Raw genomic sequence first — 72089 nt, 5'->3', positions numbered from 1 at the left:
AAAAAAAAATCTAAAGAATCCTAATATTAGCCAACAAATTTGAAAATGCAATTAAAAATTTTGTAGCAAAAAAAGCTCAGAACCTGACAGATTCACTATTTGAATTCTACAAAAAATTTAGAGAAGAACTAATGCCAAAACTCTTTAAGAAATTGAAAGGGAAGCGGTACTTCTAAAATCATTCCTGGAAGCATATATTACCCCGATTCCAGAACCAGGGAAGAACACAACCAAAAAAGAAAACTCTGGCCAATCTCCCTAATAAAATAGGTGCAAAAATCCTTAGGAAGACATTGGCAAACAGAATGCAGCATCATCAAGATTACACATCATAGCAAAGTAGGATTCATCCCAGGGATGCAGGGATGGTTCCACATGTGAAATCAATAAAAATAACACTATATTAACAGAACCAAAGACAAAAAAATGCGATCATCTTAATAGATGCAGAGAAAACATTTGACATAGTCCAACATCCATTCATGATAAAAAAAAAAACCTACATAAAACTGGAATAGATGGTCTTTTCCTAAATCTTACAAAAGCAATCTACGACAAACCAACAGCTAATATCATCAATAAATGATCAAAAACTTAAAGCTATCACTCTATATTCAGGAAAAAGACAAGAATGTGCACTGTCTCCCCTTTTATTTAATATAGTCCTGGAGATTAGACAAGAGAAAGAAATAGCAATAGGAAAGGAAAAATTTAAATTAGCATTATTCACAGATGACATGATACTCTACATAGGAAGTCTCAAAAACTAGCCAAAAAACCTTGTAGACTTAATATCCAAATTCAGTACTGTAGGGAGATACAAAGTCAGCACTCAAAAATAAACAGGATTCCTGTACACTGGCAAAAACTCACAGAAATAAAAACTTGGAAAAACACACACTTCACAATAACATCTAAAATAATGACATACTTAGAAATCAATCTAACAAAAGGTGTAAAACATGTGTACAATGAAAATTAAAGTACCCTAAAAATATCAAAGAGAATATCAGAAAATTAAAAAATATCCCTTAATCTTTGAATAGGAAGAACCAGCATAGTTAAAACAGTCATACTCCTAAAACTGCTATAAAGATTTAATGCAATCCCAATCAAAATATCATTAGCATGCCTCACAGATCTAGGGAAAATATTCTTAAAATTCAGTTGGAACTAGAAGAGACCTAGAATAGCAAAAGCAATTCTGGGCAACAAAGACAAGTCAGGGGGCATCACAGTCCAAGAGCTAAGATTATACTACAAAGTTATGGTGATAAAATCACCATGATATTGGCAAACAAGGCCTGAGGTTCAGTGGAACAGAAGAGAAGATGCAGCTACAACCCTAAACACACTCAGCCAATTCATCTTCGACAAAGGAGCCGAATATGCTCAATGGAAGAAAAATCACCTCTTTTTTTTTTTTTTTATTTAAGAGGAAAAAGAGAAAAACACAAAACAAACCAAAGTGGTGTAAGGGTACACGTAATACAGAACTACAAAAAAACAAAACAAAACAAAAAAAAAAAACAAAACAAACAAAAAAAACATAACAGTAAGAAATCACCTGTTAGTAGATTACATATTATCATCTTGAAAATAGTTCCTCAAATCACAGTATCAAAGAATACAAGGTGGACATTCAAACAGGGAGACTGCAAACAGCTGTGTTCAATGATCCAAAAACATTGATATAGTCAGCTATTTAACACCCCTAAACACACTTGCTGTTATATCCGTTAGAGCTCTTTTTCTTTTTTTTTTCCCCTCTCTTTTTTACAACAAAATTTACACATTTTGAATTTTATTACTCCTTAGTGCTTATTTCTTTTTTTTGGGGGGGGAGAATACAGTCAAATATGGCAAAACAAAGCTGTCAGTCAATACCAAGGATAGACATAGCACATGTTGTAGAACAGAGTACAAGTTTATCAACAATGGTTATCAACGTTGTCCCTTGTTTCCTTAAAAAGAATTGTCTATCTCATTAGATATTATAAAGTTGGACAAAACAGTAGAGAACAAGACCAATAAAACTTAGGCATTGTAAATATTACAGGACTTCCAAAGAAGACAATAGTCAAACCACAATGGGTATCTTAGTGAATCTTATTGTCTTCAAAGTAGTTGCCTATGTCTTCAAACTTGATACTACCATATAGAATGGAACAGAGTCTAATCAGTCAAAACAAGATCGTGGGAGTACTAAGGACTTCAAAACAGGTTAATAGGAAATCAAAAAGAGTTACTATTTATATATCCTAATTTTTTGAATTTTTTCTTTAATTAAGACAAACATAAGAAATGACTAAATAATTTTTTTAAAACAATAAGGGGGATGATTGAGATAAAACAGGACATAACAATATAACAATAGAGGTCACAGCATGACTGTTTCAACAACCTAGTACTTCACCACCATATAACCTGACTTAATAGTAGTTACCATAGTGTCTTTTTCCTTGAAATATTTGGATAAAACTTCATATACTCTAGCTTCAAATATTTTCATATCAAGAAGCCCAGAATAAAGCCTTTCTAATTAATGAGTGAAAACTTTATAAGGCTCCAAGGCCACCTAATGGGGAATCATGATTACCACATATTTTTATATATTTGAATCATTACTTACATTAGGGAAACTATTCGGTATTCACACATGCGAGATTGATTTATTTCACTTATGAGTATGGTCTCAAGCTGCGCCCATTTATTGATAAATATCTCAATGTGATCCTTCTTTATAGCTGAATAATACTCCATTGTATAGAAATACCACACCTTTTTTATCCATTCCTCAGTTGATGGACACTTGGGTTGTTTCCAAGATCTGGCGATTACAAATTGTGCTGCTATAAACATAGGAGCACATATATCACTGTGGTATGATGCTTTCACTTCTTCTGGGAATATGCCTAGAAGTGGAATAGCTGGAATAAATGGGATTTCCAGTCCCAACTTTTTGAGAAATCTCCAGACAGATCTCCACAAAGGCTGTACCAGTCTACACTCCCACCAGCAGTGCAGGAGAGTTCCTTTTTCCCCACAGCCTCTCCAGCATTTGTTGTCAGGTTTCTTGATCCTGGCCATTCTTTCAGGAGTGAGATGGTATCTCAGTGTGGTTTTAATTTGCATTTCTCTAATGACCAATGATGATGAGCATTTTTTCATGTATTTATTTGCCATTTGCATTTCTTCATCTGAGAATTGCGTATTCATCTCAGATGCCCATTTTTGGATTGGATCTTTGAATTTTGGAGGTCTGAGTTTCTTTAATTCTTTATATGTTTTAGACAAGAGTCCCTTGTCTGAGAGAGAGTTCACTAAAATCTTTTCCCAGTTTGTGGGTTTTCTTTTCACTATGCTGGAGATTTCTTTTGACATGCAGAAACTTTTTAATAAGAAGTGGTCCCAGTTATTGATTCTGGGAAGTATTTCCCGTGCGGTTTGAGTCTTGTTCATGAATTCTTTACCTACTCCTATGTCTCCAAGGTTTCTACCTAATTTGTCTTCCAATAGATTTACTGTTTCTGTTTTAATATTCAGATCTTTGACCCATTTAGATTTTAATTTAGTACATGGTGATAGACATGGGTCTAGCTTTAGTTTTCGGCGAATGGAGAGCCAGTTTTTCCAGCACCATTTATTAAAGAGACTGTCGTTCTTCCAGTGAACCTGCTTGGCTCCTTTATCAACGATAAGGTGGTTGAGTGTGTTCCTAGTTGTGGTTGTATCTTCTAATCTATTCCACTGATCTTCGGCTCTGTTTTGATTCCAATACCATGTTGATTTTACTACTGCTGCTTTGTAGTATAACTTCAAGTCAGGGATTGTGATGCCTCCTGCTTTGTCTTTGCTGCTTAGAATTGCCTTTGCTATTCTAGGTCTCTTCTTGTTCCAAATGAAATTTAGGAGTGATTTCTCTAGATCTATAAGGTATGTTGATGGTATTTCTATTGGGATTGCATTGAATCTGTATAACAGTTTTGGGAGAATGGCCATTTTCACAATGTTTGTTCTTCCTATCCATGAGCAAGGGATGTCTTTCCATTTTCTGAGATCGTCTTCAATTTCCTTTCTCAGTGTATTATAATTTTCACTGTATAAGTCTTTCACTTCTTTCGTAAGAGTAATTCCTAAATATTTCATTTTTTTGCTTGCTAATGTGAATAGTCCGGTTTCTCTTATTTCCCTGTCTGTAATTTTGTTGTTCGTGTATAGGAATGCTATTGATTTCTGAGTATTGATTTTGTATCCAGCCACATTACTGAATTTATTTATTGTATCTAAGAGTATTTCAATGGAGTTTAGGGGGTCTTCTATGTAGAGTATCATGTCATCTGCAAACAATGATAATTTAACTTCTTCTTTTCCTATCTTCACCCCTTTTATTTCTCTTTCTTGCCTAATTGCTCTGGCTAGTACTTCCAGTACTATATTAAATAGGAGTGGTGATAAAGGACATCCTTGTCTTGTGCCCGATTTTAAAGTAAAGGCTTTCAATTTTTGGCCATTTAGTATGATGCTGGCTGTTGGTTTGTCATAAATGGCCTTTATTATATTGAGGTAAAGACCATTTATTCCAATTTTCTGTAAAGTTCTTATCATGAATAAGTGTTGGACCTTATCGAAGGCTTTTTCTGCATCTATGGAAATGATCATGTGATTCTTATTTTTGGCTTTATTGATATGGTGGATTACATTTATTGATTTGCGTATGTTGAACCATCCTTGCATTCCTGGGATGAATCCCACTTGGTCATGGTGTATAATCTTCTTGATGATTTGCTGGATCCTATTTGCCAATATTTTATTGAGGATTTTTGCATCTGTGTTCATTAGGGAGATAGGTCTATAGTTCTCTTTTTTAGTTGGGTCTTTCTCAGGTTTTGGTACTAGAGTAATATTTGCTTCCAGGAATGACTTAGGAAGGATTGCTTCCCTTTCAATTTCATTGAATAGTTTGAGGAGTGTCGGCATTAGGTCTTCTTTATATTTCTTGTAGAATTCTGCAGTGAATCCATCTGGGCCTGGGCTCTTCTTGGTGGGTAAGGCCTTAATTACATTTTCAAGTTCATTAGCAGAGATTGGGTTATTCAACAGTTTTACATCCTCTTGATCTAGATTTGGTACTTCATATGCTTCTAAGAATCTGTCTATTTCTTCTGTGTTATCAAACTTTTGAGAGTAGAGGTTTTCAAAATAGGTGTTGATGATCCTCTGTATTTCTATTGGGTCTGTAGTGATTTCTCCTTTTTCATTTCTTATTGCATGAATTTGAGTTTTTTCTTCCCTTTTTTTAATAAGGTTGGGTAGGGGCTTATCGATTTTATTTATTCTTTCAAATAACCAACTCTTTGATTCGTTGATTCTTTGGATTGTTTTCTTAGTCTCTATTGAATTGATTTCTGCTCTGATTTTTATAATTTCCTCTCTTCTTTTGGCTTTGGGCTTGACTTGCTCGTCTTTTTCTAGCTGTTTGAGGTGTAGCATCAAGTTATTTATTTGTATTCGTTCTGTTTTCCTGATGTGGGAACTCAGTGCAATAAATTTTCCTCTCAGAACGGCTTTCATTGCATCCCACAGATTCCGGTAAGTTGTATCTGCATTTTCATTTTCTTTTAGGTATTGTTTAATTTCTTCTTTAATTTCTTCTGTGACCCACTGATTACTCAAGAGTGTGTTATTTAGTTTCCATGTGTTTGCGGAATTTTTGCAGTATCTTTTGTCATTAATTTCTAATTTCAGAGCGCTATGATCCGATAATATGCAAGGGATGATTTCAACTTTTTTGCATTTGCTTAAATATGTTCTTTTAGCTAATATATGGTCTATTTTAGAAAATGATCCATGTACTGCTGAGAAGAATGTGTATTCTGATGTTGTTGGGTGGAACATTCTGTATATGTCTATCAAACCCATTTGTTCACAGGTGTGATTCAGTTCTGTTATTTCTTTGCTCATTTTCTCTCTGGTTGATCTGTCCCTTGGTGTCAGTGGTGTATTAAGGTCTCCTGTTACAATTGTGTTACTGATAATTTGAGGTTTCATTTCTGTTAATAATTGTTTTATATAACTGGGTGCTCTGGAGTTTGGTGCGTATATATTTAAGATAGTTATCTCTTCCTCTTGGGGTTTTCCCCTTACGAGTATGTAGTGACCTTCTTTGTCCTTTATGGTCATTGTTGGTTTAAAGTTCATGTTGTCTGCAAACAGAATGGCTACTTCTGCCTTTTTTTGGATTCCTGCTGCATGAAGAATTGTTTTCCATCCTTTGACTTTCAGTCTGTGAGTATCCTTCTGGGTTAGATGGGTTTCCTGTAAACAGCATATGGTTGGATTTTGTTTCTTGATCCATTCTGCTAGTCTGTTTCTTTTGATTGGTGCATTGAGACCATTTACATTAATGGTTATTACTGTTAAATGCTGGTTAATTGTAGGAATGTTATCTCTCTGCTGTTGCTTCTTTATCTTTCTGTTCTGTTTAATTATTTGCTTTGCTTAGTGGTTTTTCCCTTTGTGTATCTAAACTGTCTTTCAATATTTTTTGCAGGGTTGGTTTGGTGTTCATGAAGTTCTTCAGCTGTTCTTTGTCATGGAAGTATCGTATTGCACCATCTATTTTGAATGATAGTTTTTCAGGATATATCAGTCTTGGTTGGAAATCATTTTGCTTTAGGATCTGGAATACTTCACTCCATGCTCTTCTTGACTTTATCGTTTGTGCTGAGAAGTTTGCTGTGATTCTGATAGGTTTTCCTTTATAAGTGATCTGTCTTTTCTCTCTGACAGCTTTTAATAATCTATTCTTGTGTTGGATTTCTGGGATGGTCATTATTATATGTCTGGGTGTAGTTTTATTTTGGTTATGACTGTTTGGAGTTCTATATGCTTCACTGATCCTGATGTCAGTTTCTGATCTCATGCTTGGGAAATTTTCAGCTATTACTTCTCTAAATATCCTCCTGACATCCTTCATGTTGTCTCCCTCTCTTTCATTAATCCCTATCATTCTTATATTATTCTTCTTTGCATTGTCTTGCAGTTGTTGAATTGTTGTTTCCTGATTCCTTGTTATTTTCAAAAGATCTTTCCTTTCCTGTTCACTAGCTGCAATCCTGTCTTCCAGGTCTGAAATTCTATCTTCACTTTCATTAAGGCGGTTTTTACAACTTTCAGTGGAGTTTTTTATTTCCTGTATATCTCTGTGCATCTGCATTATGTATTCTGTTTGTTTCTTATATTGCTCGTCTAGGGATTCTATCTTTTTGTTTAGTTCCTCCAATTTTTTATCTGTGTTTTCTTTAGATATATTTAGAATCTCTTTCATTTCTTTTATCATTTCTTCTTTTATCTGGGAGATTATTTCGAGTTTGAATTTCTTTAAAGCTTCCTGGAGTTGCTTGTCAATTTCAGTGGCTATTGTGTCCGATATATGAGGTGGATGGGATATATTTTCTTCTATATACATCGCTCCTAGGGTTTCTTGAGATGGGCTGGAGGTTTGAGGTTGTAATTTGGTCTTTCGTTTTGTCATTTTCCTATATTTCTGTGTTTCAAGTGTTATTTGAAAGCTTCCTCAGGATCTGTTGAAAATCCCCTTCTATGTTTGGAGCTACTGAGACTCTGGCACCGCGCTACCCCAAGCCATTGGGCCTACAGAACCAGTGGCCCTCCTCTGCCTGCTCAGAACTCCACAGTTCCAGACAAGTTGGGCCTCAGTGACACTGTGCGCCCACCTGCCCCTTGGAAGCTCCACAGTTCTTCAATCGCAGCCGGGTTAGGGTACTCACCACAGGCTGCAGTGCTTCAGGAACCTGTGGACCCTCCCTGGTTGCAGAGATATCCAGAGTCCTCCAGACACGCAGAGAGGCCGGTGAGGGCACCCCACATCTGCCCAGCTCCTCCTCTGCAGACCTCTGGCCAGGCGTGGCAGCTAAACAGGCTGGGCTAGGCTGATAGTGTGGGCCCGCCCATCCGTCTGCAGCTCAGCAGGTCTCCAAGTGAAGCCAGAATGGGGAGGCTGATATGGAAGCCTCAAACCCACCTCTCCCCTTCACTGCACCTGGAAGCCTGGGGGAATTCCAGCAGTCTGGGCGGAGATATCCAGAGTCCTCCAGACACGCAGAGAGGCCGGTGAGAGCACCCCAGATCTGCCCAGCTCCTCCTCTGCAGACCTATGGCCAGGCGCGGCAGCTAAACAGGCTGGGCTAGGCTGGTAGTGTGGGCCAGCCCACCTATCGGGAGCTCAGCAGGTCTCCAAGTGAAGCCGGAATGGGGAGGCTGATGTGGAAGCCTCAAACCCACCTCTCCCCTTCACTGCACCTGGAAGCCTGGGGGAACTCCAGCAGTCTGGGCGGAGATATCCAGAGTCCTCCAGACACGCAGAGAGGCCGGTGAGGGCAGCCCAGATCTGCCCAGCTCCTCCTCTGCAGACCTATGGCCAGGCGCGGCAGCTAAACAGGCTGGGCTAGGCTGGTAGTGTGGGCCAGCCCATCAGTTGGCAGCTCAGCAGGTCTCCAAGTGAAGGCGGAATGGGGAGGCTGATGTGGAAACCTCAAACTCACCTCTCCCCTTCACTGCACCTGGAAGCCTGGGGGAATTCCAGCAGTCTGGGCGGAGATATCCAGAGTCCTCCAGACATGCAGAGAGGCCGGTGAGGGCACCCCAGATCTGCCCAGCTCCTCCTCTGCAGACCTATGGCCAGGCGCGGCTGCTAAACAGGCTGGGCTAGGCTGGTAGTGTGGGCCAGCCCACCTATCGGGAGCTCAGCAGGTCTCCAAGTGAAGCCAGAATGGGGAGGCTGATATGGAAGCCTCAAACCCACCTCTCCCCTTCACTGCACCTGGAAGCCTGGGGGAACTCCAGCAGTCTGGGCGGAGATATCCAGAGTCCTCCAGACACGCAGAGAGACCGGTGAGGGCAGCCCAGATCTGCCCAGCTCCTCCTCTGCCGAAAAATCACCTCTTTAATATGTGGTGCTGATGTTAGCTACTGTTGATGTCCAGTTGTTTTGTTGTGCAGTGCTGTGTTGCTTGCATTTTCCTGTTCTGATTTGCTTTATTTCACTCTGTTTTCTTTTGCTCTCTTTAAAATTAAAAAAAAAAAAAACCTTAACAAATACATGGTGCTAGAAAACTGGAGTTCCATCTGCTGAAAACTGAAAGTAGACAGACCCATGTTTACCACTATACACTAAACTAGAGTCAAAATGGATCAAAGATATAAAAATTAAAATAGAAACACTAAATCTACTGGAAGAGAAGGTAGGTAGAAATCTTGAAGACACAGGTGCAGGCATAGGTGCAGGCAGATACTTCAAGGGAACCTAAACTGCAAGGGAAATACCACAAAAAATCAACAAGTGGGATCTCATCTTATTAAAAATCTTTTGCACAACAAAAGGAATCACAGAGTGGAAAGACCATCACAAGTGGGAAAAATGTATAACCCGTTGCCCTCAGACAAAGGACTTATATCTTGAACATATAAATAATTGAAAAAAGTCAGACCTCCCCAAATTCAAAGACACAGTCCAAAAAGGACATCTGAGAACAATACACACTTCTCAGAAGAAGAAAGGCAAACAGCAAATAAATATATGGAAAAGTGTTCAACATCACTGGTCCTTTGAGAGATGCAGATTAAAACAACACTGAGCTTCTTTCTTACGCCAAAAAGAATGGCTACCATCAAAAAATCAACTGATATCAAATGCTGGTGGGACTGTGGGGGGAAAGGAGCATTTCTCCACTGTTGGTGGGAGTGTAGACTGGTGTAACCACTGTGGAAATCAGTGTGGAGATTCCTTAAATATCTAGGATTAGAGGTTCCATTCATCTTCAGGGTATCCTCCCAGCTATTCATCTTCTGGGTATCTTCCCAGAAAAATTAAAAACATCGTACTACATTGATATATGTTGACCCATGTTTATACCAGCACAATTTGGAATAGCTACATCTTGGAAACAACCCAAAAGCCCATCAACTGAGAAATGGATACAAAAGACATTTTTAATATAATAGAGTACTACTCAGCCATAAACAAGGAGTAACTGAAGATTTTACAGGTATATGGATGCAACTTGAGACATTACTCATCACAAATAAATCGTCTGTGTTGTCAGCTGTAGAGCTCCTCAGGCCCTCACCCAGTACTGTGGTCACCAACACCAAAAGTTCCGCTGGATCGAGTGCTGTCACTGGCAGCAGCTGAAGACTTCAGGAAACAGAAAATCAAGTAGAGGAAGTAGTGGACATAATGAGAGTCAACATGGAAAACATGTTGGAAAGAGACCAGAAGCTTTCTGACTTACATGACCAAGCAGATGCGCTGCAAGCAGGAGCTTCTCAATTTGGAACCAGTGCTACCAAGTTGAAGAGGCAATATTGGTGGAAAAACTGCTAGATGTGGGCCGTAGGGATTAGTGTGCTGGTGATCATCATCATCATCATCATCATCATCATCATCATCATCATCACTGTGTGGAGTGTCTCTTCTTGAAGAACCAGTGAAACTCAAGCCTTGCTGTCCAGGAAACCTCTTGAAGACCTTTGACTTTGAACCTGCTGTGCTATCCAGCTTACCTATTGTTATCCCTAAACTGGTGATTTTTGCTAGTTCAGCCTCAAGAAATGTGTCTTTGGTTTTTAATATGCACTCCCAACCGGAGGTGTGGCCAGCCCCACACACCTTTTGCTCAGAGCCTTTACAGATTTACTGATAGGAGGACTTCCTGGGCTCCCAAGTGCTGTACTGTAGACACGGGATTGTCACTAATGAATTGTCATTGATTCCAGCTAACTTAGCTGCACCTGCCGTCTGACGGTGCTGGAAGCTCCACATTTTAAACTGTTGGATAATAAGATTTCCAGGCTGTGCCTTCCAGAACACTGCAGCCTAACACACATCTGTGATGATAATGGGCTACACTTGCTTTCAGACTTAACTAGTTCCCTAGGAGAGACTTGATCCTTTTAATAAGTCCCGCTGACTCTTGCTCTATCTAAAACGAGATACGGGTGAAGAGTGTTTGCTCTTACATTGGATGTTTACTTTCTTGTTATTGTTATATATCACTTTTCAATCATATTAATCAGAAGTAATAACTCTTTTAAAAAGTTTTTAAAGAATTATACCTATGACCAAAGGTTCCATTTTGCCAAAATGTTAAACTACAAGTAAAATATCCTTCCCATCTATCTCTGACAAAATTCAGAAAATGAACAAAAGGATCCTTTCAAAAGCACAGTGGTACTAGCTCATGTGACCTTCCCCACCTTGGCAGCTGTGCTTTGTACTGGCAATGTGGTCCCCTCCTAATGCCACATTTTGCACTGGATAGAGGTTTGAACGTAACTCCTGCTCCCTCACACTTGTGGACAGAAGGTTTCCCCAGGAGCTCTGAACTCCAGTGTGTGACATGTAACAGTTATCACCATTAATGCAAATGGTCTCAATTCACCAATTAAAAGAAACAGACTGGCAGAATGGATCAAGAAACAACATCCAACCATATGCTGTCTATAAGAAACCCATCTAACCCAAAAGTAAACTCACGGACTGGAAATCAAAGGATGGAAAGCAATACTTCTTGCAACAAGAACAGAAAAAAAAGTGGAGGTAGCTATTCTGATTGCAGACAATGTGAACTTCAAACCAAGAATAAGCCTAAGAGATAAAGAAAGTCACTACAGACTGGTTAGGGAAAAACTTCAAGAGGAAGAGATAGTAATCTTAAATATATATGCACCAAATTCCAGAGCACCCAGTTATGCAAAGCACGTACTAACAGATATGAAAAATCAAATTAGCAATAACACAATTATAACAGGGACCTTAACACACCATTGACACCAAGGGACAGATCAACCAGACAGAAAATCAGAAAAAAATAACAGAATTGAATCACACCTATGAACAAATGGACTTGATAGACATATACAGAGTGTTCCATTCAACAACATCATAATATACATACTTCTCAGCAGCACATGGAACATTCTCTAAAATAGGCCATATACTAGCCCAAAGAACATACTTAAGGCAACACAAAAGAATTTAAATTTCCCCATGCATATAATTGGCTCATATCACCAATAAAATAGAAGTTAATGATAAAATAAACTGCAAAAATCCCACAAACACATTGAAATTGAATAATACACTCTTGATAAATCAGTGGGTCACAGAGGAATTTAAGGAAGAAATTAAACAGTAACTACAAGCAAACAAAAATACAAATAAAACTTACCAGAATCTGTGGGATGCAATGAAAGCAATCCTCAGAGGAAAATTTATTGCACTGAGTTTCCACTGCAGGAAAACATAATGAATACAAATAAACAACCTGATGTGACACCTCAAATATCTAGAACAAGAATAACAAGTCAAGCCCAAAGCCAAAACAAGGGAGGAAATACTAAAAATCAGAGTAGAAATTAATGCAATAAAGACTAAGAAAATAATCCAAAGAATCAATGAATCAGAGTTGGTTCTTTGAAAGAATAAATACAATTGATAATCCCCTAGCAAACTTTATTTTAAAAAGGAAAGAAAAAGCTCAAATTCATGCAATACAGAATGAAAAAGGCAAAATCACTATGGACTCTGTAGAAATACAGAAGATCATCAACAGCTATTTCTAAAACCTCTACTCTCATAGGTTCAATAACACAGAAGAAATGGACAGATTCTGAGAAACGAATGAGTACCAAAGCTAGGTCAAGAAGATGTAAAACTTTTGAATAACCCAATTTCTATTAATGAAATTGAAAACGTAATTAAATCCTTACCTACAAAGAAGATCCCAGGCCCAAACAGATTCACTACACAATTTTACAAGAAATACAAAGAAGACCTAATGCCGAAACTCCTCAAATTATTCAATGAAATCAAAAGGGAAGCAATTCTTCATGAGTCATTCCTGGAAGCAAATATTACTCTGTACCAAAACCTAAGAAAGACCCAACTATAGCACAGAACTACACAGCAATCTCCCTAATGAACACAGACACTAAAATCCTCAATAAAATACTGCCAAACTGGATGTAACAAATCATGAAGAAGATTATACAGCACAACCAATTGGGATTCATCCAGGTATGCAGGGATGGTTCAACATATGTAATCCAATAAATGTATCCACTATATCAAGAAAACCAAAAATAAGAGTCACATGATCATTTCTATAGATGCATAAAAAGCTTTTGATAAGGTCCAACATTCATTCATGATATGAACCTTACAGAAAATTGGAATAGTTGGTCTTTATCTCAATATGATAAAGGCCATCTATGACAAACCAACAGCCAGCATCATATTAAATGGCGAAAAACTGAAGACCTTTACCTTAAAATCTGGCACAACACAAGGATGTCCCTTATCACCATTCCTACTCAACATAGTACTGGAAAAACTAGCCAGAGCAATTAGGCAAGAGAGAGAAATAAAAGGGGTAAAGACAGAAAAATAGTAAGTAAAATTATCATTATTTGCAGATGACATGATACTCTACACAGAAGACCCCCAAAAATCCGTTGAACATCTCCTTGATGTAATAAATTAATTCAGCAACATAGCTACATACAAATCAATACTCAAAAATAAATAGCAATTCTATACACTAATAACAAAATCACTGAGATAGAAATAAAAGAAGACAAATCCTTCACACTAGCATCCAAAAAATGAAATACTTAAAAGAGTTTAATATCTATACAGGGAAAAGTATAATACCTTGAAAAAGTAAATCAAAGAGGATCTCAGAAAATGGAAAGACATCCCATGTTCATGGATAGGAAGTATAAATATTGTGAAAATGGCGAGTCTCCCAAAACTGTTATACAGATTCAATGCAATCCCAAAGAAAACACCATCAACACACCTCATAGATCTAAAGAAACCTCTTGTAAAATTCATCTGGAATGAGAAGAGCCCTAGAATAGCAAAGGCAATTCCAAGCAGCAAAGGTAAGGCAGGAAACATCACAATCCCTGACTTGAAGTTATTGGACAAAGCTACTGAAATAAAATCAAGATGGTACTGGAATAAAAACAGATCTGAAGACCAATGCAATAGATTAGAAGATACAACCACAACTACTAGCACACTTAACCATCTTATCTTTGATAAAGGGGCCAAACAAGTTCACTGGAAGAACGACAGTCTCTTTAATATATGGTGCTGGCAAAACTGGCTCTCCATATGCCAAAAACTAAAACCAGACCCATGCCTATTATCATGTAATAAACTAAAATCTAAATGGATAAAAGATCTGAATAGTAAAACACAAACACTAAATCTGTTGGTAGCAAATTGGGTAAAAATCTTGAAGACATAAGGGTAGGTAAAGAATTCATGAACAGGAATCAAACTGCATGGGAAGTACTTCCCAGAATCAATAGCTGGAATTAACTCTTATTAAGTTTCTGCATGCCAAAAGAAATCTCCAGTATACTGAAAAGAAAACCCATGAACTGGGAGAAAATCTTAGTGAATTGTCCTTTAGACAAATGATTTCTGTCTAAAACATATAAAGAATTAAAAAAATCAGACAACCGAAATTCAAATTCCCAATCCAAATATCAGCATCTGAGATGAATACACAGTTCTCAGATGAAGAAATACAAATGGCAATTAAATACATGAAAATATGTTCATCATCATCAGTCGTTAGACAAATGCAAATTAAAACCACAGTGAGATTCCATCTCACTCCTGAAAGAATGGCCAGAATCAAGAAAACTACCAACAATAAATGCTGGAGAGGCTGTGGGGAAAAAGGAATGCTTCTGCACTGTTGGTGGGAGTGTAGACCGGTGCAACCATTATGAGGTCAGTCTGCAGATTTCTCAAAAAGCTGGTATTGGAAGTCCCATTTGATCCAGCTATTCTACTTCTAGGCATATTCCCAGAAGAACTGAAAATATCATACCTCAATGATATATGTGCACTCATGTTTATAGCAGCACAATTTGTAATAGCCAGATCTTGGAAACGGCTTAAGTATCCACCAACTGAGGAATGGATAAAAACGTTGTGGTATTTTTATACAATGGAGTACTTCTCAGCTATAAAGTATGACCACAATGAGATATTTATAAATACTTTTGTTCTTCCATTTCCACTGGTTCTATCATGCAGTATCTTATTGGATATTATTATGTGTGGTAGTATAAGCAAATTTTAATGGACAATGAGAAAACATATTAACCATTGTTTATTTTCTGTTATTTGGTTCTGAATGGCTTGTAATACTTTCATTCTCTTTAATGGCTTTGTACTATTTTGTTAGGTTTGATACTACTGTGTATGAAAGTATGCTCAACTATTTCAATGAAAGAGACATTTTGGCAGCTGTTATATCAGTTTTTCTTATGGTTTTGCTTAAATTGCCCTGTTCTGATCTGCTTTGTTATGTAGTCTTTTATCTCAGTGTCTTTAAAATACAAAAAATTTAAAAAAGGAAAAGAAATCCCCAATGCTTCGTGACAGAAAGTGAACTCTAGGTAGGTGCCCTGTGACACCTACAGGGGTTACAAGAGGCTACAGGGGAAGTTGGTGTATGGTAGGTGGCAAAACAGAGGTGAAAGGGGAGAATTTCCCTTAAAGTTTCTTTCAGATCAGTTTTAAGAAGTGTTTATGGAAATGAGAGTGAAGAAATGGAGTCCCTTAAAAATTCTTAATGTTGGGGGCTGGGGATTTAGCTCAGCAGCGTAAGCGCCTGCCTTATAAGCAGGCAGTTGTGAGTTCAATCCCCGGTACTGATAAAAAGGAAAAAGACAAAAAAAATTCTTAATGCCAAGGGTATCCCGGGATAGTCTTTGTGCACTGCCAGGCACAAGTAACCCTCAGTTTAAAGGTTAGCTAATGACTCTTAAGGAATTGCTCTTTAGATCCTATCTTCACATGTCTCTCTGAGTTGCTAGTGGTAATGTGCAAGGATTGGGGATCTCCAGAGGTAATGCTGCTTCCAGAACTGATGGTGGGGTCTTCACATTAGAAAACTGAACAAACCAGAGCAACTATGCTGAGTATTCCACACAGCACCCACTATCAAGTGCTCCCCTGGGACACTGGGTAGAACAGGCTCCTGCCAGTCTCCAGAGTGAGGCAAGTTAGGAGTGCTGAGAGAAAGACAAACCACACCCCTGCACTTCCTTGTTGCATCATTTCAGGTTTCCCTGTGACCTCTTCCAAGGTCATTTTTCAGCAGGAATGGCATGCTGGGCAGGCTGATTTACAAAGGGCCTGCATGCTGGTTGGATAATTGGGGAGGCACAGAGATGTTTCCTAGGAGCTTTGATGACCTCCATTGCAGAGAATGCTAGATTTGAAGTCCCCACAACAGTACCAGTTTCATGGTTAACTAAGGTGTCAAACAGCAGAAGTGTTTCTGCAGGAGAGTTTCCTAAGGCTTCCTTCTCAAGGAGACAAGAGTTGGTTTAGGCCCATTACTAAGACTGCATACAAGATACCAAACACGTTGGTAGCCCTGGAGACAGAAAGTAAAATTAGAGAGATAGACACTGTGAACCTTAAAACAGAGAGAGCCCATGAAGATTTTGTGTTTGCACTAAGAAATGCATGAACTATTTGCCAAGTAGGTGAGAATAAGGTATGTTATAGCCTATTTCTAACCATTGTGCCTCATTTCTGTTTTGTATGCACTGCTCAGCCCCCCCCTTCCCTTCCTATCTTTCTAGGTTAAGTTTCAATTTCCTGAGAAATCTGTAAAAGCCTTAGGTATCAGTTTCCTGTAACCCCCTCATCTACCCCCCATTCAACTATATGTAATAAAATGTGCTGTTCTTTAAGAAATGCTCTCCTCTGTAAAAATTGTAAAATCTTACTTAATTGATGTTGACCATTGTTGCCCTCTACAAATAACAGATGTGATGTTAAAATAAGCTAACAGGGGTTGTTAATTACTGCTAGACTTCTCTATTCTCTGCTAAGGGAAAGATGATGTTTGCCCAATGTAAACTTGCTTGTATGCAAGGAGACTTGCTTATTAGCCCAACCTTTATCTGAACTTTGCTCTTCCCAATGTAATCACCACATTCCTGTCCTATAGTGCGCCCCATCCTCCCTCCTTGCATTGTGAGACCAGCAGCTGTTTGTGGTTTTTATAAGATAAAATCCTTGACTTTTAGCTGTCAGGCGCACAGCCTCCAAATTGGCTCCCGGGGATTATGTTGCCAGGCCTGGCCTAAAATAAAGTCTTTGCTCCCCAAGTTTTAATTTATTGCTTCCTTGGTTTTTATTCTGGGGTGTGAGCTATCCCATTTGTGGGCTTGTCCAGGATGGGAGCAAGACCCCAGACTCATTTCTAAACATTTGAAAGTAAGTACTCTGGAGGGTTTGTTTGGGCTGCAGTCAGTTTGTACTCTTGGGGAAGGGACACCCTCAATTTGGGAAGCGGGGACCACCCAAGGACAGAGTCAATTGGTGTTTTGGGACAAATCTTGCCCATTTGTATAGTTTTTGGAACGAACATCGTCCATTTGATACTCTGCCCCGGGTGGGGAACTGCTCTGTTGGTTAATTTGTTAATTCCTCCAGATCCCAAAATTTGAACAATTTTGAGCAAAGGCCATTTTGTTGCAGCTTGTCTTGTCTTGTATGTCTGTTTTTGTGTTCATTTGTTCTAATTGTTCTCCTTTTGGTTACCCCAAACCTAACAGAACATTCTCTGCTAGAAACCCCTTCTACGTGCCCAGACAAAGGGATTTAGAAATTTATGTTCAGTGTTTTTGTACTTTAGAATAGTTTGCCTGTTTGAATTTGTTACTAACTTAGGGGCTTGCTGCCCATTTCTGTTGCAGGATCCATATGGCTTATTAGACTCAAGGTTAATAATGAAATATTATTTCCTTTAGCTCACCAAACTGTGCATGAAGCAACCTCTGTTTGTGTCTTTAATATTGTGATGCCTTGTTTAATGTTTTAGTCCTCAATTGATTACTTGCAACCTGGCATGCCTTTTAAAAAAAAAAAAGAGTATTTTCTTACTGGTTAAAATGTAAACATATGTGCACATATGTATGTATACTTATGGTTTTTAAGAATCATATCAACTTTACCAAGTAAAAACCAGCTCATACCGTAATTGAGCCAGTTAAAAGGTTACAGGTTTTTAAAAATACAGCATTTTAATGTGGTAAAAAGACATAAAATAATTAAATATGTTTTAGACTACTAAAAGGTGACTTCTATTTTGTTGAGAGTTTTAATGTTGTCTGAGAAGCAAGAGGAAAGGTAATTGACTGGTAATAGTAAGAAAAAGACGGACAAACAAAGTGGTTTTGTCTTCAAGTAAAAATGTCTGGCTATGCCAGAATGTGGAAGAAGGTCAAAGCTCAACTTGAGGGTATATTGTAAGTTGTAGAAAGCTCAAGAGGATGTGAATTTTATTTGTCTTGGTTTATGGTACTGCAAATAACAGGTTTGACAGGAAGTAAATGTGTTCAGAATTTGACAGTATTAGATCAGTTTTGGTAGATTTATTAATAAGATTGGTAAACATTTGCTGCAAAATGTTTCCATTAAAATGAGGTTATACTTTTTGTTAAGCATGTAATTTCAGTAAAATGATGGCCTGCCACGTGACACCCTGGGACAAAAAGCAGTGTGCCATCCAGATGAAGCCTGCTCTCTGATCTGGAATGTCAAAACCATGTTCTGCTTTTGTCCCACCCTGACTGGACAACCAGAGGTGAGGAGGTTCCCCACTTTATCGCCAGTTTTCTCTTTGCCCCACATGTTAGACAAAAATTGCAAAGGTTTGAGAGATTTAAAAAATGCCCCTCAGCCAGTTAATAGAAATAACACAAAAGGTCTTTGAAAAAAGGGAGAATTTACAGGAAGCTACCAACAAGAAGATAACCAAGAAGATAACCAATTGCTATATGAGAGAGAAAATTTTTTACAAAAGTACAGAAGTACGGGGCTTTCTGGGGGCAGTTGGACACTGCAGGCTATGGATTCTAAATTTTACTGAAACAGCTTGCCCCCTATATAACTCCCTTAAGGGAGACAGTTACTGAACTGGAGTGATGAATGTAAACGGGCCTTCCAGCAGCTCAAGTGGGCCTTGAAAGTAGACCCAGCCCTGGGACTCCCTGATGTTAAAAGCCATTCACCTTGTTCATAGATAAACTCAGGGGCATTTCCAAAGGAGTCCTAACCCAGAACTTGGCCTTGGAAAAGGCCTATAGCCTGCCTCTCCAAAAGACTTGATCCAATGACAGGAGGATACCCCCTCTGCCTGAGAATGCTAGCTGCTGTGGCAATGTTACTTAAAGAGGCTAAAAAAACCTCACTTTGGACAGAAGATTTCTGTAGTGACCTACCACAGTTTAGAGACTCTTATCAAAATCCCTCCCGAAAAAAAGGATCTCAAAATGCTAGAATTTTACACTATCAGGACCTGCTTCTAGACTCAGAGTCGGTAGTTTTCATGACTTCTTCAGCTTTAAACCCAGCCAACCTTATGCTTGATGACGACCCAGAGGAACAAAGGACACCTCTCCCTGAGTGTGCTGACATCCTTGAACTGCAACAGAACCTATGGGCTGATCTTACTGACTAGCCTTTGGGAAATGCCAACAAGTATTTCAGTGATGGAAGCAGCTTCATCCAGAACGGAAAACGAGTGGCTGGGGCAGCACTGACCACCAAAAAGGAGGTACTCTGGGTTAAGCAGTTAGAGCCTGGCACATCTTCCCAAAAGGCGGAGCTCATTTCTTTGACTGAGGTGCTAAAACTAACTACAGGAAAGAGGGTAAACATCTAGACTGACAGTAGATATGCTTTTGCTACTGTACATGTACATGGAGCCATCTATCAGGAGCAAGGTCTCTTAACCTTGGCTGGGACTAAGATTAAAAATGCTCCACAGATCCTAGACTTGGTGGCAGCTGTCTGGCTACCTCAACACGTTGCTAGTATTCATTGCAAGGTCACCAGACAGAAGACAACACTGTCACCTTAGGAAACAGTTTGACAGATCAAGCCACTCGAAAAATAGCAACCACATCAGAGGGGCCAACCAAGGAAGTAACTGCTCTGATGATAGTCCCTCCCACCTTGTCAGAACCAGGCTACACAAAGAAAGACCTACATTTAACATCTCAACTTGGAGTGAAGTCCCCCACACCAGGGGGCTGGTACCAGTTACCTGATAAATGAGTACTGTTACTGGAGGCACTAGGGCATGAGCTATTTCACCGGGCTCACCAGATTACCCATTTAGGGAGAACTAAACTTGCGGAATTGTTCAGAACTCAGTTTTTATTCCAAAACTCTCCAAACTGACCACCTCTTTGAGCTCCAAATGCCCACAGTGCTTGTTAGTCAACTCAGCCAAGAGCTCTATGCTGGAGACCACCCAAAAGTGAGGAATTGTTCCAGGAGAGCATTGGGAAGTAGACTTCACGGACATGGTGAAGCCTGATTTACAGGGACACTTCTATCTCTTGGTATTAGTAGACACCTTCACTGGCTGGGTAGAGGCTTTCCCTACTAAATCCGAGTCAGACTTAGTGGCAGTTAAAAAGCTATTGCATGGGATCATACCTCAATTTGGCCTCCCACTATTAATGGGATCCGATAACGGCCTGGCTTTCATAGCCCGAATCACCCAAAAGGTAGCCCAGGCATTAAAGATTAATTGGAAAACTCCACTGTGAGTATTGGCCACAAAGCTCAGGGCAAGTAGAATGTATGAACCAAAATCTCAAGGACATTTTAGCTAAGCTGTCTTTAGAAACTGGCGTTAATTGGGTGAGCCTTCTTCCCTTTGCACTGTTAAGAGCTAGGTGTACCCCATATGTTTCTGGAATTTCCCCTTTTGAAGCCATATTTGGGAGGCCCCCACCACTGGTTCCAAGATTTTCAGTAGATAAATAGGTGAAATAACTAATCAAGATCTCATTAAGTCCCTGAAGACCCTCAAACCTGTGTTGACTTCAATCCACCAGCTGTTTAGACAAAAACACCCAGATCTGCCTTCAGAGACATGACTCAAAGCACTGATCTAGCCAGGGACTCCAGTCTTGGTGCGATGTCACCACCGTGACTCCCTCCAATCCCAATGGGAAGGACCTTTCACCGTGCTCAGCACTCCCACTGCCATCAAGGTAGCAGGAAAGACTACCTGGATTCACCATACCCACATCAAACCACTGGAAGCAACAGACAGCAAGGAGTGTTCTCAATGCACTGTACAGCAGACTGGTAACCCCCTAAAGTTAAAATTGACTAAAGCATAGTTAGATTATGCCAGGCATGAACTGTTTTAGCTTGCTTGCTTTGATTTTAATAACATTGATGCCGACCTTGCACAGTGGCTTTGTTCCCCCTGTAAGCAAAGAACAATTATTAAGATCTTTGTATGGGAACCCCTTTGATTGCAGAGGGGGCTATATTACTAAAGGTAAAGACATCAATTGGGGGGATTACACATACAGTAGGGAACAAGGATCGAGATCTTTCCCACACAAATGATAAATTGTATACATACCATCTTCAGACAGATTGTGGGCATAAGTTAACATTCCTTGTTGCTATACCCTCAGTTACAGGGGGATTGACTGTTAAAGCCATTGTAGTTATTCTATTGAGTATACAAGGACCTACTTGGACCAGAAGCAGACTCTCCAACCTGTGTTGACTTCAATCCACTAGCTGTTTAGACAAAAACACCCAGATCTGCCTTCAGAGACACCACTCAAAACACTGATCTAGCCGGGGACTCTAGTCTTGGTGCGATGTCACCACCATGACTCCCTCCAACCCCAATGGGAAGCACCTTTCACCGGGCTCAGCACTCCCACCACCGTCAAGGTATGTGTATGTTACCTTGTGTATGTTAAAGCCCTGTGTGATACCTAACAAAGGCAGCCAGCCAGGGCCATGTCCTCAGAATTGTTCTTAGTATTCAGAAATGCATTCCTCCTGCTATGACTCTGTACAAGAATGTATAGGCATAAATAGCAAAAGTTACTTCATTACTGAGCTTATGAGGACATGGGCTGGAAGTGTTGGAGGTGATTGGTCCACCAATCCAACAGTAATAGGAAGTTCAAAGTATGCCCAAGTCTCATGTCTCAGCATGGTTGGTACATCAGTGTGCTGGAGCAGGGTGGCCCCTATACATGTGTCTGATGGGGGTGGCCCGCAAGATAAGATCAGAGAACTCATGGTTAAGAAATGAGTCAAGCAGCTAATAAAAGTAATGTTTCCCCCAATACATTACCACCCCTTGATGCTGCCTAAATCGCGGGGAGTTGATCTGGATGTTCAAAATTCTGATATTCTAGAGGCCACTCATAAAGCCTTAAATGCTTCCAACCCATCTTTGGCTGAAGATTGCTGGTTATGCATAGCACAGGGCTCCCCCATGCCCCTTGCAATCCCCACCAATGTTTCTCTGACTAAGCTGGAGAAACAAGATTACTTAAATTGTAGTGCTTGTTCCCGCTTTGGAGTACAACCAGTAGGCTTCAAGGACTCCCTCTGTCAACAAGGAGGTTTTCATAACAATACCTCTGACATTGACGTGGGGTTCATTGCATTTACTACTTGTAGTTCCATAGTTAACCGGACTACCTCACTTTATCCCACTGATGGGCAAGTATTTATTTTTGGAGGAAATACGGCCTATACTTTCCTCCCAACTAATTGCACAGGGATATGTGTAACAGCGGTCCTATTGCCTGATATAGAGATCCTACCCCGGGATGAGCCTGTCCCCATCCCTAGTTTAGATTACATCACAGGCCGATCAAAGAAGGTAGTTCAATTTATCCCTTTATTGGTAGGCCTAGGAATATCAGGAGCCTTAGGTATGGGGGCAACAGGAGTAGGGGTTTCTGTCCAACTTTCCAACCAGATTGTTAGTGATGTGCATGCATTATCTAGTACCATTCAGGTCATTCAATACCAAATAGACTCGTTGGCTGAAGTAGTTCTCCAAAACAGAAGGGGACTAGTCCTCCTAACAGCAGAACAAGGAGGGATCTGTGCAGCACTGCAGGGATGATGCTGCTTTTATGTAAGTAAGTCCGGCAATGTCCAAGATAAAGTCGAGACTACAGGAAGACCTAGTTAAAAGGAAAAGAGAGCTATTTGAAAACCCTTTATGGAGTGTCTGGAATGGAATTCTGCCCTATCTCCTGCCCTTGCTTGGACCATTGTTAGGGGTACTGCTCCTGGTCCAAGTAGGTTCTTGTATACTCAGTAGAATAACTACATATGTCAGACAACAAATGCAAGGCAAAAAGTTGATGATGTTACGCCAGCATGCCTACGAGCCCGTACCTCAAAATCCTTAAAAATTAGGTCAAATATTTGACCTCAGTCACAATATCAGAGGGGAATGTTATAGCCTATTTCTAACCATTGCACCTCATTTCTGTTTTGTATGTGCCGCTCAGCCCCCCCCACTTCCCTTCCTATCTTTCTAGGTTAAGTTTCAATTTCCTGAGAAAGCTGTAAAAACCTTAGGTATTAGTTTCCTGTAACCCCCTCACTACCCCCCATCCGACTATCTGTAATAAAATGTGTTCTTTAAGAAATGCTCTCCTCTGTGAAAATTGTAAAATCTTACCTAATTGATATGTTAACCATTGTTGCCGCCTACAAATAACAGATGTGGTGCTAAAATAAGCTAACAGGGGTTGTTAATACTGCTAAACTTCTCTGTTCTTTGCTAAGGGAAAGATGATGTTTGCCCAATGTAAACTTGCTTGTATGCAGGGAGACTTGCTTGTTAGCTCAACCCCTATCTGAACTTTGCTCTTCCCAATTAATCCCTGCATTCCTGTTCTATAGTACGCCCCAGCCCCACCTCCTTGCATTGTGAGACCAGCAGCTGTTTGCAGTTTTTACAAGATATAAGCCCTGACTTTTAACTGTCAGGCGCGCAGTCTCCAAATTGGTTCTCAGGGATTGTGTCGCCAGGCCTGGCCTCAAATAAAGCCTTTGCTCCCCAAATTTTAATTTCTTGCTTCCTGGGTTTTATTCCAGTGTCTGAGCTATCACAGGTAGAAATTAATTTCCCCTTTAATATGAACGTCCAAACAACTTATATTGTCGCATTTGCACAGATATCCAGCCCTGGGTCTTTGTTAGTAACATGACTTCTAAGGCTGCCTCTGCCCACTACAGAAAGGACACAAATGATGCACTAAGTTAGTTCTTCTTTTCAAGGGACTGCCAAAGCATAAGTGCACATGAGATGTTGCTAGAAATGCTAAATTTTGAGCTCTATTTCACAACAATTGAAATAGAAACTATTGGGGTGGGGACCAGAAAAATTGGTGTTTAAACAAAATCTAGGTTTTAAATGCTATTCTAAAATGATAATGTGGAGTGAGTTTTGAGGAGTTAAAGAGGAAAAAGGATTGTGAAGTGAGAGGAAAGATTTGGACAGGTGAGGAGGCAACACTGGAGGTTTGAGCAACAAATAATAAAATGACATGGTAACCATGGTGTCTGAGGAACACTAATGAGTACATAAAACAGAAATGTGAAGCTGAGACATTCTGAGAAGAGTCTGCCTCTGGAGGGACAGATTGGACTGTCCTAAAAAGAGATTCCTGGATTTGTAAGGGTCAGCCAACATTGCTTAGTTACTTTTCGAGTTGCTGGGACAAAGCACTTGACACAAAAGATAACCTAGGAAAGCTTTATTTATTTTGGCTTACAGATTGTAAAGGTTTCTGTCCATGGTTGGCTGGCTCCAAGGCAGGGCCGCATGGCAGAGGGGAAACAGTTGATGGCAGTGCAGGCAGGAAGCAGCAGGCAGCAATAGTCTGATTTCCTTCTTTCTTTTATCTTCCTTTCAGGCTATAAACCAAATGGCTAATGCCACCCACACCCCACGGTGGGCTTCCCATTGCCAATACCAACATCCAGAACAATGCTAACCAATCAGTGGGCTAAATAAATTATCAAGCACTTAATGCAGATTCACACACCCTAGATCCAGCCATCTCTGAAAAGCCCCAACTATGAGTGCATGATGCTTTGGTGGGACATCTAGATACAAGCTAAAGCACAAGAGCACCTATGCTAGTTTTCAAAATGGTGAATGCCACTAAATAAGATCCTCTCACACCTGTTCCTCATAGAATGGGGCACAAAGTAAAGAAAAAAAGAGCCCCACCCTCTTGGAAGCTGAAGACCTCACAAAGAGAGGCTAGACGATTGACAGATAATGGGGTAGTATCTGAAGGAACAACCCACTTAGCTTATGTTACTGAACTCAGATTTGCTCTGAAAAGCCTGCTGTAGCCCTCAAGTAAAAGTGAGATCCTTTTTCACCTCCTCATGTCTCACAGAGTTACCCAGAGCTTGAGAAGGCACAAGAGAAAATTTTCTTGGTGTTACCTACCTAGCTCTTCCTCTCTACTAAATCCCTGAATTCCAGATCTAGAGCAGAACTGCTTCTAGACGTTTTATGGTCTGCTTCCTTACCTCCTTTCCCAGGGATGTCTGTATCAAAAGGCCACATGTTTCTTCTGCTCCTCTCAATCAGGAGTCCTTCCCTTTCTCCACATTTGTTCATGGCTGCTGATCCGTGAAAGCATTTCTGACTTCACGTTCCTGTCTCTATAGTTCTGTCACCTGCCTAAACCCATAATGGTAGTAAGCAGCAGGCAGCACAGAAGGAGAAGAGGAAGAAAAAGACAAAAACAGGATGGAAGGGCTTAACAGTGACTTCCTACAAATGCTGAACCAGAGACTGGGTTTTTGTAGGGAGTTTTCAAATTAGAAGCAAATTTCTTCTCCACGTGGTCACCTCTATGCCCATCTACCTGCCATTTACTGTCTTTCAAGAAATAGAATAGTTAGCAAGCAAGGAAACATTTAAATCTCTTGACCAAAATTAGACCATGATTCCATTTGGCCCCCTTTTCCTTTTCCAATCCCAGCTGCCCATGCTTAGTTCCCACGTTCATCCCTCTGGGAAAAGGGAAATATACTGATACTCATTAGCCCCTCAATGGGCATCCCTCCTTTCCTGCTCAAGGAGAATGGAATTGACAAAACAGCAACAGCAGGCTTGAAATGTAGCAGAGGGGAGGCAGGAAGATACGATGTGGCTAAAACTGGTTGGGAAAGGAGGCACAACTAAAGCCGCAGGACATATGTGCAGAATGATTCTCAGAGCCCTGCATGTGGACTTCCTTTGAAATCTCAAGCAAGTTTTTGATAGGATGACCTAGTCATGACGACAGAGTGGGAAGTATTTTTAAAAAATATAGACATTTGCCATTAAGCACTCACTCTGGTCTCTCTTCTGGTAGCCTACCCTGTGCTGAAAGGTGCATCATTATTTTTATTATTCCTTTTTTCCTTATTTTATTTGGTCCAAGTTGACTCTACAGAGCCCGTTTCTTCTCTACCATTCTGGCATTTCTCTGTCTTTAAAGAATATGAAAGTTTACCAAAATTTATGTTTGCTCCTTCAATTCTTTGTTTGGAAGAAAATGAATCTAGAAGTCACTTCTAGAAGGAGACTCCAGCACCCCAAAATCCAGTAACATATCTGGTTGACCCATCGAGGAGTAGCAGGCAAGGAACTCTGGGCACATTTTCTTCTCCTTCCTCTAGGCTGGGGAAACCAGGAGCCTTCTCACAGTACTGGAAACTGTTTCCTTGTTTCCCAGAACAGGAGGTAGGGGAATGCATGGCATCTGTGTTATTCTTCCAGCCTTAGGAGACTTGTTTCCAGTTTATCTCCTGTTTTCTTTCTGGTTCCCATTTGCAATCACTCCACCAAATATGAATTAAACAGCCAAAGCGCCTGTTATGCCCTTTTATCCTCAGACAGTACTGTTTTTCATATTTTGCTATTCTTGGAAAATTAGCCTAAAGCCTCCTTGGGGGATCAAATGTCGATAAAGAAATGCAAAGCTTTACAGGCCCCTAACACCCTAGCTTTATACCCAGGACCCGAGGAACCATGAAAAACCAGTCCATGCTCTTCAGGAAGACACATGATCCATCAGACATGGGGAATTAAAAATATGGTGGTTTTCAGAAGACAAACTGTTCTTTCTTCCAGGGACACAGTGAAAGACTATAAATACCCCTCATGATTCTGTCGACATGGGAAAATATATGTTTGAAATGATCACTCAGAGTTTCACAGGACTAGGATAAAAACCTTAAGTACCCTTTCAGAAGAGGCCATGGAGGTAGGAAAGGTACTCAGGAAGGAAATCATCCCCCTTCTGGACTACTCTAGTGCCTCCAGAGTGATAGTAGGCCTTCTTTTACTTCGAAAATAGCTCAGGCAGCAAATACAAAGGCTGCAGATATGCAGTACCATCTCCATTCTACACGGAGACCTCAGTCTTTCAGAAAGGTCAAGGAAATCAATCAGACCCTAAAGTGAGCTCTGGCAAAACTTTGCCAAATGACTTCTGAGTCTTGTCTCTTTTGCCAACAACCCTCATGATAGTTCATAACACTCCCCAAACTGGGCTAAATACGTGTCCATTTGAGATGTTATCTGAGAGGCCATTTCTATCTTCTGATATGATAACAGGTCAAGACCTTGAGACTCTTACAATATCTCATTAATCTGGGCCATGTACAACAGGCTATCCAAATGTATGGGAACAGCATACTGCCAGCTTCTGGCCCAGGGGAACCTCCTAGTGTCCATCCTGGTGATCAAGTACTCATTAAAACTTGGAAAGAAAAGGACTCTCACGGATCAATTAAAACCAAAATGCAAGGTCCCTTCTTCAGTGATCCTTGCCACACCCACTGGAGGGAAAGGTGGCAGAGATGGATAACTGGATTCATCTTTCTAGGATAAGCCCAGTCTCCCTTGCACTATCTGAAGAAAAGACCGCCTGAAAGGAAAAATCTATTCCTGTCAACCTCTGGAAGGTTTGATATTTCTCTTGAAAAACAAGGCTCCAGTGATGCTCAAAATACAGATAAGTAAATGGGATCTTTCTAAACCTGTGGTTCTAAACCTCTTAATAATTTATTTGACATCCTTCTCTGATACACGTTTTCCACCAGAAGTTTGGAAACTTGAATTGCTCCTCATGCTTAGGCCAATAGTGTGATGTCTTTCTCCCATTAAACAAGCAGTTTAATAGTCACTAATTCTTATCTTCCAACAGTTATTTTTTGTCTTCACCCAGCCATGAGCCACAATTCTAAGAAGTTGACAAGCACATAACCCCCAGTAGGTAGGGTCTACAATCCCATCCAGTAGAATGTGAAGATAGAGACATCTATTCCCTGAGCACCTTGTATAAAACTAAGGGGATATGTTTCACATGGAGAAAGATATGTGGAGCCAGGAAGATAGAGTGTGGCTAAATCAAGTTGAGAAAGGAAACAATATCTAGGACCCATGTGCAGAATGATTCTCAGAGCCCTGCATGTGGACTTCTGTGAGAACTGGAGCAGGTTTTTGATAGGATGAGCTGCAAGTGATGCCAGAGTGAGAAATATAAAATACAGACAGTAAACCACTAAGCACTTGCTATTATTTCTTCCAGTGAGCTGCCCTATGCTGTACGGTGTGTTTTACCCCCTCCTCTTCCTTTCACCTGGCCCAGTGTTGCTCTGCAGAGCCCACTTTTTCCCTCCCTTCTGATATTCCCTACCTTTTGTAAATATGAAAGTTTGCCACTATTTATACTTTTTTCATTCAATTCTTTGTTCAGGACAGAATGAACCTAGAAATCACCTCTAGGAGACTCCACGACCCTAAAATCCAGTAACAGGGGCATCAAGGCAGTGAAAGGAGCCAAAGGGGAAGATGAGTTGCAGGACACTCAAACAGAACCATGGTAGATGCCACATCAATATTTGCTGAGAGGACAAAAGCCTTGTGTGAGCTGAATTTAACCCACAGAGATATTCTTGTGCCTCAGCTGTAGTAAGCAACAGCACTCTGCTCGCTGAGCTCCTCTTCCAACCTCAGGCCTTGCAGATGCACACCTGAGTGGAAAAGCACTGCTGTCTTTTGCTCATACTCATCCAATCTTCTCATGGAGCACAGAGGTTGGAACATAAACCCACGTCCCTCACACCTGGTTCAGGTAAGCATTTGTTCCCTTGATTCGGTCTCTGCCCAGGGGATCTAGAGCTGGAGCAAGCACTTCTTTACTCTGTCTCCTGAGTGAATCATCTGTTTACTTTTCCAGCCCTGAGCTTTGGCATGCTGCTTTTCTTGCTGTGTACTCAGAAAGCTATGAAGTTCACATTTCTTAGCTGTCTGCTGGGGAGGTGGAAGAAGTGTGGAGCAGAACAGTATCTCTCCTTTATCTCACTCTGCTATCTCATTCCTTAGTATCTATATCTCCACAGGTGCGTATTTTTCCTTGTTGTTCTGAGACAGTGAGGGCTTCTGGAACGAATAAGACTTGTGTGGGAAATGGGACTCTGGAAGACTGTGTGAGGGCTGAAAGGGAACAGCAGACACTGATGGGTCAGCTAGGGCCCCTGAATTACAAATCCTGTTCGACAGCTTTGCAAAGAGAATGTCTTTCTACCTGGAGCTGTTGTGTTTAAATAGTGACATCATTTCTGTTTCTGCCCAGGAACATCTAAGCTAACCACGTCCTGTCACTTGCCTTTAGTCACTGATCACTCAAATGGGACTGGACCTTACTGACGATCTCTCCTGAGAATTAGTCCAGTGTAAATGAAGACTTTCAGGATGAGCACTGAAGCCAGAAAGTGTTTTAACAGGGACTGGCAGTGTTGTGAAAAGGGACTGTCCTTTCTCCTGGCTGACTTTCAAGAACTTAGCTACATGTCATGAGTGGCAGTAATTACTAGTTCCACTGCGAAGTACTTTTTTAATGTTTGAGTTAATCATTCTAAAAGTTTCATTAATAAGTCAATTTGCTCTGAGTGGTGGTAACATAGCATAAATAGAGAACTCAAAGAAATGTGGATTCATGCCAGGAAAGTGGAGCCCTCTGAGGGAAGTTAAATTCCCCCTTCTTAGTTCCCAGGGCACAAACTCAGATAGCTCTGGAAGGGATGGTGGAGGGTTGCCAGTGTTCAAGACTCTGGAAATAGAATGGGAGCCTTTCCTCCTAGGTCACTTCTTCCTCTTTGTTTAGCTCTTTCATTCTTTTTTCATAGACTCTTGTTGCAGTAACTCTTCCATTTCTAGTAGCCCTTCCATTGGTTTGAGTGTATATCTAGTAGCATATATATTGCCTGTAGAATTCCTACCCCTAGCTAACACCTCCCCTCCATTTTCAGGAACCTCAAATTAAGAGTTTCTGGTATATTTTGATTCATTTAAGATCAGTGTACATAGCTGAACTAGTACCTCAGCTTGTTTAATGCAGATTATAGAGATATAGAGGAACATGCCTAAAAGGAGTATCAAGCCAAACGAGTATCATTCAGATAATCCTAAACACCAGCTGGAAATGATGGAAAACTCACTAATTTAGTACACTTAAAAGTTGAACAGGAACACAAAGTGTATTTTCTTTTCTAAACAACTAGGTGAAAAACAAGCAAAGAATGTTTCAAATGTTTACATAACATTTATTATGGCCAGTCACTGTACAGGTATGCTTACATCTGTGTCCCATTTAATCCTCAAAGCAGCTCACAGAGGTAACAATCAGTATCCCAATTTTACAAATCTGAAGTTCAGAATCACCTCTTGATAGAAAAATATCTGAATAGCATCTATTCTAAAAAAGTCAACATTGGTCACTTATGGATAGTTTGAAATCAAAGGAGTTTTGCTTACTGTTTAAGTTTAATGTGAAATGTGTCATTTTCATTGGAAAATAAAATTTTATGAGATACTAAAAATTATATGAAATACTACATATACAGAAGTAGGTGAAATACTAAATACACAGTAGCCTTCTCCAATATGATAAACCAAGCTCAGACAGTTATAAATCCATGTCTTCCAACTTCTTTTGGTAACACATTGTTTTGTTAAAAGCTAATCAACTGAGAAGGAAAAAAGCATCAGAAAAGAGGTTCTGTCTGGTCTGGTTCCAACTGGGACCATAACCCTAAGGCACATCCTTACTTTCCTAAGCTATTTCTGGAGGTTTCCTCCTTGTATCAGATGCACATAAAGGCTACCAAGCCCCAGGGCTTTCATTGCCATTTTCAATAAACTAAATGCTCAGAACTTCTGGCAGAGCATTCAGGTATACAGATAAATATGAGCGATCATAAAAATGGGCCTTTCTCTGGGCCCGGGAGAAGTACATGCCAATTCAAAAGCCACTTGTATACAACAAGGCAAGAAAGCCCTGTCCCATGCTTTATACAGAGATACAGACACCTGGATGAAGGTCCAGTCTGTGTCCTTTATCATTTTATTCTGTAAGCCTATATGGAGAGGATCAACAGGTGAGAAACATCAAGTTCTTCCCAGGTTCCTGGGTTTGTGTTGGCCTTCAGGTCTTCCTTTGTTGCTTTTCTTATTTGATGGAAGCAGCAGTGGGTACTCAGAAAAAAGACAAAGAGAATGACAGTGTTACTTCTCTCAGGGCAAACACTTAATTCTCTTTCTGTCCCAGATTAAATTTCCCTGAGCCCTGGGCTTGGCTGTTGGTAGAGATAGAATCATAACCACTCAGACTGTCCCAATCTTAGTATCCTTTCTAGGCTCTCCTTGGACCATCTCGTATACTCTTATTTTCTATCTTATCTGAGGAAAAATATGAAGTATGAGAGTAGGATTCACAGTTATCATACACTTATTCAGCACCTAATATCTGAAGAACTTACATTACTGACGGTGGGGGAGCTCTGAGAATCAGATGAAACATACAAACTAAGACCTATATTTATAATTTTATCCTGTTACTTTTAAAGAACTCATCAAGTATCAGTCTTGTGTTCAGGACTGAAGACACCATGCTGAGTAAGAGACAAACCATGCTCATTTCTGTGGTATAGGCACATACCAGTTTCAAATTTTCTGTCAATAACGCATCCCTGTCATTAGACCCCTCACAATTTTAGAATCTTTCGTCACTTTTGTTATTCAGTACTGTCAATCTCACACTGGAGACAGGACATGCTTCATTTCCTCTATGCAATTTCTGGTGTCTAAGAAGGCTTGACCTGCTAAAGTTTCTCCTGCACATGCTTCATTTATAAGGCTGTGTGGATTCTCTGGTTTTTAACAAGGTGGGAGTTCTGAAAAAATCTTTTCTCACATTGATAACGTTTAAAAGGCTTCTCTCTTGTATAAATTCTTTGGTGTGTATGTAAATTTGTGTTATGACAAAAGCTTTTTCCATACCATGAACATTTATATGGTTTTATTTCTTCATGTGCCTTAAAGTGCTTACTAAGATCTGAACTTCTAAACCTTCTGTCACATTGTTGACATTTGTATGGCATCTCTTCAGTATGAAGTCTCTGGTGTTTAATAAGGTCAGTGCTAACTCTGAAGCTTTTCTCACATTCCTGACATTTAAAAGGTTTCTTTCCTGTGTGACCTTTCCTGTGAAGATCCCTAAGTTTTAGAAGCTTTTGTTTATGAGTTGAAAGTTTGTTTCTCTTTTTCCTTGGAAAACCCCCAACTTGTTTGTTTACCCTGTGCGTGTCACCATGATTGTCCTTGGGTGCTCTTTTCTGGGCAACTTTCATTGTAGTCTTCTTCGATACTCTGCATTGTGGTTCTGGATTTCTGAGGCAGAAAATATTTAGGCTGCTCATTTGCAGTGTAATTTTTGGTCTTTACTTCTGTGAAAAAATACAATAATCAAACATATTTCCTTTAGCATAAAACTACGTGAATGGAGAGAAAAACCTATAATGTTTCCTTATTATAAAATAACAAGCAAGGGACTTTGATTTGTTCTGACAAAATGGCATAAAACTATGTCTCCCTGAACCTTACTGCAAAGCACCAAAATAAACCCAATAAATAACGAAAAAATTACCAAAACAGAATTCAAAAAAGTGGAAACATGGAAACAAGTTTGGGACCCTAGGAATGGAAGAATTACATGGAAGGATGTTTTATACCCCAAAATCCATCAAAAGAATGTAACACAGATCGAGAAGGATTCTTATTCCTTTCCCAGTCCTGAATAGGAAACTTTATGATAACATCACACCAACCAGATACAACTGTGAAAGGGAATCATCCTGGAATCTATCAACAGTGTGCACCCAGGAGACATTTTGGCCTTGTATACTGAGCTAGAGATTTTCCGAATCTTAGTTGAAACACATCAAGATAGACAAGCAGAACTGGCAAGAAACACCCAGTCAAATCAGTGACACTTGAAAAGAAGCCCCTATAATACACAGACACGAGATTATTTCTCTTGAACAAAAGACCCCAAAGTGGAGGAGCACAGCCATTAACAGTGAACCAGACACAAGAGGCCTGGCTTAGGAAGCCTCCTCATGACTATGGGTGTTAATTCCTTGTTCCCTCTGAGAGACATCCTCATTGAGGGAAATGCCTTCCACAGCTTCAGGTAACACCGGTTGGGAACCATGGGAGGCTTCCCAGTACCCTATAAACCAAAGTTAACACCACAAAGGCTCTGAAAATTAAAAATATCAATAGAAGCATATTTTATAAAAGTCACAAGACCTTGCATGCCAAACTAGTTTAAATCAGAAAATATTTATTTTAAACATTTAAAATAAAATAGTTTATAAGGTCCAGATTCTTTTAATATACAGAAGTATCAAGATGCAAAATCATTCATTAGATGAAGAACCAAGTAAATCACAACTTCAGTGACAAATGCAATTCTGACAGAAAATGTCATCAAACTAAAAAGGAAAACAAAAAAAATAGGAAAATATAAATACATGTCGAAATAAAACAACCCATTTCTAAATAATCCATAATTCAAAGACAGTTTCAAAGCAAAAGTTATAATAGATTCTAATGAAATAAAAGCACCACAAAATATAATAAATAAAATGCAATTAAAGAATATGATCAGAGGAAAAGCTGTAGGTCTAAGTGCTTACAATAGAAGAAGAGAAAGTTTTCAACCCAGTCATCTGTGTTCCTACCTCAAGAAACTATACAAAAAGGAAAATAAATCCAAATCAGGCTGAAAAAGGGAAATAAAAATTAGAGCAGAAACTGCAGTGAAACTGAAAGCTTCAGGTTAAAAAACTAATGAACAGCTAAACTTTTATGTAGACTACCAAAAATAAAGGTACAGACCACCAATCTCAAGAATGTAACTACCAGAGAGGATAACCATGGAGAATCACCAGTTCAAGGCCACCTGGGTAAAACTGCAAGAGCAGACCATAAAGCAAGAGGGAAACCAGAAAGAAAGACAGGGAGGAAGGTAGAGGAGTAACTACTACATACTCTGCAGCCATTAATATAGAATATGTTAGTGTAGTAATACCTAGTTCACAAATGCTTCTCTTTGCAAATGCTTCTGTTCCTAAACAAAAGCATTTGGAAAATCTTGCTTCCATTTGCAAACACTGCATTAGGTGACAAACACGACCACAGCCACCTGCCCCCAAATTATAAAATAAATTAAGTTCATAGACCAAGGTACCACTGTACTGTGCATTTGATGTTCATGAATTTAAAAAGTTAGTGGACCAATTCCTTGACAACTACCAGAATGCAACTAATATGAAACACATAACCTGAAGCACACTAACACCACTAAAAGAATTCATAATTTTAAAACTCCCCCTGATGAAAACACTCTGGGCCTCAATTGTGTCACTGGAAGATTCTATCAAATATGTAAAGAATTAACAATTTTTTATAATCTCTTCCAGAAAACAGGCGGAAATACTACTTATTTTTAAGACCAGTATTATGCTGACAGCAAATCCATACAGACAGTACTAAAAAAGAGAATTATAAGCTAAAATCTCCTACAAAATCATAGAAAAATTTTGTCAACATAGCCAAGTGTGCTGGTGCATTCCTGTAATCCTAGCACTTGGGAAGCTAAGGCAGGAGGATTGCTATGAATTTGAGGCCAGCCTAGGCTACACAGTGAGTTCAAGGCCAGCCTGCACTACATAGTGAGACCATATCTCAAAAAAAAAACTGTCAAAAATATTCAGTAACTTAATACAACAGAATAATATGTCATGATACAACAGAATTTATTACAGGGATATGCGTGTTGTTCATCACTTCAAAATAAACTTTATTCACCATTTCAATAATCTAAAGAAGGAACATGATATACTGCTATCAACTGATATAGAAAAATCATTTCACAAAATCCTACATCCATTCATGATATAAAAATTCACAGTTAGCAATCACATCAATTTAATAACTGATATCAACAAAAACACAGTGCTAACATCATAGGTAATGATGAAATACTAAAAGTCTTCATGTGAAAACTCAGAACAAGTCAAGGATGTCTTCTCTTCGTACTTTAATTCAACACAGTACTAGCAGTTAGATTTAGTGAAATAAAGCAACAAAAGTCATTCTAGATTTTAAAATTGCCAATGTAGAAAATTCCATGAAATCTATAACTAAAGGTACACTTTGAACTAATAAGTTAATTCAGGACAGTCACAAGATCCAAGATGCATGGCATTCCCATATAAAACACAATAAACAAACATAAAGGAAAATTTAAAGTAGTCTCATTTACAATTATTTCAATAAAAATTAAAAGCTTATGTATATTCTTTAAAAATGTAGAGTATAAATACTTTGAAAATTATAAAATGTTGATGGAAGAAATAAAAGAAGACATAATTAGGCATTGATCTTTAAAATGATGTGTATCAGTTGAATGTAATTTCTGGTAAAATCTAAACAAAATTTATTTAGACATATATAAGCCTACTTTGAAATTTGTGTGGAAAGGCACAGGCAATGATAGCTAAAAAGATCTTGACAAAGGAGAATACAGTGCAGGGAGAGAATCACACTGCTGAATAGATACTAGGGCTTACCTCACATTCACAACAATCAAGAGAATGCAATATTCACACAGGGAAACTCCTAGCTCAATGGATTAGTTTAGAAATACTAGTCCCTTACGGCTGGAAATTTAGCTCAGTGGCCAGCACCTGCCTGGCCACAGGAAGGTCCTGTGTTCGACTCCCAGTTTCAAAAACCAAAAAATACTATTCCCAACTTATCCTTGACAAAATCCACAAAATCAATTCAATGGACCAAATCAACAAATGACAACTGACTTTAAAGCAGTTGGACTTGCACGTGTAAAAAAAGTCTCACCCTAAACTTCATATTTTACCTAAAATTAAATCAAAATGGATCATGGACATTAACACCAAAGATAAAATTATATAAAGTATTAGAAGCAAACTATAGGCATCAAAGGCAAAGCTGATCAGAGTTCTGAACTAGACTCCAAAACTATAAGGGATAATAGAAGAAAACTGCTTCTCATCAAAATGATAACTTTCCACTATGGAAACCCCTGGCACGACAATAAAGACAGTAAACAGACAAGAAGAAACTGACAGAAAACCATAAAATGGACAAAAGATTTCTGGAATACAAAGTATACTCAAACTCAGGAGTTAACAAATCCAATTAAAATATGGGAAAAAGGCATTTCACCAAGGAGGATAGAGAGAGGGCAAACAAACAAAGGAAAAGATATAAAACATCTCTAGACACTAAGGAAATGCAAATCAAAACCAGAATACGATATTACTACACACCTATCAGAATGGGTAAAAGCATAAGAAATACTGATACTAAATACCGGCAAACATTCAAAAAAGACTGATTTTCTCTTTCGTTCTCAAAAGGAATGTAAAATTGTACAGCCATATGGAAAACACGTTTGACAGTTTCCTATAAATCAAACATGTGAGCCAGCAATTGTATCCTTGAAGTATTTATCCCATAGAAATGAAAACTCTACAGCAAAGACTCCACATGAATGTTCGTAGCAACTGTACTCAAATGGTCCAAAGTTGGAGGCAACAAAGATATTTTTCAGTGCGTAAATGTCACAGTGACAGGGATGCTGAGTACAGCAATTAGAAAGAAATGAGGTATGTAGTAACTTACATGACTATACACTGAAGTATACTACATGCTCAAAAACTAATCCAAACAAGCTACATATTTTATGATTGTATCCACATAACTCTTTCCAAATAGCAAAATTTTAGAGATGTTAAACAGATTAATGGGGCATGTATGAGAGAGCAGTGGATGAGATTATAAAAAGGGAATACAGAGATCCATAGCGTAATGGCACAGTCCAATATTTTGACTGGGGCATGTACACATCTACATATGTGACAAAAGAATACGGAACTAATATACAAACAAATACACACAAGAAATTAATTTAAGTGAACTGGAGAAATACGAGTAAAATCAGTAGGTTATATCAGTATCAGTATATAGTTGTAATACAGTACTTTTAAAAGTTACTACAGAGAATGGGTGATGAGTATATAGATTCTCTGTATATGACATTTTTTGGCCCTGTTTGGGTATAGAATTTGGGTATGAAGTTCAGGCTTATCAACTTGAGCTCACTTTGTAGCCCAAGCTGGCCTCCAAATTGTAGCAATCTCCTTACCTTAGCCTCCCACGCCAGGCTTACAGATATGTACAACCATGCTAAGACAGACTATTACATTTTAAATCTGGCTGGGAATCTAAGAACATCTCAATGAAACTATGAATTAAAATTCCAAGAACACTAGCAAAACCAAGTCTTTAAAAAACTGGAAAAAATAAAAATATAGGAATAGAATCCTAAAGTCAAGTAAAGATTCCTATTAAACAACATTCTTCTTTCCTCATGCATATATTTACCTAAGGGAAATCTCTAAGACTGTCCTTGAATTCTCACAGAATTTGGATTTATGGTATTTTTCCTTCTTCCAATTAGATCACTTTAACATTAAAGTGCATCATTAATGCTCTGAGAATCAAATTTTGAGTCATGAACTGCTCTTAATTCCACAGTATTTTCAGGAAGAATAAGTGATTCTCCCATACTTTTGAAATTTCCAAATCTTGGCGTGGGCAAAATCTTGGGTGCAATCATTTCTTTGTGCTCTTCTGGGTTTGTGGGTGCATATGCAGTGAGGAAGCTACAGAAGTCAGGCATAATTGATGTGAGGAATGGGAATACAGAATTCTGGAAGACAGCCCTGGTTACAGATGAGGGTGCTTAGACTAGCACAGTTAAATTGAAAGAGGCTGGGATACAGTTGGATTCAGGATAGAGTGTGCAGACAGCATGAAGAAGATCTGATAGAGCAGCTGTGGAGCACAACAGAGAGACTGTAGTACAGGGTGACTAAGATTTCTCGCCTGAGGGTTGAATAAATGACTAAGGTTTCTCGCCTGAGGGTTGAATAAATGGTGGTACCCTGTACTGACACGGGAAAGACAAGGCAAAGCAGGTTTGCAGGGTCAGAGCAAGGGCACTACCCATCTCAATAATGCTATATACAGCAATGAAGTATCACACATGAATTTATCAAAAATTACCTGGGTACACCTTTCCTTTCCACCACATTATCACATTAAGAACAACCAGCAGCTGGAACAGAGGGCTAGAATTTCCATAACCTGAAACACAATGTATTCTTAAACTTCTACACAAAGAGGAGGAAAATAATTACCTAGAAAGGAGACCATCTCATAGATATCCTGCATTACTTCACAGTAGAGAGTCTTCTGATTAGGGCCCAGTAACTGTCATTCTTCTTTAGAAATGTACACGACCTCATCTTCAAATGTCACCAGACTCAAACGAATTTAATGGGTTTAGTTTAGTATGTGCCACTCCACAAGACTTCAAATCACCCCATCTCTGAATGACATGGTAGGACTCTCGGTGAATAAATTAACAGTACACGATTTAGGGGAGAAAGTCAGATGGCAGAAAGGAAGGAGCAAAGCAGCTCAGCAAACAGCCTGGGAGGTTCCCAATCCCTACTTTTCAGGAGCAAATTCCATGGGGCGACTATCATGGAGTGAGTACCTGTCACTTGGATAATTGTTGCAACCCAGACCAACTTTCACCTTCCTCCAGCCTCTACATTCCTACTGGGAAACATAATGGTCTCTATGATTGGGTACCACAAATCTCTTACACAAATGGTGGCAACACCATAGCACATGTGCCACAGCAGGCTGTTTGTGATCACTGAAAGCTCTAGAAGTTTTGCCATCACTGTACACCATTCTAGCCTAACTAATTGCGACCACAGCTCTTAGGAGAGTTCTTATGAAGCTCCTCACGTTTTTCATATACAGGCTGGATTTTTTTGTGAGTATGTGACTCCAACAACTCTTGTAGTACTGGGTATGTATTCTTCTGTTCTGTCTGAAACAAACCCATTGGCTGGGGTTCTTCTGGCTTGCACTTCAAGCCTGATGCCACTGCTGCTGTTCCAAAGTTCACTGCAATGTTTCCCAGTTCTTGGGGTGTGACCTAGAAATAATCCCCACTCTCATTAGCACAGAACTTACTCTTGGTGTAGCGGAGATGACAGATGGAGTGGGGCCGACATTTGAAAAATAATGAAAAGACTAAGGAAACATTGCATGACTATGTTCCCCTAAGCATTATACACAGAAATGTGGGAAAATTAAAATTAAAACATGACAGCTACTCTCAGCTCCTCCACCTCAGCAGCCTCCACCCCTACCTGAATACGCAACCACAGTTCAAGCCACAAGCAGGTTTGGATAGGATGTCTATTCTCACACTACTTTTGGTGGCTTGTTTCTTGACTTGAATCCCTGTCTTAAGTGGATTTATATCTTTGCATTTTCTCTAAGAGAGGGAATGAAATTTAAGTTTTCCTGTCAGCCAGATTTTTCAACCTTCGTGTAGCCAAGGAAGGATACTATGGGGAAAGAGAATGGAATGGAAAGAAAAACGAGGGAAGGGATGGGTTCCAATCTCCCTGCCCATAACTTGGTTGCAGGAAGACACCATAAATATGCTCTGCCTTACCTCCAAGGTGCAAGGTGGGCTCCTGTGGTGAGATGGGGTGCTGTCGTGTCCAAGGGCCTACCTTGGCTCCCCAGTCACTAGCAATACCAACAAAAGGCACTTCCTCTGATGTGGGCCTTTTACCCCACGCCCAGAGGCCAGTGCTCCTACTACTACTACAGGGGACACAAGCCCCCAGTATCCTGACCCCCTCCACTTATCTCTTGATCTTTTCCTTTGTGCATATTGCCATTCACGTTTTACTTTCCATTTCCTCTCTTCTTTTGCAGTCTACCCAGACATTTTTCATATATACTTCTGTTTGCTACCCTCACTTTCCTCTGGTCTCGGGAAGTGCTTTCTAGCTTTGGAAATTTTCTTCCATTTTCCAGTTCCTTCCTGTCTTTTGTCTCTGTTCCAACAACTCGCGTCTTGTCTCCTTATCCATGCCAGACTAAGCCCACTACTGTCAATTCATCTTGGCCCTGAAGCAGTAAACATATCTTTTTGTTCTCTAAGGGTAGAGCAACAGTGAAATCTGTGGACCGTCTGCGGCATGACTGTGATTACAGATCCTGCTGGCTATGCTAACAGGAGAAATGTGATTTCATGGCTCTCATTTCGTGATAAGCCCCACCTAGGTATATTTACTCCACCCTATTTCATCTTATTTACTTTCAAAGCAATCTGTCTTTCAACTGCATTCTTTGTTCCACCTGATGCTCTCTGCAAGCATTTTACTAGGATCACAGCCTGTCTGATGTTCTGTGGATGATGCCTCTGCACCTAGATCTGCACTGCCCTGGGCAGCATGGCCAGGAACTGCTCCAGCACCAGCAGCTCCAACATCTGCTCTTTGGGGTGGATATTTGGCCTCAGCCACTGATGGCATAATTTCTTAAGTTTACTGACAGACCTTAGCAATCCAGGTGCTTCAGGAAAACAAGCTCCGGAAGTGCTTGTGATCCCACTCAGGACAAAGATGCTTTATTTGTAGGCTGTATTCCTTACTCGACTGAGGCTCTCTTTCACAGATCTTTTAGACCCATCAACAGCCCCAACCTGGGGGTACAAACACACATCCTCCTTCAACTCACTGGTCACCATTTTGTTTAGCAACACTTTTACTCCTGTGTGTGACACCCACACCACACTGGTGCCACCTGTGACAACTGAAGCCCTATTAGCTTTCCTACAAAACCAATGAACAGGTCTTCTTTCCAAGAGCACTGAGGGAGAAAACAAGAAAGGACATGTCAAGGACAAAATCATATGGCAAATATTAAATGAGAAGTTCATCCCTCGCTTCTCCTACCTTTAAAATTAACTGCCAGCACTTGGGAAGCTGAGGCAGGAGGATCACTACAGGGCTACACTGGATTACATAGTGAGTTCAAGGTCGGCCTGAACTGCTTAGAGAGACTTGCTCAAAAGGCCAAAAATAAATTAATAAATATTTTAAAACATAAATATGGGTGCTATTCTCCTTTGAACCCAACTTTGAAACACAGTGCAATTCACTGAACACAAATATCAAACCAATTCTTATATCATTCAAACCAGCCTGGCTGTTTTAGGAGTTTAAGAAAGGTTGGCGAAAAGATAGGTATCACTGGTCAAATGAAAGTAGAGAGTCCTCAGTACTTAATTTATGTGTTTCCTATGTGATCTTCACAAAGAGGGCACACATGAATTTCTCACATCATACATATCTTTTGCCTTTACTGAGTACAAAAATAACTTCTATGTTTCTTCACGTTCTCATGAAAATTAGAGCCATCTGATATTCTCATTTCCATTTGATTAATAGGAAAACTTGGACAGCAAGATCAGAGACATAATTAAGGAAAAAATAAAACAGCATTCCTCTCAGCAAATTTCTTATCACTAATCAATAAAATCATTGAGATTTGGTGGTGAGGGCACTTCTGGAACACTGATAAGGGGGCACTCCACACATTTCTCCCTGCATATTAAATTCTTTGTTTACTTTAACTGGAAAAACTTAGAGCTGGCCTTAGTTTACAATAAATGCAAATGTCAGTTTGTTCAGAAACAAGAAATAGGGATGATTAAGGTTCTTATAGAGAAGAAAGGCCAGAGTAAGGGGTTGACATGTTCTCCAGTGTTAAAAGCCATGGATAGTACCACATTTAGCTGGGTGCACTGGTGGGTGTTACTGCCCAGGCCGAACTACAAATTGGCAACTCCTATACCATATCATGCCCGCAGCGCAACACTGTGCACTGCTGTCTCTATGTGCACAAAAACTTACAAAGAAGCTGCTTCTGAAGGTTGCAGAGGGCATGTGAGCCTCATAGAGGACAGTCCCCCTGTTAGCCTGTCAACGTGCTGCCTTGGAAGAATGCCTCTGCCAGCTAGGAAGAGCAGTGCCCGGCACCCCGCCCCCACTCACCACCCAACCTCAGCTCCAAAGGCTTCAAGTAGACAGAGCAGCAGGTATCGTTCAGAGCCTCCCCAAAGGGCCCCAGGGAAATCAGCTTCGCAGGTGCCTCCAGTCAATTCTGACATCTTTGGCGACCACTTCTCTTTTCCTCAACTCCATGATAAAGTCTCCACAGCTCTCTGCTGCTAAACACCGCTCCTGAACCATTAGCCTAGGAGACTTCAGGAAAAGTGCGCCACACTTACCCAGTGCAGAGGTCGCAAATTTGCGAACTCAAGGCCTCGGAAGGTCAGTCCCCTACCTGAACATTCCACTCCTGAACACCCAGCGGGCCAATGTTGGGTCGAGGGCTGTGAGTTGAATTCCTACAGGAAAGAGACACAGTACCAGTAGCTTCCAGAAGTCCATGCCCAGGCATCACCACCCTGCCCAGGTCTCGCGTGGAAAAGTCTCGCGAGTTCTTTCCATCACGGAGAATGCGGCCTCCTGCTACAGTTTGGCCCTGGGTACAAGCAACACCAAATGCCACCAGATCTGCCAATCTGCTGGAAGCCTGGAGAAAGCCCCGCTAACCTGGTCACTAGGAAGACTTGTAGCCTAATGGCTCCTAGTATGAAGATCTAGGCAAGATTTTCAAAGCGTTTCAAGTTCACATTGTCCCTCCTGGCTTGCCGTCAAGAAGCGGCCATTTCTAACCAAGGTCACTGGAAGGGTAGAGGTCATAAGGTCAGCTCATAGCCACCTCAACACTATTCTGCGTCTTCTCATTTCTAGAGAGCATTTAAGAAACTATTAGAAAACTGTCCCTAGCAAAAATATTCTTTATATTCTTAAAATCATTTTCGATTTGGCTGGCATATTGTTATGAACCGTTATCCGACATTATTCTTGTTATTCATGCACGTGCATACAAAGGGGCAAGTGGACTCATCCTTTTTATTAAGGACCCAATTCCAAGAGAAGAGCATTAATCTGCATGGAGTCAGAGGCCTCCTGATCTTATTCAGTCTCAAAAACTCCACCCTGGACACTGTGTAATCAGGGGTTAAAGATCCCATGTGTAAAGTTTGGGGGAGAAATTTAAACCAAAGAACAGTACTTTTTATAAAGTAATTATCAGTCTCACCTCAATCTAGTATTCCCTGAAGCAGTTTGGGAAATAAGATCATATAAATTAAGATGCCTTAACATGCTATCTGGACATAGGTACAGATGGGAAGTGGTGCCATTCTTAAAAGTAGGCAGAGGTGCCCTGAAAGTTGGTGAAAGCCTGGAATCCCAGACCTCTGCAGGCTGATGCAGGAGGATCATTGGGAGTTTGAGGCCAGCCTGGGCAATAAAATGAGCTCAAGGCTAGCCTCAACTGCATAGCAAGACTATATACATATATATCCAGAGGAACCCCAAAGATATTTATCAACAACGCTTTGACCAAAACCCTTCTGATCTTGCTCTGAATCTACCCCTTGGGTGTTGTCTCTGAGGACAATGCCACATTGAGTTTTAGCCTCCTTCAATACTGCCTTAGCTTGTCTTGCTTTTCATAGGGATTAGGCCTGGTCTAAGCAGAGGACAAGCAGATGGGGTCCGTCAACTAAAGTAAGACCCAGCCTTACATGATTCACAAAACCTGTAGCTGGAAGTGGTCAAAGGTCCTAGGCTATTCATGTGTCATCAAAGATTTGTGAGAATGCAGAAAGTTTGTCAGTTGGATTCATTGGTTATCTCTGACAAAGTGAGGCATATAAATCTTTGTAAAGTATACCACACAAAACATAGAAACCAAACACACACAAAATTACAGTACATAAACTACTATTATGATAACCTAAAAAACATGATACAACACAGTGCAACTGTAAATGGTGGTACAGTATAGTAAAACTGTAAAGAACATGCAGTATCTACCATCTTTCTTCCTTGGTACGATCTCTCAGTTATTTTTACTTTTCGCCCCATGCTTATTGCTTTGCACTCCCTAGCAGTCCCCTCCACATCACCACTGCTTTTCCTCTTCCTTCCAGATTCCTGGGTCAGCTGGGCTTGTGACTCAAGCCTCTAGTCCCCGCACTTGGGAGCCTGAGGTATAGCATTGATGTGGGTTTGAGGCCAGCCTGGCCTATATAAGCACATTCAAGGCCAGCCTGCACTACACAGTGAGACTCTGTCTCAAAAACTAATACAACTGAATTACTGGGCTTTCATTGAGCATTGTACTACCATACAGTAGCACTGTGTGAGATAACCACACAGGAACACAACTGTAAGAAACTCTCGCAGACATGTGAGCTACTTCCACCATTTGTTCATATTTATCAATATGCATAATGTGAGGTCCTTTCTTATTTGGCAAAGTTTGCAACTAGAGCATTCTTAAGTAGGGAACTCACTGGATTCTCCCACTGGTGAACAAATGAGCACAGCAAACTGGAATTGTTTTCCAAGAGCATTACTACACTTGGGTCTATCAAAAGAAGGATGGACCAGGTGGCATATGCCTCTCCAAGCACTCAGGAGGCTCAATCAGGAGGCTGCAGTTTTGAGGCCAGCCTGGGCTACCAAGTAAGCTGAAGGGCAGGTTTAATTGAATAGTGAGATCCTGTCTCAAAAAACTCCAAAGAAGAAGAAGAAGAAAAAAAGAAGAAGGAGAATGAGAAGGAGAAGGAGAAGAAGAAGAAGAAGAAGAAGAAGAAGAAGAAGAAGAAGAAGAAGAAGAAGAAGAAGAAGAAGAAGAAAAAGAGGAAGAGGAAGTGGAAGAAGAAGAGAAGGAGGAGGAGGTGGAAGAAGGAGAAAAGGAAGAAGGAGAAGAAGAGGGAGAGGGAGAAGGAGAAGGAGAACAAGAAGAAGAAAAAGAAGGAGGAAGAGGAAGAGTACTAGTACTAGTAATAGTAGTAATAGTAGCAGTAGTAGTATTGATGATAGTCTCAGTAGAAGAATGAACCTAGCAAGCCTGTTCGGTTTCTGAGGGCAAAAGTACCCATGTTGGGAACACCAAGATTCCCACCTTCTTGAGTTTAGCTGTTTCTTTTCAGAAGAACTTCAGCAATAAAAGGTAGCAAATTACTGCTCACTGCAACAACTCAAGTGGAGTTCAAACACACTACACTGACTGAAAAGAGACAGATAGTAAAGGGTACATAATATAAGATTGTACTTACCAGCTTTTATGAAACGACAAAGTTACAACAAAAATCATATCAGTGTATGGCTGGGTCTATGGGCGAGAGTCCGACAGAAAGTGTACATGCATGTACTTACTGGAAAGAGGAAAAAATTGAGTATTTTGATCATGATGTTGCTATCATCTGTAAGCATTTGTCAAAATTCTTGGATTTGGGCAGGATGTGAGCCCAGAACTAGAATGCCAATCTTGCATGCACAAGGCCTTGAGTCCACTTCCTAGTACCACACAAAAAGCATTGAATTTGGCATTTCAGTCTTGTCAGTTTTATTGAATCTACATTGCATATCAAAAACTTGACTTAAAATATGCACGAAGTTCTTCCCCAAAAAGACCTCCTTGGACCTCTTCTCAGCCCATCCAAACTTAAGTTTAGTCTAATGCTTCATATCATACCACTAGCAAGGTTCTAGGTTCTTTTGCCCTGAGTCATCACAGATTTGGTATCACACAGTTTCTGTGAGTCTGGAGTTTGGGCACGGCTTAAAAGGGTCCTCTGCTCTGGATCTAGCAATCTTGAATTCAAGACATTGGTCAAAATTAAGAAATCATGTGTCTGGGGCTGGAGATTTAGCTCAGCAGCATAAGCGCCTGCCTTGCAAGCAAGCAGTCGTGAGTTCGATTCCCAGTACTGATAAAAAGGAAAAAGACAAAAAAAAAAAAAAAAAAAAAAAAAAAAAAAAAAAGAAAGAAAGAAAAGAAATCGTGTGTCCTTATCCGGAACCTAAACTGAAGAAAGGTCCAGTTCTATTATCACTGGGATCACTGAAAGTGTTCACTTGCTCACACATGTACAGCTGGGGTCTCTGACTTCTTACTGGCTGGTGGCAGGATATTGAACTTTTCTTTCAGGGGATGTCCAAAGTTTCTGGAAGTCACTTTTATTCTGAGCAAGATGGGCTTTCTTAACATGTCACTTATTTCTTCAAGACAGTCAACACAGCCTCACGTCTGTTAGCATGATGGGCTGTCATGAAATTCAACATAATCACAATCTTAGTTATGGAATCTCATCACCTTTGCCATGTTCTTTTGTTTAGAAGGAAGTCATGGGTGCCATCCACATTGATGATAATAGGGCTTTTATGAAGATGTGATCACCGGGAGATGGGATTGAACATAGCAAACTTCAGAATCTGTCCTTTGAATAGAGGCAGCATATAAGGCAATGTACTTCCCATCCACCCACTGATGGTGCTTAGCACAACTTTTCTTACCCTTACCCAGCTTGTGGTGTCCTCCATCTAAAGTGGGCACCTCTCATTGCCACTAAAATCTTCTAGGGGAATTATGGGGAGAGGATGCACTGGCCCTAAATATGATCAATATTGGAAGGCAACAATAGACAGAATTTCCAGGTTTTTGCCCAGATGACCACCCTCAGTCCAAAACAGCCTTGTATCATATAGCACTGAGCGCAGACGCCATCTAGGAAGGGGGCGGTAAAGCAGGGTTTGCAAGCACCATCTGTGCCAGATGGTATTTCATTACTGCTCAGCCATCTCAAGATTGTCAAGGGGCATGTGTGTAGCCACTAAGATGAAGCCCATGCTAGAACTGATTCAGCTAAGCATTCCCGACCGGGAACGTTTATTACTAGTACCTGCTCACATAGACGCTTTACCCATGATCATTAATAACAGCGTTACAGTAGATCCCTCAATAGAGGGGTAAATGTTATATGGAATATTATCTTGGTTCAGGTTGTAGGTGAATGTACCTGAGTGACTATGACTCAGAGTCAGTATGAGACATGTCCAATGGCAAAAGACACACGAGTATAAGACATACAAAAAATGTACAGTGTCTAGCCAGAGATTTAGCTCAGTGGCATAAGTGCTTGCCTGGCAAGTGCAAAGTCATGAGCTTGATCCCCAGAACCAAAAAAAAAAAAAAAATGACAGCCTGTATAAGAGAAAATGTTGAATATGACTTTCTCTCATATATCTTTGAGTGGACTCCCACTTCTGCAAAGTCTTGGAGGGACATGTTCTGTTACTAATTGAAGTCTCGGCGTCAGATGTATATTAGCCTTTTACTAAAAATACATGGGATTCTTACAGAGAAGGGGGCATCATGAAAGAAGCACAGACGAAATTCTGGAAAAAAATGAGCATCTTCAAAAAAAAATGCAATAGGCTGGGGATTTAGCTCAGAGGCATAAGCACCTACCTGGCAAGCACGAGGTTGTGTCTTCGATCCCTAATAACAAAAAATAAATAAACAAAAGAATAAAGCAGTAGGAAAGCATTCAACATTAGCAATGTTTCAACACTTCTCTCAGGCCAATTTAGTGTTTTAGGGGTAGTAGTGCATAGAATATGAAACACAGTAAATGGAAACTGAGGTTCCAGAGATACAAAGTGAAAACTTATTTTGGCACACTTGAGTTTGACCAAAGACAAACTGCAATCAACAAATGGTTGTGTATAAAAGGGTATTTAGCATCAGATCCTGGTAAAAATGGAGATTTACGATTTGGGTAAAGCGACTTGTACTGCCATATGTGTCAAAGTTGTTTACAGATGTTCTGAATGCATGAAGAACTTCACAACTATATTAGAACATGAACTTTACCTTTTTTTTGTATTTTGGACATTTTGGAGGCAAGGTTCCACTATATATTTGAGGATGGCTTTAACTGTTTCTGTAGCCCACGGTGACCTGAAACTTATGGCAATCCTCCTGCCTCAGCTTTCAGAGTGCTGGGATTACAGGTGTAGGATGCCAGTTCAGCTAAGATTTGAATTATGTATGAAAGTGAGGCATGAAGCTGTTTCTGAGTGTATAAAAAGGCTAAATGTGTAATCTCACTCAGACTCATGTCACTGAATATTTCTAAGTAGGGATGACAATCTTTTAAAATTAAGATTATTGTAGGCACTCCATGAGACTGAAAACATACTATAAAACCTATTGAACTAAGCATGGCTGCACATGTCTGTAGACCTACCATCCAGGAGGCTGATACAGCAGCATTACAACACTGAGGCTAGCCAGGCCACCGGGGAAATTAGTGAGACTCTATCTGAAAGTAAGAGTAAGCAAACAGGTCTAAAAATGTTCTCAATGCAAAACCAATCTGTTCTATCACCAGAATTAAAAATAAATGAACTGTGTATATGGGTAAATTATGTTATGTCCATTTTTTCATTGAAGCTCTCAAAACAGTGTCACCAAGATCCAGGGATGGCTCAAGGGTTCTAGTTTACCAATTCCAAGTGAATGTTATTGTCTTGCGTCCTTTATTAGCTAAATTGAGAAGTGATTTCAGAAGCATGCATCATCACACATGCACACACCATTTCCACAATGCTACTTGGAAGTTCTAGCTCAAAGCCCTGGCAGCCCAGACACTGATGACAGCAAGTCTTATCCTTCATGCCATTTGTGTCCCAGCTAGAAGAAGCATGTACCTGACCCAGCCCAATTGCTGCAGCTCCCAATATTCTTCAGGGAGACCTGTGTGATGCACCCATGAGTGCAAGGTTACCAAGCCCCTCTCCTTCTAAATGGGGGCAAAGTGTGTAATACTTCCCTGAGCAACATGCTCCAAGGGTGCCTCTTTGGGCCTGTGCTGGGAAACCAAGGGTATTTTTGAGGCTGGTTGTAAAGGTTTATCAAAAAGTGTATTCACCCCAACACCTGCTGATTCCCTCAGTCCAGCATAGAAATCTGGTAAACAGCAGCTGTGACTGAATTCCACCCAAGTGGGCTGAAAATTTGCAGGGCTGTTCTCAGAGAATATGCTTCCCCTTCAGCAGTAATGGAGAATTAAGTAAAAGTTGAGGACTCTAGGGCCTGGGCATTACTCTCATCCACTGGTGGCCTCATTCATGTCCCGTGAATCTCCCTTGATCAGCAGTGGCCTTCTTTGTGATGAATGATTATATTATTCTTATTATACAAATGAGGACCGGATTTAACTGACAGTTCCCCAAAGTGAGTTTATGTTCCAATGGAAACTATTGAGGATGTTTACAAGAAAATGTATATTTAATATATCATTTAGACTGATTAACAGTAGCTTTTCCACTAAACCAAGGCCTTTACTGCCCATAGAAGGATGAATAGGTGATGAAATGTTTGGATATTAATACCTGTGAATGGGGATCATAGAACCCACCCTACACCGAGCACTGCACTGTGACAATTTTGACAATGTCATGTGGTGGATACATAACCAGCAGGGAACTTCAGTGAATCTAAGCTGAAAAGATACTACTGTCTTTTACTCCGTGTCTTCCGTGGACACTACTAATTTTGACCTGTGACGAGAAATGATGGAGATGAGTGGGGAAAAGCACACTACACGGTAACCAACTCCACACAGCCTCACCCTGGACATAACCTGCAGCTCAGTGCACCTGTACCAGTGATTCCCAACCTGCCGGGTGCATTGGCGACACCCAGGGTTTCGACACACACCTGTCCCCAGATCACACGTCACTCCAGGGAAGAGTACCTGGTGATGGGTCCTGGGTCTCTGATATAAAAAGTTACTCAGAATTTCACCTGCAGTGCTTGTTGATCTCTGCAGTTAAGGTTCAGATAATGCAAAGGACTAAATGAGGAGGACATGTGGTGAGAGGTATACTTTGATTTTTCCCTACTTGTTGGTTATGTTCTGAGTACATTTCTTCAATTCTACCATGGTGTAAAAGCAGTTTAAGTCACCTACTTATGTTCTGTGTCTGTTTTAGTCACTTTTTAATTGCTGGGACAAAATACCTGACGTGCACTAAATAAAACAGGAAAAGAACATTTTGGCTCATGTTTTGTAGAGATTTCAGTCCACAGTTGTGGGACTCCAAAGCAGGGTGGCACGGACAGGAAGCCTTTCAAGGGAGGAGGGACATGTATTTATATACACTCTCAGGCCACACACTGTCCTACTTCTCGTCAGGCTTTACCTCCCTATGTCACACACAGCTATAAACTTACCCATGGACTAATCCAATGTCAGACACTCATGATGCAGTCAGCTCCCAAAAGTACCCCAATAGGGCTTTGGGGGAACATCTAGATATGTCACAACAGTGTCTGCTACCCGTATTGTGCCAAGCTACTACCAGGAAACTGAAGTCCCGTTTCACTCACTGTTCCCCAACAATTCCCTGAAAGTCAACTTGTTTTCTACTTTTGTTGCTCTCAGAACTTTTTAATATCTCACAGTAAGCTACTTAACTTACATTTTAATTCTATGTGAGTTCCACATTATTCTCTAGTTATTTTCTTTCAGAAATACAGCCTTTGCTATGAGAAAATAGGTTCTTCTTTGGCAAAGAGCATGTTGTATGTCAGATTTTCCAAAACACTCAACAGAATCCTGAGCAGCAGAAATTCTCCCTAAAAGAAGGATGTGCAGAAGTAGAAAAAGAGTCTCCCAAGCACATAAAATACCTCATTCACATGATAATGTCTCAGAGCTGTCACCAAAAGGGCCTGTCTGCTCTGTATGCCTGGCTCTGTAAAAAACTGTCCTACTTCACGATTCTGTAAGTTCCCAAGTCTATAATAGTCATACAAAGAAATTCAGTTGAAAAAGGTAGAAGTTTGGTATGGTATATTTTTCAATTTACTCTGATATTGAAATACCACAAAATAGTGTATACACACACTAGGTGAAATTTCAACATTTTAAAATGGTTAACTTATAAATCTTCTATTAAAAGTTTGTAATCCATTAGCTCTTCATTCCCATGTATTAGTTTGATACAGTCAAATGAGGAAAAGACTTCACTGTGCGTCTAGCCAATCTAGTACATGATGTAATAATTAGTTGGTTTCATTCCCAAGTCCTTGATGAGCAGTGGTCTAGGCATTGGAGGGACCACAAGATGGAATTTGGCTTTAACAAGTTTTCGAATCTTGATATCTCTCCTTAGTTAACCACCTTTTCCCAGTGCTTAACCTCTCTGGGCCTCAGTTCTTCAGGTGTAAAATGAAAACCATCAAGAGTAGTACTCGCCTAATCCACAAGCCCAGCACAGACCGAGAGAACTAGGCGGAGACCCAACTCTGCTTGCCAGGCGCCACCTCCTGAAGGCCCTTTCCTCCACATGCCCAGCACAGGCTGGAGGAGACAGACAGATCCATCTCTGCCCGCCGTGTGCCGTCTCCAAAGGCCATGTCCTACAGGTAGTCATCATTGGCAGAGAGAACCAGCAGATCTAACTTCACTTTCAGGGAGCTGCCACAGGAAAGCTCCTACCTGCAGGCATCCAGCAGTAGGAGGGACACACAGCCAGGTAAGCCCTGCACATCTGTAGGCCACCACTTGAAGACCTTGGTTCCCTCAGACAGCCACCATCCATTGCAGAATCAGACAAATATACCCCAATATATCTGCCACCATCATGGGAGTTGCAGTGTAGACACACAGGCTGAGAGAAGCAGCCACACCTCTATGCACACCTGATCATCAGCAAAGCCACAGAGTAGCTGCATAGCTCTGGAGAAGCCTCCTCCACACTCTAATACCTCCCTGTAAATTTGGAATTAGAGGAACCCAGGTCCCTTCCCATCCCCCTACACTGCTTAGGGGCAGCCAATGTGGGAAATAACTGGGACCCCACAACCAGCTTGTTGGGAGGAATCCAAGAGAATGTCAAGACAAACATAAAATATCTGAGAGGAATAGAACTGAAGTAAGGAAACAACTTCATGAGGTTGTAAACGTAGTCAAATCAGAAAAATAAAATCAGAAATAATGTCTCAGATGAAAGAAGAAATTGCAAACCTATTGAAACAATTGTTTATCAGGTCTAAAGAAGACATAGACAAAAAAGAGCATAGGAAAATGATGGAAACCTTGAATGAATGTAGAAAGGAATTACAATGCATGGAACAGATTCATAGAGAGATACAGGAAATTAAGAATTCAACTGAAAGCTGGCAAACCCACTTGAAAGTTACAGGGGGTTTGACTCAAAGGTGGATGTATATGTTAAAGCCCCGTGCGATACCCAACAAAGGCAGCCAGCCAGGGCCATGCCATCAGAATTGTTCTTAGTATTCAGAAATGCATTCCTCCTGCTATGACTCTGTACAAGAATGTATAGGCATAGATAGCCAAACTTACTTCATTGCTGAACTTATGAGGACATGGGCTGGAAGTGTTGGAGGTGATTGGTCCACCAATCCGACAATAATAGGAAGTTCAAAGTATGCCCAAGCCTCATGTCTCGGCATGGTTGGTAAATCAGTGTGCTGGAGCAGGGTGGCCCCTATACATGTGTCTGTTGGGGGCGGCCTGCAATATAAGATCAGAGAACTCATGGTTGAGGAATGAGTCAAGCAGCTAATAAAAGTAATGTTTCCCCAGATACATTACCACCCCTTGATGCTGCCTAAATCACGGGGAGTTGATCTGGATGCTCAAAATTCTGATATTCTAGAGGCCACTCATAAAGCCTTAAAAGGTTCCAACTCACCTTTGGCTGAAGATTGCTGGTTATGCATAGCACAGGGCTCCCTCATGCCTCTTGCGATCCCCACCAATGTTTCTCTGACTAAGCTGGAGAAACAAGATTACTTAAATTGTAGTGCTTGTTCCCGCTTTGGAGTACAACCAGTAGGCTTCAAGGACTCCCTCTGTCAACAAGGAGGTTTTCATAACGATACCTCCAACATTCACGTGGGGTTCATTGCATTTACTACTTGTGGTTCCATAGTTAACCGGACTACCTCGCTTTATCCCACTGATGGGCAAGTATTTATTTTTCGAGGAAATACGGCCTATACTTTCCTCCCAACTAATTGCACAGGGATATGTGTAACAGCGGTCCTATTGCCTGATATAGAGATCCTACCCGGGGATGAGCCTGTCCCCATCCCTAGTTTAGATTACATCACAGGCCAATCAAAGAAGGTAGTTCAATTTATCCCTTTATTGGTAGGCCTAGGAATATCAGGAGCCTTAGGTATGGGGGCAACAGGAGTAGGGGTTTCTGTCCAACTTTCTAACCAGATCTTTAGTGATGTGCAGGCATTATCTAGTACCATTCAGGTCATTCAAGATCAAGTAGACTCGTTGGCTGAAGTAGTTTTCCAAAACAGAAGGGGATAAAATCAAGAGACTACAGGAAGACCTAGTTAAAAGAGGAGAGAGCTATTTAAAACCCTTAATGGAGTGTCTAGCATGGAATCCTGCCCTATCTCCCGCCCTCGCTTGCACCATTGTTAGGAGTACTGCTTTTGGTCACAGTAGGTCTTTATATGCTCAATAGAATAACTGCATATGTCAGACAACAAATGAAAGGCATAAAGTTGATGATGTTACACCAGCAGGCCTACGAGCCCGTACCTCAAAATCCTTAAAAATTAGGTCAGTGATTTGATCTCAGTCACAACATCAGAGGGGAATGTTATTGCTTAGTTCTAACCATTGTGCCTCATTTGTGTTCTGTATGCACTACTCAGCCCCCCCTTTCATTCCTATCTTTCTAGGTTAAGTTTCAATTTCCTGAGAAAGCTGTAAAAGCCTTAGGTATCAGTTTCCTGTAACCCCCTCTCCTACCCCTCATCCGGCTATCTGTAATAAAATATACTGTTCTTTAAGAAATGCTTAACTTCAAGGAAATTACAGGAAGTTCTTTAAAGCCCAGATGCTACCTAACTGTGTCAGCAATTACAACATTCCTGTGGTTTTCAGCTTTAAAAGCCTAATTCCCCAGCTGTGAGGCATGCATTCTCCAAATTGGCTCACAGAGATTGCGTTGCTAGGCCTGGCCTAAAATAAAGCCTTTGCTCCCCAAATTTTAAATTCTTGCTTCCTTGATTTTATTCTGGGGTCCGAGCTATCACAATGAGCATAAACATTTCTTGAAATATTTTGAATTTTGTTGAGAGTGCTGTCCATTTGTGAGGTAAGCACTCTGCCACTGAGATAATTCCTAAATCTTTTTTTTCAATTTTGCAACAGTGTTTCACTAAGTTGCCAAGGCTGACCTCAAACTTTCAAATCTCCTTCCTCAGCCTCCCTTGTAGCTGGAATCAAAACCATAGGGCATGGTGTCCAACAAAAAAACACTCAGCCAGGTGTGGTAGGCACATCTGCAATTCTAGCACTCTGACACTACAAACCCATTCTGAGCACTTCAGTGACTTAGTGAGATTCTGTCTTACAAAAAAAATGGAAAAGGGCTGCCAAAGGAGTCAGAGATCAGTGTGAAGGCTCTAAATTCAAGGCCTTGTACCCCACCACCACAACAGGAAATCTTCTGAATTAAAAATGTCTTACACAACAGAATGGGGCACACTGTGCCTAGCTGCCTGGGTCCCAGATATTCTGAACATTACCCAGCCATGTTTAAGGACCATGAAACATACTCTAGATGTGCGTCCTCACTAGCTGAATGATCCAAGCTTTGCTCAACCCAGAAATCTTTACCAGAGTAAAGAGAAAACCCAAGAATTGGAAAAATATCTTAGCCAACTGTCCTACAGACAAAAGACTTCTATCCAGAACATATAAAGTAATAAAAAGATAAGCCCCTAAAATTCAAGGACCCAATATAAAAATGGGCATGTAAGATGAATACATGTTTCCCAGATGAAGAACTACAAATGGAAAATAAATGCATGAAGAAAAGTTCAGCATTATTTGTCATGAGAGAAACAACCCTGAGATTCTGTGTTACTCAGAAAGAATGGCCAGGATCACAAAACCAACCAGTAACAAATGCTGGAGAGGCTGTGGGGAAAAAGGAATTCTCCTTCACTGTTGGAAGGAGTGGGGACTGGTGCAACCACTTTGGGAAATGATGCTGAGATTCCTCACAAAACTAGGATTGCAGGTACCATCTGATCCAGGATCTCACTTCTGGGCATTTTCCCAGAAAATTGAAAGTGTCATAGCACTGTGATATATGTGGAGCCATGTTTATAGCAAGACAATATGTAAAAGCAAAATCTTGGAAACAACCCATGTGCTCATTATTCAAGGAATAGATTAAAAAAGATGTGGTATTTTTATACAATGGAGTACTTCTCAGCTATAAATAAGGATCACATTGAATATTTTATAGTAAAAGGATGCAACCTGAGACCATACTGAGGAGTGCAATAAATCAAAATCACATGTAGAAATACTGTATTTTTCCCTAGTTGTAAGAAACTGAAAAAGTATATATGATTCAAAATCCACAAGAAATCCTGTGAAAGGGTAAGAAACTGCTCCAAGAGGAAAACTAATTGGGATAGGGGAACAGAGGAAAGAAGGAAGGGAAAAGGAAAAAGGCTTAATTTTGTATATATGTACATAAGACAGCTAAAATGATAATATCTAATTGTCTTAGTTGTTGGAAAAGAATAGTTAACAGTTATATGATTAGATCTATTTTACATGTCTGTATCTGTTAATTTAAGCAACCCTTTTGACGGTAACAATATGCAATACTAGAACCGCTGTCAAATTCCTGTCATCGTGTTTTGTAAGTATACTGGTATTGTACGGGATTTTTTTGTTGTTTGTGTCTTTTTCTTTTCCTTTTTTGTGTCTTTTTTGCATCAATAAAAATAAATGTCTTACACAAAAGACTCTGTATGTCTCATTCAATTAAATAAAATTCCTAAACAAGAAAACTAAGTTTATGGTACAAGAACCAAACAGTAAAACGTCATTTGTCTGGAGATGAAAAGAAGGATTCACTAGGGAAGGGACATGGTAGAAATGTTTCAGTACATGGACTGTCAAAACCTCAAGACATGCAGGCAAAAAACAAAAGCAAAAACAAACAGACTTGACTTGCTGATACTCATGCTAGAATGTTCAGGAGTGAAATACATGAAACAAGGATGGAAACAATGAACACTTGGGTGAATATGTGATAAAACAAGTAAATAATACATCAATGTTAGATCCACGTGATACTTCTATAGTTTTAAACTGCAAAATTCTTTTAAACTTATTGTATCTTTAAACACATTCCTAAATGAAAGACAAATTTACCACAGAGAGCACAATCCCATAATTGCATTTCATAGAACAGAGTTATCACTAATCTGGTAAAATACAAAATGCAATCAATAGTAATCTCCCTCCCAAATTTTTAATTTTCTCAGACACAAAGTAAGTAACATGCACCTCCTAAGGCTCACATTAAATATGCTCCATGACACACCAAAGGGTCCTTTCACTGAGTGACTATGGACTGGTAAGTCCAACCAGGCACAGAATGGCATATGAAAGGAGTCAGATTCTCCTTGCCAATCAGACAGTTCGTGCACCATTTGTCATTCTGTGATTTATGCTATTTTCTCAAAAGGGCAAGATCTTGCCAGGTCATCCAGCGGGCATGAACACTGAGGAGCTTAGAATCACTGAAGTGCTTAGCTCAGGGTTCCATAAAACAGTTGAGGGAAAAGAGCAGCTCAGATGTCCTATCACAAAGTGTAGAGATCAGATGTAGTGTTCTTGCCACAGGACAGATTCAAAAGCACTTATGTTTTGATAATGTCCTTTCTCCTTTCAAGAGAAGCCTTTTGGAAGCAAAGGGCTACAAAGCTGTATGTGTGTTTAGGGAAGATGAATAGTGAGTTGGTTTTCCAAGACAGTAAAGGAATACACAGCTCATGCAAGAGATCTGTGTTGTGATCTGAAGATTTGTGCCCCTCGCCATTCACATGTTGAAGCCCTAAGCCCAGTGTGCTTATATTTGGAAATGGAGCCTCTAAGGAAATAACTGACCTTACGTTAGATCACAGAGATGGACCCGATCCAATGGGACTGTTGTCCTTGTAAGAGGGGACACCAGGAACTTGTTCTTTGCGTGCGTAACTGAGGAAAGCTATGTAATGACAGTGTGGGAAGAAAGCACTTGGCAGCAATAAAGTCTGTGATACTGTGATCTTGGAATTGTAGCATCTGGAGCTGGGGATTTAGTTCAGTGGCATAAGCGCCTGCCTCGCAAGCAGGCAGTCGTGAGTTTGATCCCCGGTACCCATAAAAAGCAAAAAGACAAAAAAAAAAAAAAAAAAAGTACTATGTAATTGTAGCATCTAAAAGAGAGAAAATAAACTTCTTTTATACTCACGCAATGGAATTGAGTTTTACCATCCTGGCAGACTAGGGCTATCTGGCAACATTATTACAGACCAGGAAATCCAGGGAGATATCACTCACAGGACAGCTGAAGAGTCAAGTGTGATAGCAATCGTTCAGTTCTAAGCATTCAGAAAGTGGAAATGTACTCAAATTGGGCTGGGATGCAGAGTTCAAAATGGCATCCAAAAACATAACTATATTCTAGGAGTTAAAATTGAAGCTGTAGAAATAGTAATTCATGACATGTGTTTTGTGTATATATTGCATACTCAAAATAGCTGCGCTACACAACTTCAGGGCATGAAAGAAAGTGATTCTGACTTTGGGTGGCTGCATTAGGTTCTTGTTTTTGCTGCGCCAGTCAACAAGATGTCAGGAGTGCATGAGCCTCTGAAGGACAGCTGTGTGAATCAGCTCTGACTCTTAGTACCACAGGGGTTGGCTTTTGTTTTTTATGACAGTAGTGCTTTCAATTTTAGTGAAAAGTATAAATCACAAAAAGTGGTTGGAAACATTTTATAGGAAAATTCAAATGTAACAACAAAATTTAGTTTTGGAGCTTTTGGAGTATTATAATTATGCATATGAAATTTGCAAAGAGAAAGCTGTTAAAATGCATCCCTCAAAAACGTGGGATGTGAGCAAACGGAAACATCAGACCTGAGATGCCTTAGGGATTGACAATGGAGGATTGTATTTAGCACAGGATCCGATTCCATCTCTCCTGGTGGCCTTGCCTTTGAGGAGATTCCTCATACTCTTCATGCAGGTCACAATATGCTTGTTCCCCACTCTCCAACCATCCTGTCCCCTCCCTAGGTGCTGGAACAGGCCAGAACTATTTGTCCTCAGACTCTGTCATTCATCTCCCCTGGTTTGCAAAACTGTCCTCAGCTGGTTCCTTTCCTTCAGGTCTCAGTGCAAGTGTCCTGTAATAAGGGGCTGCCCCGAGCCCCTGTCCACTGCAAAGACCACACTGCCCTAAATCAACCACCATGGGATGGACCAGGCTAAGACCTAAAGAGCAGAGCAGGTGACAGAGGGTGACTTGGGGGCAATGGGGGCGGGGCTCCCTCACTAAGATGCAAATGTGATGGAAGCCTCTCTTGGGACACAGTGAGGCAGGCACTCAAAACCAACACAGTTTTTCTTCTCTCTCCTTTTAGAGTACCAGGAGTTTGAAAATTACAATTGTTTTTGAAGGCTTGGTGTTGCTGAAACTGCATGTTCCTTTTTAACCAAGCTAAATGACAGCTGATTAGACTTACTCAGTTATAGCTTTTCTAAAACTTTTTTCATCTTTCAAAATCCAGCCATACATGAAGCCACAGTGGTGAGGAGTTCCAAGTGGACAAAGTTCAGAGCTGGCACCTTCATGGGTCCCCTCTGAACAGCCCCACTCCCTGAGTGTTGTCAAATATTTGCTATGTTCTCAGTCTATCCCTATGTTATGGATTAAGTACTGTTGGTCAAATTAACGTCAGCTGGGTTTCATCAGCATGGCATTGAGCGTAGATGTTCCACCTGAGGAAAGTTGTCATCATAAATAGGTGAAGAAGGAGAAGGAAGGTGTTAATGCGTTGTTGCATTGAGGCATTGTGTGTTCTCCTACGAGTTGCTGTTTGAGCTATTGGTTCTCCTGGAGAAGGTTTGGTCCTCACATTGAGCATTGCTTCCTGGCTCTGGAGAGGAAGACATGTGCTGCTTGGTCTCCAGGATGAACTTGTCAAGCTGGTTTCCTGGCATGTACTCCACTGTTCTTATTTTCAGAGGAGCTTGGAGCCTCCGTGTCACTGGGGATGTCTCCTCTGCTTTCACAACAGCACTCGTCTTTGTTGTGAGTGTGACTTCTCAGCTCCAATGTAGAATACTCAACCTATCAGCACAGCTCTTTCACCCCACTGGCATAGACTTTCTGGCTTCCACCGCTGACCTTTGGGCCTTCCCAACACGGATCCATAAAAGAGACTGGCATGAGACCTTCTTGTGGGCTCTGGATCTACAGTTGGACTCGTGGGAAGCACTGTCATGAGCTCAGGGGTTTTCATCTGGACTCACGTGGGACACTGCTGTGGGATTTAGGCCCTTGACTAAATATTCTATGTCTTTGGTGTTGTGGATAGATTTCCTGCAGTTTCTTGTGTTAACTCTGGGTGACCATCATAAAACAATATTATAAACTCCATATCCTGATTCTAATTGTTCTCTGCACGACCCCAGACTACAACACCCTGTTACACCATGATCTCTTCGTAGCTATTACCAGAAAAAAAATGACTGTATTTGGGCCCTTAAGTATCTAGTATTCTCTTGAGATGAATTAACTTCAAATGGCATCAGAAATGAGACAAATGTTGCTTGAGACACAGTAAAACACTCTATTCAATAATTATTCACACAATTCAACAGCAGACAGAGAGAAAATCAAATCTGAGAGGGAGAGAAGAATACAAGGGTATCTACATATATTCAAGTTTTGGAAGTATTAAAAACTGCATCCCAATATACTGGCTATAATTCTAGTGGGATTAGAAATTGAATACTTAGATGAACAACCACTTTCATAAATATTAGCAAGTGCACCTAAACATGAAAGTGCAACAAATGACAGCATGAGTTTTCAGATATTTTGCATCTGTCCCCTGCTGCACATGTTACTGGCAGATGTAATGGGTCTGCCTCAAACACTGCAGTGCCACTGACAGAAGCCAAGTGTCTTGGAGAAGTTGTGCCAGTCTTGCACTTCTCACACCAAGTAAGCGTGCTCCATGTGGAAACCCAGCAATGGTGCTGCTAAACATCTCAAATCTAATTGGAAAATTTTTAAAAAGAAGCGAACTCTTAAAAATGGAGCATTGTACCTTTGCAAATGACATGAAGAGACAAGGAAATTGTGGATCTAATTTAAACAGTCAGCGCCACTGGTTACACAGGTGACACATCCACATCAAAGTGTCCTGATAAGAGTCTCAGAGTCCATCATCAAGGCAGACATCAGGGAAAAGCTCCGCCTGCTGGTAGACAAACAGTGACTTTAAACAGAACAACAGTTTAAAATCCAGTGATATGCTGAAATCACTGACATTCAAGAAAATGGTGGGTAAGTAGTACTCCATTGTATAAAAATACCACAGCTTTATTATCCATGCTTACTACTACTCAGCTATAAATAATGATCACACTGAGATATTTATAAGTAAATGGATGGCATTTGAGACCATACTCATAAGCGAAATAAAACTATCTCACATGTATAAATACCATATAGTATCCCTAGTGTAAGAAATGGTAAGAGTACCTAAGAGTTTATAATAATCATGATTCCCCAGTACATTGCTCTGATAATATCTGCATTCATTATTTGGAATGGTTTTATGCTAGTTTGTTTGATTTTATTATCTGTGATAGTATAAACAGCTATTTTAAAGAAGACATTAGAATAGCCAGAGATGAATTAGTATCATCTTACCCTGAAGTCTTACTATGCTTTTGTTTTTCTGTTGTCTTTGGTTCTATCCTGTTATATCTGATTGGATATTATTATGTGTGAGAGTACAAACAAATTTGCTATGGAAAATGAGATAATATAGTAGCCATTGTTCGTTCTCTGCTATTTGGTTCTGAAAGCCCTGTAATGCTTTCATTCTCTTGAATGGTTTGATACTGTTTTGTTGTGCTTGATACTATCTTATATGAAGCTATGCTCAACTATTTCAAAGAAAGATACATTATGGTAATTACAGTTAATTATGGGTTGTCTTGTAGTAAAATGCTGTGTTACTTGCATTGTTCTCATCTGATCTGCTTTGCTGTCCTCTTTTGTCTTAATCTCTTTACAATAAAAATTTATAAAAAAGAAATGGGTAGGGACTCTTTTTGGGTGGGGAGAGCCAGGGTTTCTCTGCACAGCTCGAGATAGATTTAAATTCACTGTCGTTCTTTTCATTTGTGTCTGGATGATTCCCAAAGTTTCTTTTGATCATGGGGGCTGGGCCTTTTCGGAAGTGGGTCAATTGCGCTTTGTGATTGGTTCACTGTCCAGTGCTGGGTTTGGTGGTGTGGGTGCTCCACCCACCCTAGGTAGCCTGCATAAAATATAAAGGAGAGAAAGAGGTTCACTTTTTCCCCTTTAACCTTTTGGTGTTGTTACCTGTGCTGTCTCTGATGCCAGGCAGTCTTGAACAGTTGCCCCTGTGTCCTGCCACCCTGCCTTGAGCTAGCTGAGTGTGGTCTGAAACCCCACAGACTTTAAAGTTTCCTTTCTCAACTTTAGGCATCGGGTACTTTGTCTCAACAATCATTTGTAGTGATTTAAATCACTTACTGATTTATAATTGCCTTTTTGTTGCCAGGTCTCACTATGCAGTATTGGCTGACTTTCAACTCACTTTGTAGCCCAGGCTGGGCTCTGGCCTGGAACACACAAGGATCCTCTTGCCTCAGCCTCTTGAGTGCTGAAGTTATGGGGATGCACCACCATGCCTGGTTCCCCCATTTTTCAAAACATTTCCAAACAGTTGTCTGCGTGGCCAACAGATTCATGAAGAGATAGGATTAGATTCAAACATAAAGTTATCACATTTTGTCAGGTGAGTGATCAAAAAAGGGAAAAGGTAAAACTATCTTAAACTGAAACAAGTCAAAACACACACACACACACACACACACACACACACACACACACACCAAGATTATAATCTTGATGCTTCCTTCTTGACTTTAAGAAGTCCACCAACTTCAACTGAGGAAGTGTTTTTGACCTGGGCTCTGAAAGAGGAGAAAGATTTAATGTAATAAATGGATCTAGGGCTGGTAGAAGGAGAAAGGACGTGGGAGGGGGAAGCATGAAAAAAGGGCAAATACAAGTCAAAGGAGCAACCAGGAAAATCTAAGACTCCATATAAACTTGACAAGGTAATTGGGACAAGGGTCTAGTACAGACAAGTGAAATTAAAACTCTGTTTATGAAAAATAATGAGGCCTACAAAATGTTTTCACTGTAATAGTAGTTATTTTATTGTATATTTTGCATTTTGATTTACACAAATAATACATGTGTACTTTGCAAAATGGGAAAGAATAGATAAAACACACAAAACTTAGACAATCTGATAAACCAACCCCTAACTGCATCTAGCCACTGACTATATTCTGGTATTTACTGTTGTTAGAGGTGTTTTCACAGCACTTACTTAAATCTATCATTTCAAAAGACATTTGATAAAATACATATAACGAATGCAGCACCAAATGATCACACATATGTCAACAGACTGCTGAAGCATCCTTTTGAAAGAAACTGTAGAACCAAACTGGAAAGAACTGTCTTCGTTTATTCACTCAATTCCATATTTGTGAATTTTTCACCTTGTATCCTAATACACTAATTTCTTTTCCAACTTCTTTCTGTGGGATAAACTCATAGGAGGGGAACAATCTGCTCAAAGACTTCTATCCTCCCATTATTGACCAGGAGCAGCTGCTCTTCTTCCAGGATCAGCAGAGACTGGGCATCTCCAGGATGGTATAGTGATGCTGTGCTCAGAGGTGTCTGATGAAAACTCGACTCATGGAGGTGTAAACTCATCCTCAGGTTTCCTCCTTACATACTGCAGTTCATAGCCTATTCCCATTCCTCGATCTATGCCTTCTAGCAATAAGAATTAGGCTCAAAGGGCTGGGGATTTAGCTCTCTGGCATAAGTGCCTGCCTCGCAAGCAGGCAGTCGTGAGTTCGATCCCTGGTACTGATAAAAAGGAAAAAGACAAAAAAAAAAAAAGAATTAAGCCCATGGGTCTTTCCCCAGATTCACTGTCACTGAGAAAAGAAGCCGCAGGCTTGTGTCTGGCTGTGCCCCTCTGCTTCTGCCAGCATCCCAGCTGTGGATCCATCACACTTCCCGGCCTCCCCACACTCACCGCAGCCGTGCTGCTTGGTAAACCCTCTTCTAAGTTGTGGACCAAGCTCTCCACTTCCCCCTTCTCATTCTTGCTCTTCAAATAGTATCAGTTCTTCGACTTCAATCATTTTGGTTTCCACAGCTAGTGAACCCCCCAAACCAGAACAGGCCGGTCATCTAGGAGATCTCTTCCTTTAGCGGGTTACCGTGAAAACAAAAATGCAAGTTCAGCTATCTACTCACCACGAGGGACAGAAATCTCATGTGGACCTTCAGTGCTACCCCAAAATCTAACTATAGTTGCCTAATTATTATGAATTCCAGCAACTCAAAAGTCCCTGTAGTTCAAAACCATAGCATTGTGATTTTCGCCTTAAATGACACAGCAATCTGCGTTCACTGATTAAAAATTAACAAACACAAAGAAGACCTTGCTTCCTGTAATTTTGAGGAAATGAATGCCTTAGAACAGCTGCTTCTGTATCAACCTCAAAACACCTCAGCGCTGCCTTTCTCTCCATTGCCTGCTGTGACAATGCAGAAACACCCAAGTGCTTAGCAGAGGCAGCCCCTCTCTGCATGTGTCCCAGTCTGCCCACAAAGATACCTCTCTTCCCAAGTTCTTCTTTTCCTCCTGCACTAAGTTTCCCTTTCTGAGAAATCAGCATATTCCAGCCTCTCCTGTCTTAAAAGCAATACAATATTTAACAGCCTCCCTGGATATCAATTCCCATTCAGCCTAAATTCTTTGCCCTCCTCCCAGAGAAAGCTATTGGAAAAAATGATGAATAAAAGAAGGTACTGCTTGAAACTCAACTGTGACCATCCCCAAAAGGTACTTTCTGCATCCTAGTTGGAGGAGCTCTTGTCTTCAGGGAGTAGATGGATGAGAAATTGAGACTTGAAAAGGATGACACATGAGAGAAAGAGAAGTCAAAGGAAGTGCAGAATTCAGGTTGCACCGCCTGTCAACAAAGGGAAAGAGGAAGCTAAAAGGGAAAGAGGAAGCTAAAAGGAAAAGCAATCTTCCTGCCAGGAGCTATTTTGCCTTCTATACTGGGCTAGAGATTTTCCCCATCTCTAGTTGACACACATCAAGATAGACAAGAAGAAGTGGCAAGAAACACCCAGCCAAACCAATGACACTCGACAAGAAGCCTCTTTAATGTCACAGACAAGAGATTTCCTTTCTTGGCAAAAGCCCCCAAAGTGAAGGAGCACAGCCATTACGAGTGAACCAGGCACCAGGCGCCTGGCTTAGGAAGCTTCCTCATCTCTGTGGGTCTAAATTCCTTGTTCCCTCTGAGAGACACCATCCTCGGTGGAAATGCAGTCCACATCTACAGGTAACACCAGTTGGGACCAACAGAGCCTCCCCGGTACCCTATAAACCAAAGTTAATATCATAAAGGCTCTGAAAATTAAAAATGTCAATGGAAGCCTATTCTATAAACGTCAAAAGACCTTCATGTCAGCATTTAGTTTGTATCAGGAAATGTCTAATTTTAACATTTAAAATAAAATGCTTTATAGGACCCAGATGCTTTTTTTTTTCAGTACCAGTGATTGAACTCATGACCTCACACTTGCCAGGCAGGTGCTTATGCTGCTGAGCTAAATCCCAGGCCCCTAGGACCCAGATTCTTTTAAAATAATATACACAAGAATTGTGATGTAGTAAACAAAAAAAAAATCTTTCCTCAGATGAAGAACCAAGAAAATCACAACTTCAGTGACAAAGGCAACTCTGATACAGAATATCCTCAATCTAAAAATATAAAACAAAAAATAGGAAAATCTAAATATGTGTGGAAACAAAATAACCCATTTCTAAATAATACACAGTTCAAAGACAGTCTCAAGCAAAGTTAAAATAGAGTTCAATGAAATAGAAGTGTAAGAGTCCAGTTAGCCATTGATGATTTCCTGTCACTCTGTGTTGAAGTGCAATAATCATTTTATTCTTGGTTTTGATTTGTGTAATTTTGTTTTCAATTATTTGATTTCAATATCTATAAAGGTACGGACATCTAATTTGAAGAAAACAAGAGACATTATGGCACTCATTATTGATATCCTAGTGTATGGTTTTGTTAGCCCTGAAGACTCTCCTTCCTGTGTTCTGATTATTTTTATACTATTTGGATTTGTATTAACTTATTATGTGTGAGAAGGTATGGACCACTATTTCTAAGAAAAGAAGAGACATTATGGTAGCTACTGTTGATAAACTGTTGTTTTGACATCCTGTGTTAACGGCAACATTTTGCACTGATATGCTTTGTTTTGTTTTCTTTTTAAAACAAAAAAGAGGCATCAGCCTCCCCATGTGTCTGGAGGACTGTGTATATCTCAGCAAGCAGGGAGGGATCGCAGGTTCCTGAGGCACCGCAGCCTGTGGTGAGTGCTCAGCACACACTGCCCAAATCCCAGACTGTTCCGGACCCTTCAGGCTTCTGGGGGCAGTGAAGTAGAGAAGTGGGTTTGAGGCCTCTACATCCACCTCCCCATCCCGGCTGCACTTGGAGAACTGCTGAGCTTCCAACAGGTGGGCGGGCCCACACTATCCCCAGAGCCCAGCCTATTTGGGCCTCCCGCACCTAGCCATCTGTGTGCAGAGGAGGGCCTGGGTGGATCTGGGGCACCTGCATTGGCCTCCCTGTGTGTCTGGAGGACTGTGGATGTCTCGGCGGGTGGTGGAGCATCATGGGTTCCGGAGGCCCTGCAGCCTGTGGTGAGTGCTCAGCGCACTCTGCCCAGAGCTCAGACTGTTTGGGTCCCTCCAGGCTTCCAGGTGCAGTGAAGTGGAGAGGTAGGTTTGAGGCATCTACATCTGCCTCCACATCCTGGCTGCGATTGGAGAGCTGTTGAGCTTAAAAGGGGCAGGTGGGCGCACAGTGTCCCTGAGGCACAGCTTGTCTGGAACTGCGGAGTTCTGAGCAGGCAGAGGAGGGCCATTGGTTCTGCAGGCCCAGTGGCTTGGGGTAGCATGGTGCCAGAGTCTCAGTAGCTACAAACATAGAAGGGGATTTCCAACAGATCCTCAGGAAGCTTTCAAATAATACTTGAAACACAGAAATATAGGAAAATGACAAAACGAAAGACCAAATTACAACCTCAAACCTCCAGCCCATCTCAAGAAACCCTAGGAGCAATGTATATAGAAGAAAATATATGTGATTCACCTCAAATATTGGACACAATAGCTACTGAAATTAACAAGCAACTCCAGGAAGCTTTAAAGAAATTCAAACTTGAAATAATCTCCCAGATAAAAGAAGAAATGATAAAAGAAATGAAAGAGATTCTGAATATATCTAAAGAAAACACAGATAAAAAGTTGGAGGAACTAAACAAAAAGATAGAATCCCTAGACGAGCAATATAAGAAACAAACAGAATACATAATGCAGATGCACAGAGATATACAGGAAATAAAAAACTCCACGGAAAGTTGTAAAAACCGCCTTAATGAAAGTGAAGATAGAATTTCAGACCTTGAAGACAGGATTGCAGCTAGTGAACAGGAAAGGAAAGATCTTTTAAAAATAACAAGGAATCAGGAAACAACAATTCAACAACTGCAAGACGATGCAAAGAAGAATAACATAAGAATGATAGGGATTAAAGAAAAAGAAGGAGACAACATAAAGGATGTCAAGAGGATATTTAGAGAAGTAATAGCTGAAAATTTCCCAAGCATGAGATCAGAAACTGACATCAGGATCAGTGAAGCATATAGAACTCCAAATAGTCATAACCAAAATAAAACTACACCCAGACATATAATAATCACCATCCCAGAAATCCAACACAAGAATAGATTATTAAAAGCTGTCAGAGAGAAAAGACAGATCACTTATAAAGGAAAACCTATCAGAATCACAGCAGACTTCTCAGCACAAACGATAAAGTCAAGAAGAGCATAGAGTGAAGTATTCCAGATCCTAAAGCAAAATGATTTCCAACCTAGACTGATATATCCTGCAAAACTATCATTCAAAATAGATGGTGAAATACGATACTTCCATGACAAAGAACAGCTGAAGAACTTCATGAACACCAAACCAACCCTGCAAAGAATATTGAAAGACAGTTTAGATACACAAAGGAAAAAACCACTAAGCAAAGCAAATAATTAAACAGAACAGAAAGATAAAGATGCAACAGCAGAGAGATAACATTCCTACAATTAACCAGCATTTAACAGTAATAACCATTAATGTAAATGGTCTCAATGCACCAATCAAAAGAAACAGACAAGCAGAATGGATCAAGAAACAAAATCCAACCATATGCTGTTTATAGGAAACCCATCTAACCCATAAGGATACTCACAGACTGAAAGTCAAAGGAGGGAAAACAATTCTTCATGCAGCAGGAATCAAAAAAAAGGCAGGAGTAGCCATTCTGTTTGCAGACAACGTGAACTTTAAACCAACAATGACCATAAAGGACAAAGAAGGTCACTACATACTCATAAGGTGAAAACTCCAAGAGGAAGAGATAACTATCTTAAATATATATGCACCAAACTCCAGAGCACCCAGTTATATAAAACAATTATTAACAGAAATGAAAACTCAAATTATCATTAACACAATTGTAACAGGAGACCTTAATATACCATTGACACCAATGGACAGATCAACCAGACAGAAAATGAGTAAAGAAATAACAGAACTGAATCATACCTGTGAACAAATGGGTTTGATAGACATATACAGAATGTTCCACCCAACAACATCAGAATACACATTCTTCTCAGCAGTACATGGATCATTTTCTAAAATAGACCATATATTAGCTCACAGAACATATTTAAACAAATGCAAAAGAGCTGAAATCATCCCTTGCATGTTATCGGATCATAGCGCTCTGAAATTAGAAATTAATGATAAAAGATACTGCAGAAATCCCTCAAACACATGGAAACTGAATAACACACTCTTGAGTAATCAGTGGGTCACAGAAGAAATTAAAGAAGAAATTAAACAATACCTAAAAGAAAATGAAAATGCAGATACAACTTACCGGAATCTGTGGGATGCCATGAATGCCGTCCTGAGAGGAAAATTCATTGCACTGAGTTCCCACATCAGGAAAACAGAACGAATACAAATAAATAACTTGATGCTACACCTCAAACAGCTAAAAAAAGAAGAGCAAGTGAAGCCCAAAGCCAAAAGAAGAGAGGAAATTATAAAAATCAGAGCAGAAATCAATGCAATAGAGACTAAGAAAACAATCCAAAGAATCAACGAATCAAAGAGTTGGTTCTTTGAAAGAATAAATAAAATCGTTAAGCCCCTAGCCAACCTTATTTTAAAAAGGGAAGAAAAAGCTCAAATTCATGCAATAAAAAATGAAAAAGGTGAAATCACTACAGACCCAATAGAAATATAGAAGATCATCAACACCTATTTCGAAAACCTCTACTCTCAAAAGTTTGATAACACAGAAGAAATAAACAGATTCTTAGAAGCATATGAAGTACCAAAGCTAGATCAAGAGGATGTAAAACTGCTGAAAAACCCAATCTCTGTTAATAAAATTGAAAATGTAATTAAGTCCTTACCCACCAAGAAGAGCCCAGGCCCAGATAGATTCACTGCAGAATTCTACAAGAAATACAAAGAAGATCTAATGCCGACACTCCTCAAACTATTCAATGAAATTGAAAGGGAAGCAATCCTTCCTAAGTCATTCCTGGAAGCAAATATGACTCTAGTACCAAAACCTGAGAAAGACCCAACTAAAAAAGAGAACTATAGACCCATCTCCCTAATGAACACAGATGCAAAAATCCTCAATAAAATATTGGCAAATAGGATCCAGAAAATCATCAAGAAAATTATACACCAAGACCAAGTGGGATTCATCCCAGGAATGCAAGGATGGGTCAACATATGCAAATCAATAAATGTAATTCACCATATCAATAAAGCCAAAAATAAGAATCACATAATCATTTCTATACATGCAGAAAAAGCCTTCGACAAGGTCCAACATTTATTCATGATAAAAACTTTACAGAAAATTGGAATAGATGGTCTTTACCTCAATATAATAAAGGCCATTTATGACAAACCAACAGCCAGCATCATACTAAATGGCCAAAAATTGAAAGCCTTTACTTGAAAATCAGGCACAAGACAAGGATGTCCTTTATCACCACTCCTATTTAATATAGTATTGGAAGTACTAGCCAGAGCAATTAGGCAAGAAAGAGAAATAAAAGGGGTAAAGATAGGAAAAGAAGAAGTTAAATTATCATTGTTTGCAGATGACATGATACTCTACATAGAAGACCGCCTAAACTCCATTGAAAGACTCTTAGATACAATAAATAAATTCAGTAATGTGGCTGCATACGAAATCAGTACTCAGAAATCAATAGCATTCCTATACATGAACAACAAAATCACAGAGAGGGAAATAAGAGAAACTGGACTATTCACATTAGCAAGCAAAAAGTGAAATATTTAGGAATTACTCTTACGAAAGAAGTGGAAGACTTATACAGTGAAAATTATAATACACTGAAAAAGGAAAATGAAGATGATCTCAGAAAATGGAAAGACATCCCTTGCTCATGGATACGAAGAACAAACATTGTTAAGATGGCCATTCTCCCAAAACTGTTATACAGATTCAATGCAATCCCAATAGAAATACCATCAACATACCTTATAGATCTAGAGAAATAACTCCTACATTTCATCTTGAACCAGAAGAGACCTAGAATCGCAAAGGCAATTCTAAGCAGCAAAGACAAAGCAGGAGGCATCACAATCCCTGACTTGAAGTTATACTACAAAGCAACAATAGTAAAATCAACATGGTATTGGAATCAAAACAGAGCCGAAGATCAATGGAATAGATTAGAAGATACAACCACAACTACAAACACACTCAACCACCTTATCTTTGATAAAGGAGCCAAGCAGGTTCACTGGAAGAACGACAGTCTCTTTAATAAATGGTGCTGGAAAAACTGGCTCTCCATTTGCCGAGAACTAACGCTAGACCCATGTCTATCACCATGTACTAAATTAAAATCTAAATGGGTCAAAGATCTGAATATTAAAACAGAAACACTAAATCTATTGAAAGACAAATTGGGTAGAAACCCTGGAGACATAGGAGTAGGTAGAGAATTCATGAACAGGACTCAAACCGCACGGGAAATACTTCCCAGAATCAATAACTGGGACCACTTCTTATTAAAAAGTTTCTGGGGGCTGGGGATTTAGCTCAGCGGCATAAGCGCCGGCCTTGAAAGCAGGCAGTCATGAGTTCAATCCCTGGTACCGATAAAAAAACGAAAAAGCCAAAAAAAAAAAAAAAAAAAAAAAAGTTTCTGCATGTCAAAAGAAATCTCCAGCATAGTGAAAAGAAATCCCACAAACTGGGAAAAGATTTTAGTGAACTCTCTCTCAGACAAGGGACTCTTGTCTAAAACATATAAAGAATTAAAGAAACTCAGACCTCCAAAATTCAAAGATCCAATCCAAAAATGGGCATCTGAGATGAATACGCAATTCTCAGATGAAGAAATGCAAATGGCAAATAAATACATGAAAAAATGCTCATCATCATTGGTCATTAGAGAAATGCAAATTAAAACCACACTGAGATACCATCTCACTCCTGAAAGAATGGCCAGGATCAAGAAAACCAACAGTAACAAATGCTGGAGTGGCTGTGGGGAAAAAGGAACTCTCCTACACTGTTGGTGGGAGTGTAGACTGGTACAACCTTTGTGAAGGTCAGTCTGGAGATTTCTCAAAAAGTTGGGACTGGAAATCCCATTTATTCCAGCTATTCCACTTCTAGGCATATTCCCAGAAAAACTGAAATCATCATACCACAGTGATACATGTGCACCTATGTTTGTAGCAGCACAATTTGTAATCGCCAGATCTTGGAAACAACCCAAGTGTCCATAAACTGAGGAATGGATAAAAAAGTTGTGGTATTTCTATACAATGGGAGTATTATTCACCTATAAAGAAGGATCACATTGAGATATTTATCAATAAATGGGCGCAGCTTGAGACCATACTCATAATTGAAATAAATCAATCTCACATGTGTGTATACCGAATAATTTCCCTAATGTAAGTAATGATTCAAATATATAAAAATATGTGGTAATCATGATTTCCCATTATGTGGCCTTGAAGCCTTATAAATTTTTCACTTATTAATTGAAAAGTCTTTATTCTGGGCTTCTTGATATGGAAATATTTGAAGCTATAGTATATGAAGTCTTATCCAAATATTTCAAGGAAAAAGACAGACACTATGGTAACTACTATTAAATCGGGTTATTTGGTGGTGAAGCACTAGGTTGCTGAAACAGTCATGCTTTGACCTCTATTGTTATATTGTTATGTCCTGTTGTAACTCAATCTCTTACTTATTCTTTAAAAAAATTATTTAGTTATTTCTTATGTTTGTTTTAATTAAGGGGAAAAATTTTAAAAATTAGGATATATAATAGTAACTCTTTTCGATTTCCTATTAACTTGTTTTGAAGTCCTGTAATACTCCCACTATCTTGTTTTGACTGATTAGACTCTGTTCCATTCTGTATGATAGTATCAAGTTTGAGGGTATAG

The 72089-nt window shown here is 40.0% G+C and overlaps 1 protein-coding gene across 1 annotated transcript; it reads right to left on the bottom strand.

Annotated features, from left to right (window-relative positions):
• Positions 1-32007: 32007 nt before the first annotated feature.
• On the bottom strand, positions 32008-48019 carry Znf75d (zinc finger protein 75D). The gene is given in 6 exon segments (XM_063245598.1): positions 32008-32155; positions 32157-32669; positions 32671-32740; positions 38606-38730; positions 43461-43466; positions 47991-48019. Coding segments are annotated over 6 exon segments (891 nt in total).
• Between the last annotated feature and the right edge of the window lie 24070 nt (positions 48020-72089).

The sequence above is a fragment of the Cavia porcellus genome, unplaced genomic scaffold, assembly GCF_034190915.1.
Source record: "Cavia porcellus strain 051 isolate PalLab524CR breed Dunkin Hartley unplaced genomic scaffold, mCavPor4.1 scaffold_3, whole genome shotgun sequence".
Classification (NCBI taxonomy): Eukaryota; Metazoa; Chordata; class Mammalia; order Rodentia; family Caviidae; genus Cavia; species Cavia porcellus.
Note: the sequence above shows the minus strand (reverse complement) of the source record. Positions and strands in the feature narration are given on the sequence as shown.